This window comes from Diplotaxodon limnothrissa, linkage group LG20 (genome assembly GCF_057381915.1).
Source record: "Diplotaxodon limnothrissa isolate DT_005_m linkage group LG20, D_limnothrissa_male_GT1.1, whole genome shotgun sequence".
Lineage (NCBI taxonomy): Eukaryota > Metazoa > Chordata > Actinopteri > Cichliformes > Cichlidae > Diplotaxodon > Diplotaxodon limnothrissa.
Window position 1 is genome coordinate 1,557,540 of NC_140615.1, and position 70,763 is coordinate 1,628,302.

Consider the following 70,763-nt stretch of genomic DNA (forward strand, 5'->3'; position numbering starts at 1 on the left):
CAAAACTCAGAGTGACGTTCATTCGAAAGTAAAAATGAAAAGCGTGTGCATCTAAAATGCCACAATGCAAATGATCTCTCGCTGCACAGGGAAAGTGTTCGTGTCTTTTACCCCATCATATTTATTTTAAGCAACTTCTTTGGCTTTATTGCATGTATAACCTTGGATACATATTGCTGTTGATAATAATTATCCACATATTTTCTAAGCAAGGAGGCGAGTCCCTTTTATGGGTTTAGGTACGTGTGTTTTTGTTGTACTTTTACAACTCTATTATCCGAAGCTTTGGGCAGGGTTGAGCAGTCTACGATCTTTTGTGTTTGTGAGGTTAAAGAAAAGTGAAAAGAGAATGACTCGATTTTCCCCGAGTAAACTCATGTCTGCAAATGACAGAACCAAATCCAGCAAATGCATGTTGAAACCTTTCTGTTCTCTCCTTTGGGGATTACAGGGTCTACCTCTCAGGGTGATGTGAGATGAATGTGACACACATCATTTTGATGTGCGTCTCTGCAAATCCCAAAGTAGGATCACCATCAGAATGGGTGGCACAGTTAGGGGCTTTATGTGATAACACCTGTGTCATCCTATACATCTCAATAAGCCCCAGACAGGAGGGACGGAGACACACTGTGTCTCTCACACAACAGTGTGAGAGACAGACACACAAGTTTTATGGCATTCAATATTTCTGTAAATGGGAAAAAGGAGGGTGGAGAGAGTCAAACACTGCTGATGGCTGCCTGCACAGACCTTCCATCCACACTATGAGCATCTTGCTTACTCTTTAAAACGACACTGCAGATAACACACAGTGATAAAAACAAATCAGAATCAGTCTGCCTTTTTAAAAGCACCGTTAAACGTCACCTGCAGGTACGAGGCCCAGGTAGTATCTTATTAATGCTATCAACAAACCCAAATTCGGCCATACCAAAGTTAAATCTATCAAAAATTAAATAAAATTAATTTTAAATGCTCCATATCTCCAAATATGCCCTACCAATTGTGTCAATCTGTCACCCAAAACCTAATGAAACTGTGTAAAAGAGGCATGATGTTGCATTTGGGTGACATGTTCATTTATTATGAAAAATAAGCCAGCTGTATCCTTTAAAACAACCTCCAAAAATATGGTCATGTTGGCTGACATTTCAAAATAACTCCCACAAGGCCAAAGTGGAGCCAAGATGAGCAGAAGAATTAACTCTATTACTGTGAATACCAGCATTAAAAGCAGGACACTTTTACATAAAGAAACAACACAATTATTCCTCCTGTAAGTGAAAAGTTTACTACAGAAGTGCAATTAGATACAACCCTGTTATTTTTAAGCCCTTACTGGCTGAGGTATAACTAGTTATAGTGCTAGCAATATTTAGACATGATCACATGGGGACACAGTTGCTTTGCTTTAACCTACAGATAACCTGTGGGGTTTAAAACTTTAAAACTCCAGCTTTAGACTTATATGGGCCTTTTTATATTTGTAGTTTTTTCTACTTCTCCTACAATTGTTCCTTAGGTTTTTTTGTTATTGGTGACAAAAGTATTGACACTCACAAAAGCATAGGAGGCTGAGCTGGAGGTGGCAGAGTGGAAAATACTAATGATTTCTTGGGGAGAGGGCAGAATGGGCAGAATTATAAATGAGTATATCAGAGGGAAAGATAGAGAAGCAAGGTTGAGATGGTTTGGATGTGTGCAGAGAGGGATAGTAGATATATTGGACAAAGTATGTTGAATATGGAACTTAAGCGGAAAAGAGAAGATTCATAGATGTAGTGAAGAAGCAGAGACCCTAAAGGTAGGTGTGCCAAACAGTAAAAGAAAGTCATGAGAGGTCATTAGAGGCTTTTTTGTTATTATTTTTAATCTGTTGGTAATGATTACTCAATTAGAGATATAATTTGGGTGCAGTTTTAGATATTTGAGTAATCTGAGTAATCTGAGTAATCTGAGATTACAGATATTTTTAGTATTACACATTTGCAAACAACATATTTGTTCAGATATCTGTTTAAACAGAAACATAGAAGAATTACACACAGCAAAAACCTGAATAAATGAGTTTGTTGTAATTTGCTGGCATTTGACAGTCAATGATACATAATTCACTCAAACCTCAAAGGTTTTTTTTCCATAGTAATACTAAAAAATATACAATTTTTTATAAGAAGTAACAGACAAGGACTATATATACAAATGCAATTCTGTTGAGACAGTTTCTGTTTTTTGCAGAATTGATCAGAACATTTTAGAATATATGTGCATCGTATGTATGATAAACACAAACAGGGCCATTAAAATGAGTATTCATGTATAAAAACCAATGCTGTCACCAATTATCCCGTTCCCTCATTTTAGTCATTAAAATAGCTTGGTCGCTTGAGGGTTAATCAATGTTAGTGTGTTAGTATTTTAAACTGTTCTCCAGGGGATTATACTTTGCCCTCAGTTGCATCATCAGATTTATTTATGATGGTGCCGTGTAGACAGTTGACTGTGCATCTGCTGTCTTTTGTAGAATTACTTTGTGGTTTTGCAGCGACTGCGTGAGTTTCCTAGTGTAGCTCAGCGTGTATGTGTGCGCATTAGTGCTAATCTCTGCCCTACTAGCAAGCAGGGTCACTGGTCATTCAGACAGCGGCCACGCATCATGAACTCGGGCTCATGTCAAACAAACCAGCAAAACTGTAAACCTTTCAAAGCAGCCCAAAGATGGATGGAAAGATTGTGAATTCCCATCTCCAAGCCGCTTTCACATATTTCAACACGCTCTCTGTATTAGAGAGCAATTTGCAAATATGACCTTAAAAGCCCTGGGTCTCTACAGCTGCAGCTCCAGCCAAATAACATATGTTGTTTTTGCTATAGTTGTCGAGGCTTAGCTTTGCACAGAACAGACTGAACAATATGAAAGAGGATGAGTCATGTGTTGGTGCAGATTTACTGACTAACTGTTTACTCCCTAACCATTAGGGCGGTAGTTGTACACTTGGGAGTCAAGCTCCCTCGGGGGTTCCAAAACACATACTCACATGATTTTGCATTAGAGTGAGTGTGTGCGAGGGGGGGGGATTTACATTTGCTATTTTGTTTTGTTTTTTCTTGAATCTTAAAACTTCAATGAAGCCTTTGTGATGTGTTCAAATGAAAGAGAAAAGAGAGACCAAATCCAAACTTCAGCTTTAATGAAGTTTGGGAAATACTGCTTTCTCCTGCGTGATCATGCCTGATTATTACCAAAACTTACACAACGAATAAGTCAAATGCACTTAAAAGCACAAGCCACAACATGACTCAAGTTTAAAAGTCGGTCTTGTTCACAGGAGTCATGGAGTATATTTTCATATTAAGTTTGTGTTTAAAGAATAAAAGGATGGTTAGTGCTATGTTTACAAATAAAAAAGGGGCAGATTTTTAACAATGCTTTCTTCCCACGAACATCAGGTTGGCACTACGCTGAGCTTGGATTTAGAAACACGAGTATCTGGCTCTGTATTTTTTTAGAAATCCTTTGGAAAGGCAGTGTAATGTGATTTTTGGATTCTTGGGATTTGGGGATTTCAATGTATTTGTTTGTTTGTTTGTTTCTGATTTATTGCATTCAGTGATTCATCAGACATCTCTCAGATGCCAGTGATGGAGTTTTAGTCTTCAGGGTCCTGCTCTGTACAGCAGAGATTTACGGTACGAATGTTTCTCTCCTTGCTCACTCTGCACTTTTCTTTGATGTAATGAACCCTCATGCTTTCTTACCCCATCACCCACAAAACCCTGGACCAGGCCACTTCCACTGTCTGACAGGAGTGGGATCCTGTTTCATGTAGTGTGCCGGTGTGTGTAATCAAGTATTGCTGTGTGAGAGAGAACGACAGGCAATTTAGGTATGATTAAAAGCCACTAAATCACTCTGTCACAGTCCTCTGGGTGGGTGTGGGTGGGTGTGTGGGTGCGTATGTGTGTTTCCAGGGGTGCTGTAAATCTGCGCTTGTTCTCACTTGCTTCTTGGTCCACTTTTCCCAGCAAAGTTGCCTTTCATCACAACAGCTCGCTCGGACAAGCAGCCATAACTCACTGTAAGTGGCCACCAGACGGGGGACATGATTTTCTGTCGAAATTAATGGGACAGATTGTATAGCAGAGTTGGCATCAAACAAGTAAACATTACACACACTCAGAAGCTTGCGTTACTGTCTCCGTCATTCATGCATACTGATTTTCTGTCCACAGCAAAGACAAACTGCACCACAACTGCCCATAACAGAAAAAGCAAGGCCCAATCTGCATGGTGCTCCACCACAGTGATGGAGGTGTGTGACTTTGCAGTAGCTCAGTCAGGACAGTCACAATGTTACCCAGCTCCCTTGGGTTGGGGGGGGTCCCCTCTAAATGCTGCTGCACAGAGGTATATTGCATCAGCCTGAGTGCCATTAGCTGTTCCTGCATGACTCCCACTGTGACTCAACTCTGGCTCTTCCTGTGAGACACTGGTAGGGGTACTGCATCTAGGCTGATGCTCAGAGGACTAAAACTAATTGGCAAAAGGTTCAGCAGGCTGCAGAGAAAATAAAGTGACGGGGTAAAGATGAATGAGCTGTGAAAGCTAAAGAACACAGATTAGAAAGCACATGTCTTACCGTTTCATTTTATCAGAGCAAATGGTGACAGAGTTGCTGAATGTACTGTGAAATGAATAAGGTAATATGACCTTTTAAAAACCAGGAAAAGGTTACGTGTTAGAATCGTTTACAAATCCCAATTGTATGACGTGACTGTCTCACATTTTACCCTACACTGCCCTCTGCTGGCTAGTATACCCAAATTCTGACCTTCCAGTTGGGGGCAAAGACACAGTTTCGTAGTTTTGTCTGTGTACATCACCACAGTGGATTTTTATTCAGACAAAAACTATCTGATGAAGCGCAAACCAACATTATTTTAAATATAAGGATTGTTTTCAACATTTGGAAGAAAATCCATAGACTTAACCAAATGCTGTTTGCTCTTTTGAGATACTCTACCAGACCTTTACCGCAGCTGTCTTCAGTTGCTGTTTGTTTGTGGGATAATTAACATGTGTGCAATATTGTGTGCAACTAAGTCCTTAGCCAGAATCTGATATGTGCCGGTCACTGACTGAATCAATGTTACCTGACCATATATTTTCTTTATTCAGGAATGTGCTGTGGGGACTTGCTACAGTTAGGATCACCACTTATTGGAGAAAGAAAAAATTTTAAAGACCACCAATGTGGTGGTCTTTAAAATTTTAGGTCAAACAGTCAAGATGCAATGAAGTGCAGACCAAAGCGGCACCTTCAGTTGCATGTTTGTGGATCTTTCTATATTTATTTTTGTGAGTTCATGTGACTCACTTGGTTTCTTTATCCCAAGAAACACTTTTACAACACACTTTGGGTCAATTTACATTTGCACTGGGAAGCAGCGTTTGATCAGTTTTCCATCATTTGGCTGAAATATACCTCTGTACACCTCAGAAATCCTCCTGCCACTTCTATCAGCAGTCACATCATTAAGAAACACTAGTGACTCTCTTTGACTGGCTGCTATAAGATTTCTGCCAGTGGAACCGAACTGTGTAGGCCCTAGTCTTATTCGGTCTGCCTGTGAGTGTAACCAGTGGTTTGGACCTTGTTGTAAACCCACTGCAGCTCCATCTATGAAGGTGTCTCTCAGTTGTAGACCTTGATAACAACGACCTCTTTTTCTCAACCATAGAAAGAATTCTGTCATCATGCACTTTAGTTATTCTCTGTGGTCTTTCAGACCTTTTAGTGTTGTTCAGTGGTGTTGCTTTGTAAGACTATCGCATGGCTGATTTGGGCAGCCCTAAAGCTTTTGATATCTCTCTGATAGGTTTTGTTTTCCAGCCTAATGATAGCTTCCCTCTCTTGCTCTGACATCTCTCTGGCCCTTGTATTTAAAATGATAGTACAATGATATCAAATCCAAGTTTCAACTTTGAATGAATTTCATATATTATGTATGCTTCATTTGTCATGAAATAACAAGGGAACAGGCTTCACTCGTCACTTAATCGGAGCTTCTGTGTAAAAACAGTTAATGCAGATTTTTTGTTGAAAAAAAGCCCTTGAACTAAAGCTGAAAGTCTGCACTTATGATCATAACTTGCTTTAAAATCCATGTACAGATGCAAATTTACAAAAATTGTCCAACAATTTATGGCCCTAACCTCATGAGGACTGAACAGGTTACAATTATATAGTACATAAATCTATTTCAAACATAGATCTGATAGCTTCTGCTGATGGCTGTGCATCAGAGTCAGTGATTGTAATATAAAGTGACATTTGCTTCACCTTCAAAACCAGGCACTGAGAGCCATCGCCCCCTCTCTCCAGTGCTGCAATTTTACTTTTCTTCCTCTTGCCCAGCAGCCATTGCCAGATATTTGTACCTCTCTCCAGCATGACTCACCACGTACTGGTTACACAGTAGTTCAGCGGTAAGTGAGGAAGATACGCATAAACACACACTCACTCACTGGTTACAGGAGGCGACATTCACCGGGCCAAGTGCCAAATCATCAGGCAAGCTAGGGGATCACAGTGAACCGCACACTGGCGCTGTGAACTTTGGAAGCCTTGTTACAGCTCTGGTACAAAATGTGTTTTTGTGAGCATGAATAAATATGCAATGCTGTCAACTGATTGCACCTCATATTAACTCTGCGTGAATTGTCTGTCATGACATTTCAGGTATTTAGGTTTAAAGCATTTTAAAAGCATCTCGTATTTCTGTTGGATGAGGTTGCATTTATTTATTTTGTGTAGTTGTGGGTGGGGGAGGTCTGTGAGAGAGACAGAGAGGCACAGATGCAGTCAGTTTGCCGTACGTCTCAACTGAGGTTTTCTGTCAGCTGGTCAGACAGGCAGGTGTCCTCTTCAATGTCATCGACTGTCGCTGAGGTTTAGAGCTGACAAGAGGAGCCCTTCATTAGCAAATCACTTCCCAGACAACATCTGGAGGACACACCAGCTATCATCTGCTATAATACACCTCTTGATTCCCTGTCTTCAAAATAGCATAGACAGTATTAAGGCATATAAATAAACGCTGTCCAAGAAATTACCCAGGGAATATGTAAAGACTGAGATTATATTAAGTAGCAGTCAGCATGTTTACGCATTACGTGCTGCCTTCTTTCATCTTCACTCTCCTTTGTGTTCAAACCTCACTATCAGCCGCTATTTCTCACAGTCGGTCCTCAATATCTTATCTGTTTCTCGTGACCTTCTCTCACTTCTCCTTGTTAAACTCATCTTTCCACAATTGATCTGACACAAAAAAGAGGCATGTTACTATAGCTGCTGACTGTAAGTGCTGCAGGCAGATAGGCATTTGAAAAATCGTAGGAAGGTATGAACTTTTCCTATTTTATTTCTTTCTGTAAACACTTTCAATCACGATTAAGGGACAGTGCGCCATCTTTCAAATATAAAGTTTTGTACATCCGAATACAATAAAAATGATCTTACAGAGTCTTAAAACTGGCCAAATACAATCTCAAACAAACTAAGTTATTAATTGTTTAACATTAATTAAATTAAGCAAAAATATGGAAGCATTGTGTAAAGAAGGAAAAAAAGTAATAGCTTGTTGAACCACTTTTAGCAGCAATAACAACCATTAAGTTTCCTTGTCATAACTCTATCAGGCTGTCACATAGTTGTGGATGAATTTTGTCCCACTCTTCTTTATAATATTACTTTAGGTCATTGATTTTTGTGAGATTTCTTTAACGCACATGATTAAGATAAGGTTGAGGTCTGGAGTCTGACTGAACTATCGCAGCACCTTCATTTTTTAAACCATTCCTGTCAGTTTGACCCAGTAGTTTGAGTTATGTTTTGGTTTATTTTTGAATGATGGATTGTTCTTTATGTTTCTCTGGTGCTTTGTTGGGTTTTATGATGAATCTGCATTTCAAGTTACTTTGGTGTGTTTGATTGTTTTCTTATTCTCTTAGTGTTTGTGGTGATGATGATGATGTTCTATGTTCCAGCTTATTCTGGTTTATTTTTAGTTCTGCCCGTGTTAAGTCTGTGTTTCTTAGTCTGCGTCCTTGTGTCTTATTTCCTGTTTTATTGTGAAAGTCTATGTCTTATGTTAGTGTGTGCAGCTTTGCTCCCCTGCCTCGTTAGTCCAATTTCTCCCAGCTGTGTCTCCCTCCTGTTGCCCATTCCCTGATTACCACCCTGTGTATATTAGCCCTGTGTTTTCCTGTGCTCAGTGTCGTGTCGTACCCTCAGAATTATGGCTGTGTGTTCACTTCTCAGTGTCATTGTTCAGTTCATGTGTTTCTCACCAGCGATAAAGCTAAGGTTCTCAGTTTCAATTCAGAGTCTCGCATTTGGATCCTCCTCTCCATCCGCCTGCACACAGAGCCCTGACAATTCTGTTGTAAATTGGTTGCTATGCTTCCTTGAAAGGACTCATGGATATATTTCATATGCTCATATGTACTTCATGGATCATTGTCTTGTTGCGTGACCCACTTTTGGCCGAGCTGTTTAGCTGTTGGACAGATTACCTCAAATTTGATTTGAGAATACTTTGGTACACAGAGGAGTTTTCTCAGTGACCACAAGGTGCCAAAGTACTGTGGCTGTCAAACAAGCCCACCTCGCCACCGTCAAGCTTCACAGTTAATATGAGGAGTATTCTGAATAATTTTTGCCAACCTAACGTGTGCTGCCATGTTCTTTTTTAAAGAGCAGAGACTTTCTCCTGGAAACCATTCACACCAAGCACAACTTGTTCAATCTTTTTCTTATTGTACTGCCATGAGCTTTGACATTTGGCACGCTAAATGAGGCATGTAGAGTCTGAGATGTAGCTCTTGGTTTTTTGCAATTTCCCTGACCATTGCATGGTCTAACCTCAGGGTGAATTTATTTGGATTTCAACTCCTGGGAAGATTGGCAACTATCTTGAATGTTTTCCACTGTGAATAACTTTAGAACTGAAAGAGGGTTTACCTTCTTTTTTTCTATTACTGTAATACAGAAAACATGTTCAGATGATGATGAAAGGATGCCACACTGAGAAGCTGTCAGAACCTGAAAGAGTTTGCCATTAGATGCCAATGCAACGGCAAAGGAAAAGACAAGAAGAGCAGGCACTCTGCTTTTTTCTAAACCTGTTGCTCAGCTTTAATAAAAGCTGATTGCGGAAGGTAATTTCCATTACCTATTTCTACGAGCACAGGAAGATGAAGCATTGCCTAACGCCCACTTGTAAAGCTGAGAAACAGACACATAAAGGCTGTGACAGTGAGACAACACTGCTTTTCATTTAAAACAATACATCAAAAATAGTTTTGAAACATGCAAGAAGAGATCATTAATTACATTTTTAAGTGGGCTCTTGAAGTGTGTTTCTTTCTCTGTTTCTGTTTACTTATCCAGAATATATAGATAAATACAATCCCAACCTGGAACTGGAACTGGAAATAGTTCACCTCAAAGTAGAATGCATGTGCACCTGTGACAAATGCATCTAGTTCAGCTCAACACAGTTCTGTTTCTGTCACAGAAATGTGGTTTTTTTTAGGATTCATAGCTGAATGTTTCATGTAACACAGCTGCTTAAAAATATAGCAGATGTTTAATGTTACACGATAAATGCCCAGTGTTGAAACAGCTGTGGATTGAAAAAGGAAAAAACATAAATAGAAAAAGTAGACCATGGCGGTTTCTTTCACCATTAATTCAACAGGTTTTTGGTTTGAACTGAAGCTGAACTCTGATTCAAACCTTTTTGCTTTTCTTGTATTTATTTTCTTTTTTTGGTGGGGAGGGGGTTAAGTAACCAGACCAGATATTTTATTTATTATCAAAGTAGGCTCCTTTTAATTTGAATCATTAGCATAAATTGACTCAAAGAGCTTTTTAGCTGCTCTGTTTCAAAGTTCACAATAATATGCTAATAGATTTTATTCCCCTTCACGTCACAATTATTTTGTTTTTATCATGATAAAATTAGGTATTAAGGGCAAAGAAAACAATTTGGAGGTGTTTTTGTAGGTTATGAGCCAATAGTTTTAGTCGAGTAGCCAACTTAAGATAAGATAAGATAAGATAACCTTTATTAGTCCCACACGTGGGAAATTTGTTTAATCTTAATTTAACTTAAGATTAAATTAGGCAAAATGTGGCCAATGAAAATAAATAAATGTGGCACGGACATGTGTGACTAGATCCACCCAAATACAACTTGCGTTTGGATGTCTTATATAAACTTAAATAACACCTACTTGATAAACTTATTAGCAGAAAAATAGTTGTCAGTATAGCTACATATCTTAAATCTCAGAGTAAGTGTGAGAAGTGCATCGAGTTTTGATAGCTTTGTTGGCTGAGAGGTACTACGTGATATTTTCAGGCCTAATTTCAGTGGTGCAAAGTTTTAGTGGGCAGAAAGATATCTACATGGAAAAAGCCCAAGACAGGGAAAATGTTGTTGTTGTTGCTAATGACCTTGGTGCTCTTGGCTGTTATTACACTGATTTCAGTGGCCATGCCTTAATGTTAGATTTGATCACAAATTTTAAAACTTGAAGACGTTTTGAGACCTAGACCTGATGTAAAATAAAAAAAATAATCAATTTTTGATCCAACACAGTCCTGTGCCAGATAGTAAAATAGTTGTGAAACTTAATCTATTGATTTTACTGATGGTGTTCATGCGTTCAGTCCCAGGTATCACATCATGTATTCAGCAAACAAAAGCTGGAATATGTACCATATGGACAAAATTGTTTGCAACCAAATGGCACTATATTGCCACCTGCAGGATGACAACGAAAGTGGAACTGGCGTAGGAGGATTAAAGCCTGCTGTTTTTATAGACTGAAGCATTTTCCACTGTGCAATTTTTAACTGCACCCTCTTAGTTACTTTATTATTGCAGTGTTACAATTATGTGTATTAAAAAATACAGTATAAACACAACTTTATAAATGTGTCCCAAGTCCATATTTATCCATATCTTTTTTTACCATATCTGGAAGAATACTTATTCTTACATTTGTCAGTATCCATCTAGAAAACGGCGACCATCTCATGTCTAATGGACTTGAAATATTGAAATTGTGCAAATGTTGTTAGTGCCACGCTTAGTGGAAGTAAGCAATTTTTAGTAAATGGTCAGTGAAAATAAACTGTCTTTTAACTGCTCTTTCACTGTAAAAGAGGAATTAAAGGATAGTTTATTTGTGTGTGTGTGTGTGTGTGTGTTTGAAGATTGCTCATTACAATCTAAGAAAGCGCACAATCTAAAATAACAGCCAGTCTGGCCTTCTAAGCCACCAGACAGACAAGCTTGAAGTCAGTAAATACTACAATAAATTGTGGTTGGTCTCAATCCTGTAACATAACCAACCGGTTTTGGCTCTTACTTTTTTAAAAAGAGTAGGTTCACAAAGCCAGCACAGGAACAAAACAAGGACATGTTGGAACAAAGGTTAGAGTGTTCAATGCCGTGACCTCTCTTTGCTAATGTGACTAAACCAGTCCACTGTTCACTGCTTGAAAGACGATCTCCAGTACTTAGGACAGGTTGGTTAACCACAACCCCTCTAAATCAGGCTATAATTTATATAATGCGTCGTCATATAATGGTCCTTGCAAAACCACACGTGACGTGCAGGACTAAACTGTGAACTTGAGATCAAGTCTAAGACGTCTTACAGATCGGGTGCACTGATCAAGTAGGAAAGATGAGGTGCGATGTTGCCATGCGGCCATCAGGAGGGGCTGGAACAAAGCAAGAGGCAGCACGCTGTATTCACCACGAGGCTTACGGTGCTGAGAGTACTTAGTGGAATAATTCGCTCAAAGTTTGCTTTTAAAGGGAGACTATTTCTAAAGCAAACAGCCGAAGCCTTTTAATCATATTGAAATCATTTATTGTGACTTCTATGGCAAAACAAATCTTATTTTCACTCCGTGTGTACGCTTCAAGCATTCACACCATCCATCGGAACTGGTAAATATACAGATTTATTTTGCGATTAGACCAAATCTTTCAGAATTTAACGCACAGACACGGACTTGCCATAAATCTAACGTTGGACGTCCGAAACAAAGAGGTTTATCCCGGACACCCATGACCGCATATATCCCCGCCCTCCACCGATCAACCCACCAACCATTGGTTGAGCTGTTGCACTACGCCTTTGTGATTGGCTGACTGTCTCGTCACTGAAGGTCTGTTGTTCACGCTCGCACCAGAGCAGCAGCTCCAGTGACAGTGGAGTGCTTTGATTCATGCTGTTGTGGAGTCCCCCGTTTTTGGATTCAAAGAACAGTTAATGCGGCCAGAAAAGAGCGCATGAAGGTATGGAAGAGGTTTTTACCACTTTGCTTTGGCGGGTTGTTAAAGTAAAAACTAAACTGCAAAAGTCCACAGGTGAATCTCTGACACAGTCTGAGATTTGCTTGTACGATAAAGGATTTTGGTATTTCTGATTTTTACAGGGGTTAACTTGGGACCTTGTGCTAAGTCATTACGGGGAAAAACATTTTCACATAAATATAGTAGCCAAAATAAGAGGAATCTGAATAATCGTTCATTTTCAGGCTGTAGGGTGTGAGTGCTTCAGTAGTATTGATTGTACCCTAAATCCCAGCTATAGCTATTAATAAAAGGTAATTTGATGTTGTTATGAGGTTTATGGCACTTGGATATTGAACTGAATGTTACCAATCCAGAAAATAATGACATCCCCTTGTGTTACACAAAGGCCCGGGACGGCAGGTGGATCCTCTGCTGCTCCTGAGCAACCCCAGCGATCATTTAGAAATGCATGGAGCAGACTGAGCACTCTTTCCCACACAGTGAGCAAAGCAGGGAGGACCCTTCCCGTTTTCTTAGCTAATTTTTAACCTGAGAGAAACCACAGTAGAGAGATTAAAGAGAGAGCATAAACGCTGGGCTATGTGTGAATTCACTCAAGATGACCACAGTAACTGAGGTGTGTACTCTCCCTTTGGCACTTACCACAGACCACATTAGATGCTCTGCTTCTATATTGAATGTCTGGCTTGATATGGATGAGCATAACCTCTAATTTTAACACCATGAATGTATTTGCTTTGGCTTATTACCGGATCAAGCTTTGCTACTCACACAGCCAACCTGCAACAGTTAAAACCATGTCAGCTACAGTAATTTACTCTTGAGTGACGATTCCCATGGTTTGGGTATCCCTGGAATGTGGCAACGATTTTCCATGGAAGCTGATCGAATGACAAATACCCAGTTTTGGCATTACACTGACTGGAAACAGGTCAAACATACAGCAGTACTGACACAAAACTAAAGTACGTGTGTGGTTGAGAAAGAGTGAAACCACTTTCACATTATGACAAGTAAGTAGCCAGTAAATAACTGCTGATTCACACTCTGCTGCTTTGCTGTGAATGTCGGTGAGCCACAGAATGCACTCTGGAATTCTGGAGGGACAGAGAGTGTTGTGGGATCGCTGCTTGAAGAAAGCAAAAGCTTTGAAACTTCGTGGCAGCGAGGAGAAGAGGGTGGGTTTCTTTAAAAAAGAGGAGATGAGAAAAGTTGCTTTGACAAATTAAAGGAAATATCAAAACACCAAATGGTTTAGTAAGTATGAAAATAAAACTCATCACACAATGTGCCATTTGCAGACAGCAGATCTTGACTCAGTTGAACACCTAAAGACAGAGCTGGGCAATTAATGTTCCCAACGGGTCACATGAGAAACGGGGACTGTTGTGGAGGGCCACGACAATAAGCTGAACTCAGTTCTGCTACTCGTAAGATTAGACGATACACTTAGTAGACATAGTGGAAATGGCAGCATTTTATCATTTTTTAATCAACAATATTTCAAAAACAAGTGTGTTTTTTGGAAAGATTTCAGAGATTTTTGACTCATACAAAGTGTTGTTGTTCTTTTGCTTTTAGTTTAATTACTTCATCTGTAGTTTTTCAGTTCTGTTTTGTAGGTTTCTTTAGATCTAAAAATCTAGTCTGCTTTGGGCTTGAACAAGTGCACAGAAGTCAGGCTCAGTGGCTGTGCAGGAAACACGAAGGACAGCTGTATATGCATTTGTTAACCTTAATGAATGAGAATATTTGTTCATGTATGAGGTAGATCCAAAGTGAAACAACATCTAATGAGATCTCTCCTTATGTGTAGAAAGTATTTTTTGAAAGAAGAATAAAAATCCAGCAGTGACACTGACTTAAAGTGCTCGAATGAATCGAAAGTGCAACACACTCAATCAGTGCTCTTTCTCTGATTAAATTACCTATTTAAGTTTTAGCATTAATAAAATAAAATAATTTTTTAGTACTGACATGCAGCATCTGCGGGTGTAATATAAAATGCAAAGAATTCAGTTCTGTCTTCATTTCAGTCAGTTTTTCTTATATCTGCTTCAAAGGTGACATTTTTCTCTGGCAGATTTGGACAACAACCAGTTGAAACACCTGCCAGTTTGTCCCATTTGAGTCCCAGCCAATCAAAGCATTCACACGTGTCACAGACATCACAGCTCTTGCCCCGAGCTTCAACTGAAGCTCCAGATTTCCTGCAATGTCCTTGATCCAGCTTGTTCCTGTCAAATGCAGAGTCCATGAAACACTCTTTGATAAACCACCAGAGAATTACTTATTGTTTTTGCAGTTGTATGGGAAATCGTGGAGCTGGTCTTGATCGCTCCATCCTGGTAAAAACAAAAAAAAGTCCTTGGTTGTTTTTGCAGCTTTGCAGGTTTAGATGTGTGTTCCCCCTCTGCTTTAGTCAAGTTGCATTTATTTGCCTATTTAGTCTCATAATGGTGACTCAAACTGTGATCCTGAAATGCAGCAACCGGCTCTTGCATTGTGTTTCACCAAACAGCTGAAATGGGGCAAACCTCATGATTTATACTTATTTATGTTGGAATTTTAATTTCCCATTGACCTCATGTCAGGTCGATCAGGGACAACCAAATGGCCAGATGTGACCCATGAATGTTAAAGTCTGCCTTTACATATGGGCCCCATGAGGAAGACCATGATCATAATCTCCTTCTTCACACATACCTCATCAAACTCTTGTCACACTGAGCAGTTTCGATGTGATTTAAAGGAGCTGATTTGAAAATGACTTCATCTGCAATTCAAAAGATGAAGTCAACTTTCAGAAAGGTCTGTCTCAGTTTTAAGAATGATGTCAGCTGTGTGAGGTGTGTTATGTCTGGCCCCTGTGACTAAACAGGGCCCTGCTGTGAATCACAGGATGCAGTAGTGTAGGTGTAGCATGGCTAAGGTCTTACAAGCTTAAAAAAAGATGTTTCAGACTATCACATTTGCCTAACAGTCTTGGGATTTGGACTTAATGTGCAGATATGCTAATGACTTCCTGTTTATAACCCGGAGCACAACTCAGCAAGTCCACAGATGGGACCCGAGTCCCTTTGTATATCAGTTCTGTGTCGCTCCCTGAAAAATGAGAATGAGTAGCTACTACTGGGGGCTGATTTACATATAAATCAATTTGTAATACCCAGAAGCAATCTTGTTTCCTAATTTGATTTCATTCTTTTTTTCATCTGCTCCTTTAATGAAATAAAACAGTTTTTAGGAACAATGAGAAATCTTGCTTTCACTCACTCACTCTTTCTGTCTTTAGGAGGAGAAGATGAACGTGGAGGCTCTAAGCAGAGCGGAGCTGCTGACTCTCCTCAGTATCTTGGAGGGGGAGCTAGAGGCCCAGGATGTAGTCATACACGCCCTCAGGGTAAGTTGGCAGCTACATCTGATACAACAGATCCCCCCGTGGACTCGTGCTTACCGAAGGAGTTACATGACGGAGCATAATTAACCGTATCATTTCCATCCCAGTATCCCAATGAATAAAACAAAATGTGAGACTATCTTTAGTCCATACACCATTTGACACTAAAATTAACCTGTTTCAGCATCACGCTCCCAATAAGAATGTGAGTGAACTGGGAGGGGATATGTAAACAGGAAGCTGAGGAAAAAGAGCTAGTGAAGACGATGGCACAGCAGCCGTTCTGGGTTCATCAGAGCACCAGTATTATTGCTGGTCAGTCTGGCCTTTGACCAAATTTTCTTTTTAAACTCAAGTCACTTTTCAGTTTTGACTATTGTGTCTCGATTGAGTTCAGACAGACTGCAGTTTATACTGGTGTCTTTTGTGACCACATTAGTTTAAATCTGGGGATTCCCATTGTTGCAAAATGAAAACAGAAGCGGATTACTCTGGTGTGGTATGTTGCCTCAGGTAAATATTTCAAAGCCTTGCAAGAGCTGTTTAGCTTGGGCTAATTAGTTGTACATAACTGTGTTTGGAACACTAAACACAGACTATGAAGATGACTGCAGATTGCATTTTTAGATTGCATACTCTACATAGCATTTAGGCAAAGTTGTGCCAGTCAACACCCAAACATCTTTCAACTTGGGCAACCTGAATCACAAGAGTCCACATTAGAAAAGATTATAAACGTCATTCCAGACAAAACTCCACAACAGCCATGTTTCATCACACGTCTGATTTTAGAGAACCGTTTAGGCTTGGTTTTCTTTTGGATGTTGAGTTTTGTGCAGCTAATTCACTCAAGCTGAGAGAATAGCTTTCTTTTCCAACAACAGTGTTTAGTGTCTGGGCCTGGTCTGATTAGTTCTCTTTGTGCCGCTTTTTATACTCCTGCCACAGCAGCTGTTCTATGCTTAGACCGTGAATGTTTGCCTCATTGTCTGAAATAACAATTAGGCCTACAATGAGAACAAGTAGCAGTGATGTGATATATAGGCTTTGATATTGACATTTATCTAAAAAGCAAATGAGAAGGCAGAATTTCAGTGCCGGGACCTGAAGGAAAGCCATTCTAACCACACCAGCTCATATGCAAGTCAAAGGGCTGCTATGTAGAGCTGAAGCATACAGTGTTTGACCTGAAACTCAGTGCACATGTTCAACCATCCCCTCAGGACAAATGCATAGTCGACTTATTCCTTTTTCCAAATCTTTATTACTCTGTTTTTTCTTCTATCTCTTTTCCTCACAACACAACCACATTACGGGGGGACTTTGATGTTTAACTGTGACCCATGTCCCATCTGCACAACTGACACACACACACACACACACACACACACACACACACACACACAGGTTTGGTGGTCTCCATGGGGCCTGTCAGAGGCTGCAGTGTTTACTGTGCAGAGGATGTACAGAGTTATAGGCTTAGATCACTGACTTCCTTTGTTCCAGCTGGGGGCCGGTACAGTAGATTGCTGACAGGTCAATGTAAGGGCAGACTGTGTGTTGAAGGGAGTGTCAGGACTTGATAGCAGGCTTCAATTTAGTCTGTCTCTGTGTATCAGTTTGACACCCAGGAAGTCTATTTATACAATTTGTGTTTCACTATCTTGGGTCTTTTGTACCTTCCCACTCTGGTTAACATATCTCAAGCAGTTGCTATAACAATGCTTTTCCTCAATTAGAGCTCTCTTTTCAGTTTGTTTACTAGCACACTGCACTTACCAAAGAAGTCAATGCTTACTTGCATGTGGGGCAGATTGCTCTACCATATTTTCCAGTATTTTCCTACCTCAAACACTCTCTCCTCCCAGCAGCAAGTACCTGGGACTGCAAAACAAACCTGCATATTCAATCTGTCCTTGGCCCACGCTGTGGTACCGGCCTGCTTCAAATCCACCTCCATCGTCCCGATACCCAAAAACTCCAACCCATCTTGCCTCAATGATTACCGCCCAGTAGCACTCACCCCCATCATCACTAAGTGCTTAGAGCGACTGGTCCTAGCACACTTCAAATCCTGTCTCCCCCCCACCCTGGACCCCCACCAATTCGCATACCGCCAGAACAGGAGCACAGAGGATGCAGTCTCCATCGCACTGCACTCTGTCCTCTCACACCTGGACAACAACAACACCTACGCCAGAATGCTGTTTATAGACTTCAGTTCAGCATTCAATACAATCCACCCCTCACAACTCATCAGGAAACTGACAGACCTGGGTATCAGTTCCCTCATCTGCAAATGGTTACTGGACTTCCTGACCAACCGCCCCCAACATGTCCGGCTGGATAACCGCTGCTCATCTACCATCACAATGAACACCGGTGTACCACAAGGCTGTGTGATGAGCCCTTTCCTCTACTCCCTCTTCACCCACGACTGCAGACCTGCTGATGGTTCCAACACCATCATTAAGTTTGCAGATGACACCACGGTGATTGGCCTCATCAGTGACAACGATGAGGCCGCCTACAGGGAGGAGGTGGATCGTCTGGCTGAGTGGTGCGACAGAAACAACCTGCTGCTTAACACCGAGAAGACCAAGGAGCTCATCGTGGACTACAGGAGGAATGCTGACCCACATCCACCCATCCACATTAAGGGGACGGCTGTGGAGCGTGTGAGCAGCTTCAAGTTCCTGGGAGTCCACATCTCCGAGGATCTCACCTGGACGACCAACTGCTCCAAGCTGGTCAAGAAGGCTCACCAGCGCCTCTTCTTCTTGAGGACTCTGAGGAAGAACCACCTGTCCTCAGACATCCTGGTGAACTTCTATCGCTGCACCATCGAGAGCATCCTGACCAACTGTATAACAGTCTGGTACGGGAACTGCTCTGCCTCGGACCGGAAGGCGTTGCAGAGGGTCGTGAAAACTGCCCAGCGCATCGCCGGAGCACCACTTCCTGCCATAAAAGACATCTACAGGAAGCGGTGTCTGAAAAGGGCTGGGAAAATCATCAAAGACCCCAGTCACCCATCACATGGACTCTTCACCCTCCTGCCCTCTGGGAGGCGCCACAGGAGCCTCCGGACTAAGACCACCAGGTACCGGAACAGCTTCTTCCCCACAGCTGTCAGACTCCTGAACTCTGCCTCCTGACATCTGACCCACGTTAAACTCATGGACTGAACATACACACACCCACAATGGACAACTGTACCCTCAAACACACAATAATAACATGGACTGAACCACCACTCACAACCACTAGCACTTTATATAGCCTCTGTAGAAACTATCTACACCCTCACTTATCTTAACTGCACTACTGTATAGCTCTGTGTAAATAATCATTCTGTACATTCGATAATTTTTAATCCTACAACTGTTTACAACTTGCATAGTTCCCATTTCTGTATAGCTGTATATCCCAGATTCTGTAAAGTTATTTATTTCATATTCTGTATAGTTTTTCATATTTATATTCATATCCTGTACATAGCTTGTACTCACTACAGCCTGTACATACTTATAGTTATAGAATATTCACAACATACTTCATACCGTGTACATTATAACATACCATAATAGACCCATTTCTGTAATATACTCACATATCTATATTATTGCTAATATATATTGTAATATATCTATATCACTAAAGCACTTCTGGATGGATGCAAACTGCATTTCGTTGCCCTGTACCTGTGCATGTGCAATGACAATAAAGTTGAATTCTATTCTATTCTATCTTTGTAACCCCTCCTTCACCTGAAACCCCTGCAAACCTGGAGCTGCAACAGTTGTTTGCTTACTTAATCACACAATGAGATGGTGTCAACTGTGGGACTTGTCTCTACAGATTCTGGGTTTTAATGTTTCCAGTTCTCATCAGCGAGGACACAGATGAGCAGTTTTACTAGAGGGAACATTCCTCAGAACATGACACCAGAAACAGGTCTTGCATTCCAAGAGGTGTGGCGTATGTTTTGAGTTAACAATTGTCTGCAACTAAAGGGAACTAATGCTATTATTATCTTCTCCCTGTTAAGCGCTGAGCAACTTAAAGTTAGTGTGTTGAAAACATGTACTTTAGAGAAGAAGCTCTACACCTGCTCCTTAAATTGGCAGTGAGGAAGTATAAGGTTGGTCCTTGTAGACTGGTGCATTTCTGTTGAGACAAAGTGGGGAGCAAATGTACAAAACAGACACTGTAACGAAGTCTGTGACGCTGGATTATCTGATAATGGAACTGTTTTTGTTTGTCCAGGCAACAGAGTTTGTGTGGTAATGTTTTTCATATGATGTCATGTCCTGTAATCCTAAAATGCTTTGTCTATTTTTATAGGCTGATGTGATTTCCCGACTCCATAAACAATAAGGGTGGGCAAGACTTTATTGTTCAGATAAGAGTGTGTACTGCCCGATTTGGACAAGTTCTTAAGATTGGCATGGTAAACATTATAAAAAAGGGCCACTAACCACACAGAAGTTTCCCTTAAAAGGAAGCCTAATAGAGTATTGTAGTGTACACTCGGTCAGTAACCAACAGCTGGGAGATTGTAAGAGGACAGCTCATTGACTTAAAGTGTGTAAAAGAGAAGGTGGGTCCACTTAAATATCATTTAAACAGCATCTGGAAACACAAACCATGTCACACACAGAATTGATAGAAACAAGTAGTTGAATATGAGGCAATGTTTTCCTAAGGATGCCTTTTTATGGCTGCTTCTGTTACACCTTAACTAGATTTCAAAATAAAGGTTTATATCTAACAACACCCTTCATTTTATTTAGATTTACCACACAGCCTGGCACTAGTAATAATAATACAACTTTTTTAAAAAGCCACATAGGAGATCTGGCACAGAGTTTCCTTGTTCCACTAATGAAATGCCTTTTTGAAAGCAATGCCTGACCAAAGGGTGAGAACACCCACTTCCATGTTGCATCAGTAACTGCTGATGATAACATTTGCTGCAGTTAAACATTACTTAGAAAGTTTCATTTGGTGTCGTCCCACTTATCTTAGCACCACCTGTGATTAATATGTACCTGGGAGGTGTCTCGAGCACACCTTAGCTTACATTTCATAAAGCAAACACCTAAAATCTCATAATCCCATTTTTCTTTCTCTCGCTCCCTCTGTCTGTCTCTCTCTCTCTCTTGAGTAGAAGAAGAAATAAAAGTAATGAATAAAAAAGTGAGTACTATCATTGAATTACACTTGACTTACAAGTCAATTTGTAGTTTTAATAACTGTTATAAACTTAAAGAGACATGATGTCTCACCACATGCCTACATTGTCGAGACACCGTTTGAGGGGGCCGCTGTGCTGCAGGGCATTATTTATCTGCATCATCTGGAAAAGCTAATCAGCGTAAACCTAATACACTGTTTTTAACTCTGATTTTTAATTATTAAATCTTTCTTATTTGCTGGTTGTCTGTTTTAGCTGTGTGTGCAACCAAATTTTGTTTATATTCTTATTGCTGGCTTTGCACATAATGGCAATAAATAATAACCCATTTAGGCTGAGACATTTTTAAATTGCCTCTATTTTTTTCTGTTGCCATGTAGGTCTACAATTTCAGTCAGTTTGGAGTGATGGAAAGGTGTAAAGGAGAATTTATAAGAAACTAAAGCAACAGAAGTAATAAAAGAAGCATTGAAGCACCTTTTCATAGTATGTAGAGAGTTCGCCTGCTCCTATTATGGCTACTATTTAGTCTCCCAGTTAAAATAATACCTTAGCAAATCTCTGCTTCAGTTTGGCTGTTTCTCACATTTCTGCTAAAACCTCTGTAAGCTAACTGCTTAGCAACATTAGCTAATTAGCTTTTTACTTGTAAGAATACTAATGACACTGCTGGCTCAAGTTAATGTGTGGCTATTAGTTGTGTATGTGTTAGCTATAAAAAATATATGTGTTATATATGTTCATACATCATGTGTTTGTATGTGAGCTTGCTGTATTTTTCTGCAACCTACTTTGAGTAGGATGTGTACGGGCTCTCCTAAGAAATTACTCCATACTCTTGCTTCTGTTAAGCTGTGGTTTTTTATGGTGTCATTAGTGGTTAGCTAGCTAGTAGTTAGCTCCCGGCTGTCATACCAAACTCACTGAAGATGCACACTATTGAGCAGATATGTTATGTATAACCATTTTAATGGAAGTTTTCACTCTCATAACTGCTGCTTGAAGAAAAGAAAAAACAACCACTTGATTCCATTTAACTTGTATACAAAGTGTCAGTTAAATCAGATAATCGGTGCACATTTTGACTTTGTCTGTGCTACTTGCTGAGCTAATTGAGTACCAAATTCAAATTGAAAAGTATCCTGCATATTTTTTCCCATGACTTCCTATAAAGACATTTGTTGTCTGTAGTTGTGTAGAGCTATGTAGCAGAGAGGCTTTGCTTGTTGTGCCCTGTCATAAAGGAAAGTGCAGTCTGTCATTACGATCAGAACTGTCCCGGCAAAAAAACACGAGAGGCCAGACCTTAGGCCAGCTCTGCTACAAACACACACTGAGCCCAGCCCTTAATGGTCTGTTTAAACAGCTATTTAACTCAGGAAGCTGCAGTTTTCTCTCCAGTTTTACTCTAATGACCAACAGAAAAATAACAAAAGTTCACAACCACAGTTCAGGATATACATAATGGCTAACACAAAACTTTATAGTCATAGAAAAAGGGAAACTGAGATACGGATATACAGTCGTATTGGTTCTCAGACACTGAAGGCTGCAGGGTCAGACTTGGGAACAATGCATGGGACTGAAAGCACTGAGACAGTGTCTTTGTGCAAGTTCTGTAATCTCTTCACTGAGGGTCACATTCTTTGTATAGCCAGAGAGAAAGCCTCAAATACAGCCTTCCTACTGAAGCCCTGAGGGTGTGTGTGTGTTGTAATGGTATTTTTTGTTTTGTGAGAGCATGTGAGAAAAAGAGCCTGACAGAGAGGAGGAAGTAAAGAGATGCATTTTCTAACAAGTGATGATGAACTTACAGAGGAATGCAGTGGCATGCATGTTTGGGCATGGGAACGAGGAGAAGGCATTCAGCTGGGGTGTCTGATGAGAATAGTAGGGGGAGATGGAGACTTGTGTCCCCAAGACCCGTGGAGTAAACTCTGAAGCATGTGCTCACATCATTAGGACTGCCTGCGGACCCTGAGTGCCTCCAGAACTCAAACATACTAAACATACTAAACATACTATCTGCTATGTAGTCAATGAGACCTCCTAATTTTTTCCCCTGAACAGGTGTGCTGTCACTTTTTATTCACTTGTTTTTAGTTTACATATAATTGAACCACTTTAATAGTGTCGGGTTTGTGTGTGTGTGTGTGTGTGTGTCTGAGTTTATGGTACAAACATTCACCGCTGCATCCCTGGGGAGGCGTTAACATCTGCCCCTGGTGGGGGGACTGGATAGCCGTTCCTCACCTCTTTGTGTTTGGTTTGAGGGGGATGACCATCTGCTTGGTCTCACGCTGACGATAACATCACTCAGCGCAGATTTCCTGCAATCACACAAACACACGCTTCCGGATCTATGTCCAGTCATAATGATATCCTTTTTTGGTTCGGTGCCACAGTGTGGAAAAGAGGCTTCATCCTATCAAACCCATATACTGTCATACATAAGAAACACTGGTTTCTGCTGAGTCAAGTCTGAACTTGTACTCACATATTAATGTGCATGCATGTTCGGGACATAACAGTCCCGGAAAAAACAAAATACATCTTCAATGTTTCCATAGAAGTTAAGAGAACAAATTGCAGTCAGGTCCTGTTAATTAAATCAACTTAATTAAATGATCTCCAGCAAGCGTGCACACCTCTGTTAAAGGAGAGGGTTGGGGCAGTTTGCTGGTATTCACTTGTGTTTGAACACAGTTCCAAGGAGGAAAGACTTCGTGCTGCTGCCTGTCAATCTAGGGGGGAAATCACCCCAAAGTCAGGCTGTGGAACGCTCAGAGAAATGTAAAAGAGACACAGATCTTATACTGCTAACTGTTAGAGTTAATGATAGTACAATTAGAAAAAGATTGGACTAGTGTGACTTTCTGGAAGGGTTGCCAAAAGCCTGTTTTCTCTATAAAGAACGTGGCTACATGGCTTGGGTTTGCAAAGTTGTGTCTAAACAAACTAGACTCCTGGAACAGTGTCCTTTGTACAGACCAAAGTGGAGATGTTTGGCTATAATGTAAAGCACCACATTTTGGATAAGACAAAACACGGCATATCAGGGCAAACGCCTCCTACCAAATGTCAGTCACAGAGATATAGAGATAATAATTAGTGCTTGTTTTGCAGCCATGAGACCTGAACACCTTACAGTCTTTGATTATGAACTTAGTATTCTAGAGTCACTTGTGAGGCCGTCTGTCCGACTGCTGAAGCTTAGCTGAAACTGGGTCATGCAGTAGGACCATAATCATAATGACAGTAGAAAATCTTCAACAGAATGTCTAAAAAAGAAAATAATCCAGGTGCTCCAGTGGCCCAGTCAAAGTCCAGCCTGGTTAAAATGCTGTTGCAGGACTTTAAGACAGGCGTCCATAAACTAATGCCAAATTTTAAAGAAAAGAGAACCAAAGAGAGACTGATTTAGTCACACAGAAAACAAACTTCAAGGTATTTTGATGAAGGTGTTTCTACACTTTGTGTTGTGTACTTAGTTTTTCAGAGGACTACATAGAGTCCTGTGAAAACTTCCTTTTTCACATGACTGTAGACTGTAGTAGATTTTTTCTCTCTCTTGTTGCCTGCTGTGCTACACAAAAATGTGTGTTACCATGCGCTTCAATATTTGATATTTGTTCAAGCTGATTTTCAGCATCTCTTGGAAAGCACAACCGTATTCATATGTGTGAATAGAACAGAATGGATTTCTTGTCATTGTATATGCAACAAAATAACAGGTTAATGTTTGTGTATATCTGATAGGCTCAGCACAGAGATGCTTTTGTCCAAGAGCGCTACGGACAGTATGACCTCAGCGATCCATTCCTGGCCCTGCAGCGGGACAACGAAGCCATGGAGTGCCATAACACAGCCGCCGAACCTCACACGCATCTGCAGGGAAGGGCAGTGGGGCCAAATCCTCTGGCTGTGCTTAAACTGGTCATGGCTCACTGCAAGAGGATGCAGGAGAGGATGATGGGACAGTTAGCTGCTGCTGAAAACAGACACAGAAGGGTAAGGGGCAATGCACATTCAGATAGTCACCAGTCTTCAGATCAGCTTTTCTACACAGCCATTATCACACATGGGCTAACACAAGTGCAAGTTTGCTTTGTGTGTGGACATGCATGTGTATTTGTTTCAGCTACTGATTTGGCTTATAGTAGTGAGGCAGACCGAGAGGGGATGTGGAGCTTCTCCACCCCAAAGCTCTGGTCTGTGAGGATATGTGTGGGAGACTCACAACTTTAGTGTTTTTCCCTTTGGCTGTATGTTTGATAGATGATAGCAGACTTGGAGGAGGAGAAACGACGACACGTCCAGGAATCTGCACTCCATGCTGATTTCACCTTCATGCTGCAGACAGAAAGAGATAAACTACTGCATCAGGTGAGACTGGAATGTAAAGGATAGGCGAAACAATAAGTGTGTCTATATGTATGTTTGTCTTTGTGAGATAAAATGTTAACGTCTTATAGAAATTGTTCCTCTCTTGCTGACAGATGAGCACATCTGGTCAACCTGCTTCCCTTTCCCTCACCTCTCCCTGTCTGCACAGTGTCCTTTTTCGCTCTTGTGGTGGTGATTTAAAACCCAGCAGCAGGGAAGCATCAGTGAAACTCCACTGTGTAACTCAGTAGGGTGGAGAGGGCTTGTCCGGTTAAAAGTATAGACACACACACAGGCACAGAAATGTTCCATGGGAAACAGATGAGGAAGAGACTATTGTTTAGCTGACTAGTTGCCATGGGGCTTTATGGTCTCAGGAAGCCTGAGATAATGGATGTTCACGTCTAATGCAAGGTCAGCCGGCGAGCACGCACACTGAGAGCACACAATCGGCTACTACATAAACTTCACACGAGGACCTTATGTAAGAAAGGCTTCCTGAGCGTCTCTCAGTCTTCCTTAGGCCTTCCTGCCTCATACCAAATACACACACCATTATATTTTCTCACCTCTCACTTCCTTCTAATACTCATCAAAGTTCTTTAGAAGCCCAGAAATCTTCAAAAGATTTCACAGTAAATGCTCATTTCCAAAGAACATAGCTTTTTAAATGAGACAATATCATTATTATCTCAGTGTCACTTGAGTTAATGTCATAAAAGTCATTGACATATAAAACAGCTCTAAAATAGACAGCAGTGTTTGAAACAGAAAAACACGATTGCTGCCAGCTTGGTTATAGTGAATAGACTTTTCAGAAAATGTGTATTTTTAAAGAAAACAGTATCTGCTCCACTGTTGGATCTACTGTGACACAGCAGTGCTCTTGTGCCTCCTTGTGGCCACATGTGGCAGAGCAACTATGACTTTGTTTGTGTCTCTCTCATTCCCTTTCTAGCTGGAAGTGGAGCATGCAACGGTGCAGAGATTAGAGAAGGACAAAGCCCAAGTAGTGAGCAAGGTGGAGGAGTCTCTGTGCCAGCAGCAGCAGCTCTCCTCAACTCTGACTCTGGAGCTCCAGAAAGCCAGCAGCCAGGCTCAGGAGGAAGCCCAGAAAGTCTCACAACTTCAAGTATTGCTGCAAGAGGAGACCAGTGCCCTGGAGAAGCTCCGGGCTGTTCTTGAAAATGAGAAGAGCAAGGCAGCCAAGCTTCAGGCCAAATCTGAGAAACAGATGGCTGAGTTTGACAGAGAACGTGAGCACTTGAAAGTCAGACTGGGTAAAGAGGAGGAACGGAGTAAGGAGCTTGAGAGACAGGTGGAGGACCTGAAAAGGAGGTTGGCTGAACTTGAAGGATCTAAAGAAGAGGCAAAGGCAGCTGTGGTGGAGGAGAAAGAGTCAATACCCAAAAAGATGGCAGATTCCACTTCTGTTCAGACTGAGCTGGATGGAAAGATAACCGTCACGCCTAAATCCACCTCACTGTCAAAAGTCAACGGCCATCATGGTCAAAAAGAGACAGAACTGACACAGGAGGGGAGAGGGGCAGATAATGGTGGGGTAGTAGAAAATGGGGGAGGATCACTTTTGCATTCCCCTCACCCTCATCCTGCCTCTCCCTCAAGCACAGCCTCCTCTTCCCTCTCCTCTTCCCCCATTTCCTCTCCTGTTCTGGCAAAGCGTTTGGGCAGTCCTGGTTTCCATCAGTCCTCCTACCAGGCTGGAGTCAATCAGCGGTTCCAGGCTGCCAGGCACAAGTTCCAGAGTCAGGCGGAGCTGGATCAGCAGCAGCATGGCGGCCCACTTTCCCCGAGGGACCTCTCCCCCACCACCTCCTCCATTCCTCCCTCACCAGAGCACACCACAGCTAAGCAGCTGGCCCGCAACACTGTCACTCAGGTGCTGTCCCGCTTTACCAATCAGCAGGCTGGAGTCAAGCTGGCTCCAATCAGCAGCTCTCCATTTGGTACAGACTACCGCAATCTAGCAGCATCTCCCCCGGGAGGAAGGTCGCCTTCAGGGCCTCTATCTCCAGGCATCCGCTCCCCCATCATTCCACGTTCAGAGAGGGCATACCCTCCCCCAACTCCTCCCAAGAAGCCGGGCATGAGTCCAACTCCAGGCTCTCCCAGTCACTCTGCTCGAACCAGCCTCTTTCCAGAGCTGACGGGGAACTGTGGGCACAGTAGCAGTGGCCAGGAGGGGGCTAAGGAGTCTGACCTGGTTTTATCTTCAAGTGGTTAATAGAAAGATCACACTAACCAACAACTGCTAAACAATTCAGGGATATGTCGGCGGTTTTGTAGTATCCATCTTAAGTAGCAAAACTACTTAATAGCACTCCAAATCAGAAGTCTAGACAACTGAAGCTGTGCTGGTTCAGTCAGATCCAGATTTTGCTGCACCCCTACCTCCATGAAACAGTTGGAAAGTAGAACTATTTGAAATGAACTACAGTACATGGATTATTTTAGATGCACTTCTGTTTTTTGTCACTTGGCTGTCTTTCTTTCTTTCTTTCTTTCTTCACGTAGAACTATTGTGAGTTTGTGTAATAATTGAAAATGTGCTATTTTAGACGCTATATTAAAAGTATTCAAAAACAATTTACAATTTAAAGAAAGCACCTGTTGATTTTTTTTAAAGAAATTATTATAGTTTTTGTCATTGTTTAACAAACCTTTTCTTTCGTCATGAGCAGAAGCTGCTCATTGTTTTACAATTAAAAAAAACACCAGTCACACAATGTTAAAAAAATAGACTGTGTAGGGCTCAAATGTGTAAATGTAAGCAAACGTGTAGCTTTCACTGTGTTTTTGAAATGTTTTCCCGATGACTTCTTATGCAGATTCTAGAGATTCTCAGTTAAAAACTTTATTATACTGTAAAAGAAAAAGTTCTGTATGAACAAACATCACCTGCATGTACTGTTTTTATGCTACACTTAACCATGAAAACACTTGAGTATTATGAAAAGGGAGACCGCACTTTGCACTACTTTACTGTATGTCTATGATTTTTAGTGACATCTGCTTCACAGGGAGGACTGTGTCATTATGTGATAAATTGTAGTTATACTGTCAGTAAGCGTGGACACTAAAGCTTCCAATCATGCCACTGTAATCTTTCTATTGTATTATTTCCTGTGACTTACTGTATGATCCTTGGCTTTAAAACCATTGATTCCTTCCAAGCAAATATTTTAGCCATTCTATTTGAATCTGTAGGCATACACTGCTGTCAGTGACCCTCACCTGTGTAAAGGATGACATGAAACCCTGCAACATTTTGTGCTTTTCCAATAAACTGTCCATGTCTTGAACGCCTAGAGTGTCTTTTAAAACAATGTCCGTTGTTTAAATCTTGATTGGAGTGCCATCTAACTTTTTGTATCAGGAGCAGAGAACGAAATAAAACTCTGTCACGTTCAATCTCTTTATTTGAACAGAATGGGGCAGTACAGTATTGACGTTCACTGATCGGCACACAGTTTTGTATTGTAAGGTTTAGATACAGCACATAATATAGCTAACAAGTAACTGATCTGGAGTCTGCCTACTCAGAAGTGATGCAAAACAGTATATGATGTGGCCTTACAGAAGTCATTTACAGTAAGATCGTGCCTCATGTGGCAGCTGCTCTGTCCACTTGGCGCCGGCCACTACACAAACAGTTTGTTGCAGTTAACAGAGCGATTTTCGAAGACTCCCAACAAAAACTTGTGTATTAAAATAGATATTTGCATACGTGGATGGGAAGATGGAGATCTTTACCATAGGAAAGAGATTTTGGCAAATAAATCTTGGTTAATGTGAGTATATAAGTTTTCCTCTATACAAAGGAAAAGCTGTACAGCAATGAGGGTGTTGCCAAAGTAAGAACAGAATGTATTGCAGATGCAGCGTCATAGAAGTTGCTCTAATTTCAGTCGTCATAGCTTGCATGGGTGGAGAGACCATACATCAGTGGATCACAACAGAAAACAACATTCCCTTGGCTGTAACACATACTGACAACCACATAGGTGCAGGAACAGAGCTATGCTAAGGATTGTGCCATTTTTAAATGTTTGCAACAGGAATAAATATGCTTCAGTTTTGTTTGCAGTGTGTAACTAAGCCCCATGTCCCTTCAAAAAGACTGCCAGCTTGGTATTGGACAGTCACGGCAGATAATGGCTACTCAATATTTTGATTTTACTCATGTACTCGAGTTCTAATTCATCGCACCACAATGACACAAAATCTCTTAAAAACAAACCCTGATAGGTGATGGTGTGCTTGATTTCTCTCATGAGCTGCTTTGTGCATCTGGGTTCCTTCTGTGTGTGCTGAGAACTGTAATAGTTCTACATCAGTTTTACTAAGAATATATACACACACAACTTCTCATACTAGCTTCTAAGAAGGTCTGTGATCCTTAGATGGCTGAGGAAATTTACTTAATGCTGCAGTCCTGAGCACAGCCCTGTCCAAACATACAACCATTTTCTCTAAACCATGATTATTTCCATAATTGAACATTCCTGCAAACAGACAGACATCTGTGCCTAACAGTCCAGACACCTTTAGTTATATTTTTTTTGTGTTTTCTTTTTTTCCTTGCCCCATATCGATATAGTTTTGCTTTGGTTAGTCCTTGCGCAGGTACAGGTGGGTTGTGGGCCAGCAGGAGCATGCATCTCCCTGGTCAGTCCCCGGCCTTGCTTTAAGCATTCTGCATCTCCTTGCCAATCTTGTAACTTAGAATCTTATTCCAATCAATCTTTGTGCGTGTGACAGGCAGCTGACGACGCAGAGCCTTAAAGGTCGTATCAGACATGGTCTGGTAGTTCTCACTGATAGCAGTCTGAGGGAGCAAAAGCAGAAGGGAAACAAACATCAGTTGTGTTTACATTATTGTATTTTGCACAACTCTGTTGCTTGTGAAGCTCGCACACAAGAATTTCACTCACATGTGCTGTACCAATGTACCTGCACATGTGATGTGACAATAAAAGTGATATGATTTGATTTGATGTTTTTCCTTTTTTTAAAATTCAAAATGTTACAGGTAACACTTATTTTTAAGGCAGTACATAAACCATGTAGTCAGCAAAAGCTAGCTCACCTGGTAGTCATTTTCTGCATTCTCAATAATGTCAACAAATTCCTTAGCTGTCTGGATCTCATTCTGTCAAAAAAAAAAGTGAGAGACATCTTTTGTCTTCACACAAAGCTGTCACAGTCAGACGACTACAGCGCACATTGTTGACACACACAGACTAATATTTGTACTTACAGTCACTGGTATGGAGTCTTCTACCTCCTTGTGGCTAACCAGTTGCACATTCCCATCTTCATAATAGTGCACCTGCAATTTAAAAAAAAGTTCATTATCAAACCAATATTTTGCAACAATATTTCTCCTTATTTATGACAATGTGTACACTGACCTGGATTTTCAATACTCCTACCACCTGAGCAGTGGACTGACCAATGGTAAGCTTCCACTCTGACCTGCAGCGACCATTCCTTTGTCAGGGAAAATAAAAGAAGACTTGTGTTACAAACAGGATCATCAGGAAGCGAAAAGCACTGAATAAGTACCTAATATTCCCCCTTTACCCAGAAGACTATATTTCTAAGCATTTCTGTGACAGAGCCACATTATGAAAAATAAAATATTCTATTATATTTAGATATATTCATGCATTTTTTATCTGCTGTTTTCAGGATGTACACTATACCAAAAGTTTTTGGGTTGAAACTGATGTCCTTCAATGCAGGCTATGATCGTTTGCTGACCATCAACTGTTTTCCCATATACCTGCAACACATAGATGTTATGGGTAAACAGCAGGCAATGTTGTCTATAATGACCATATTGTTTTAAATGCACCTTACCGTACAGACTCCAGTAGGGTAGTGCTCTTTGACATAGGCACTAAGGGCAGTATCACAGGCATCTCTCCAACTTCTCAGGGCTGTCTCTCCTTCGTATGGCTGCACGTCGCTCACTTCTTTTCTTAGGTGGTCGAAACGGAACGATAAACAGTTGCGAGGATCGAGGAAATGTCCCTGACCCAAGTCACCATGCTCTGTGATCAGGACCTTAAATGAAGGAATAAGAAAGAGTGAATAACGCTGTTGCACGTATTTGCTCACCTAAAATGAAAACGACTGCACTTGAACCAAGATTTTCTTAGTTGCCTGGTTTTATATTTAGGGCTCATCAGAAAATTGTTTTAGGGCTGGAAATAAATGCACATCACACAGAAGTACTCAGATCTTTCTCATGATCAACTGATGAATCAAAACGTGATCAACTAACGCTTCAGGGGAGCCCAAAAAATGATCGATTGAAATGAATGATTTCAAAAGTCCCAACATACCGGCTCATCATATCCCTCTAACTTGGCAGGTGTAAATTGATCCATGTTGTACTGGGCAAAGGAGCTGGAGGAAGAAAATCGGCAGAAAAACAAAGTATATATTAATAATATGGCATCAAATGTATTTCAAAAAAGTGCCTTAAAGATATAAGGAATGACAAACATCTCTGAAATGAAAAATTTCCCATATGGAAACTTTTGTAACCCATTTCCTGAATATGCGTAACTAAGCAGCACTTACTGTGAAGCCCCCTCCCTAAGAAGATTGTCATTGCTGAGGAGAAGCCGCACATCTACAAAGAGTAAAATAAACCAACGTTTGGATAGATCTCTCAAGAGACAGAAAGTTATTCTTATTGTTCGAAGCAAAGTATAATACATAAGTCAGTAATATTATCAAAGACATCTTTCTACATCTGCTTCTTACCATTGAAGACTTCATTGAACTCTCCAGGGGGGGCATGTGTCACAAAGTTGGCGGCTATGCGGACCTGCAGACAAAAATTTAATGCCACCAATTAATTCAGCCATCAAAGTAATGAGGGCTTTTTCTGACTCAGACTGGGCCTTTGCAAGGTCCGTATACATGGTAATTCACATTACAGCATGTGATGTGGAATAGGCAATAAGCTTGTTGTATTTTTTAAGCAAAACAAAACATGATTTTCTCTCATTTATTGCCATTTTATAGACAAAAATATCTTATGTTTGAGTAAATGAAAACCTATTTTACACAGTTTAAAAAATATATAATAACATTTTATTTCATGGGAAAGGTAGGAGGGGATTTCTGCTGAGGTCTACTGGTTCACTGCAATCCCACATTTTCCTGTCATTACCCACTGGATCTTTAATCTCTCACCTCCCTGGTACAAAGTCTGTAATATCGGAACGACTGCCAAACCCAGACTTGTCAATGTCTGATTAGCCTGGCGTCTGTAACCCCCATGTTGTACTCATTCTGGCATTTATTAGACACGTTTGAAGGCAAATATTCTGTACAGTGACTTGGTTTCAATCTGTGGGGTAATTCCTAACATTCTTGTAGCTTTTGCCATTTTGGCTCAAGTAAGTAACCACATTTTAACAAATTTAACATTCCAATTAACAACCGGTTTTGTTACTGATTTTGAATTAGGTTGCTAGCTTTTCTTGTGAAAAAGTCAGTGTAACTTTAAAGCTCCCATGTCTTTTGCAACAGTCGAGACTTTAACCTAGCAGAGAGCAAGTTTTACTAAATAAAGGATAGACTGTCATTTGAAGTGGACACTGAATTTAAACACTGCTTGTCAGTTCCTCGTAAGCAAAATGTCATCTCGCCCTTTGTTTTCCTACCTGAATGGCAACAGATTGATGTTATCAGAAGAATGTTGTCGCCACTTTGTCTTCCTGTTCAGATGCCTTACCCTACAGCAGTTACCCTTTCCCAAAGAACGACAATGCTGAAATGCATGCCTCTAACTGGCGTTGCGAATAGTGACACCGTCAGGCTTCATCTTAACTCTAGGCACCTGAATCCTGATCTTAAGTCATGTGATGCAAACATAAGTATTTGAGCTGCAACTGAATCTGTTTGACCCAGAAATCGAAGGCAAAGTAATGGTAGCTGCTAATGTTAGCGAACGCTATAGGAGGAACACACAGCCCTCTCTGTGATTATCACTGGCATGGACATTGTCACACTAGTTGGAAACTAGTCGTGATACTTTTATTTTAATTAAATTTTTATTCTAAACATTTTTTCAGCACCAAAATGGTTAAACCCTCAATGAATGGATGTTTGCTTCTGTAGCTGCTAGCCAACTAACTAGCGTTGGCTAGTTAGCTCACGGTAGCTTAAAACAGAAGTTTATAATTTCTACATCAGAACAAAAACTACCATTCTCTTTCCAAATTTCACATAAATATATAACAGGTGAGCCCATTTATAAATGAGAAAAATGTTGCTGAGCAAAGAATTAAAGAGTCTCCAAACCTTCTCTTCATCTGACAGCGGCTCCTCAAAATCAGCCATCTTGGCTCTTTGTGACCCCACCTACCACAGCTGACTGACAAGACCAGAGCAGTAGCTGTCATGCACACAGGGATTAAATAAAAATACTACTCATAAAGTTATGTAATCACCTATTTTCCCCATATACGTTTCTCTCTTATCATATACAATTAGATAGTTAAGATATTTAATTTAACACTATGTAAAGTAGTGTAAAAGTAGTTTTAACAGTGCAAGTGGGCATCTAAAAAGTTCCTTACTTGCTGTGTGCTGCTTCCTGTTAAGTATCACAATAGCAATTGTTTTACAAAATAAAAGTATATGCTTAACACCTCTGTTTAGTGAACAGCGTTCTAAGTTGTCGGCAACACATTTTAGAGTGCTTTTATTCGTTTAAAATTAATATGTATTCATTAACTTAATAACGATGCTTTGATTCATTCAGAAACTGTTTATCAAGTATTTTATTTGATAAGGGGCAGCAGGAAGCGGTAACGGGTACTTTATGGCTCGCTTTGTAGTGGCGCTTTCATTCTTTGTGCCGCTAACTGGTTGATATTTACAGACTAGCGACACACACCGTTGCTATTATGGAGTCGCAGGTATGATTTAAGTGGAACTGACGGCTGACGTTGATCATGTGTGGATTTTGTGTTCAAAAATCTGTTACTAAATAGGTGCAAATGTGTTGCGGGCGGTAATTACGCTGTCACGATTTTTTTGTAATAACTGACTAACGTTAGCCAGCTTCCGAGTCAAGCTAGCAGTCGGACAGTGATTCAGTTGTTTTCTTCTGCAGGAAGTTCCTGGTCATGTGGATACTGTTAAATCGGACAAATGCTACTCGAAGCAAACAAACTGTTTTAATTGGTTTCTTTGTCGAAGGCATGGGTGTTGCTTTATTTTGACATATGTTTAACATCTGGTTTCCTTTTTTTTAGCGGTAAATAGTGAGTGATAGCCTACAAACTTTACCCTGATGGTTAGCCTCGTAGCAACAAGATGAACAGGGCATTGTTAGCTGTTGGACAGCTTCTGTCACTGAGACGTAATGTGAGTTTTTCTACTGTGTGCTGTCAGGTGGTAACCAGTGCGAAGGAAATTGCCAAGCTCTATAAAGAGCTCAGCCTCTATCCATCTTTGACCAGAGCAGATGTGGGACCCGTAATCACTTCTCAGTATGGAGGCAAATACAGCAACATTTACACAGGTACACCTAATGTGCTGCACGTAACACGGTCAGATTTGCATGTAATGATGCACGTTAATTATATTTTTATGTGGTTATTTTCTTCTGCAGAATGGAACCAGCGGGATCTGGAGAGGAATGAGACTGTTAAGTTTTGCAGGCAGTACATTGTATTTCACGATGACAAGTCAGTGGTCTACTCTGGAGCCTCGGGAAACTGCACTGAGATCAAAGGAGAGTATGTATCACTTTCATATTTGATCTATTGTTTGGCTACAAATACTGTCATACTTTCTGAGCAGATACAACAATATATTCTCATTTGTGTCTCCTGTCAGGGTGCTAAGTAAGGATTCTCCTTCTGGTGAAATGAAGGCAGTTGTCAGAGAATGCACGGTTCAAGGGAAAGATAAACAGTTTCTGGAGGTGTGTGTCTGGCTCAGTGTCAGCACTGAGTTTCACACCTGCTCTTTATTTGTCTTTGTTCCACTTTAGCATTTTATTTCTCCTACTGTGTTAGTCTCTTATTTTCCATGGCAACACCATGGGAAACTGTGTGTTAGCTTACATTAGAAAAAATCGGACTTTAACTTGAATGTTCTTCTACTTACCTGCTTGTGGCCTTTCAGATCTGGAGTAAAAACATTAAGGTGAAGAGCATAGATCTGACAGCCTTAAAGAAGCATGGCAAAGTTTATGAAGATGGTAAGTCATCTTGTTGTAAAATCTTTGGTGCTTGTTGTTTTTCCTAAATATCTTAAATTTAAACTTTTGTGTGTGGGTTATTTTTCATCCTTAGACCAGTTTGGCTGCTTGGTTTGGTCTCACTCTGAGACCCACCTCTTATATGTGGCAGAAAGAAAAAGACCAACAGCAGAATCTTTCTTCCAGGTCTGTTTGTATTAAAACAAATTAAAAAGCATGAAATATATGTTGGATTCTGGAAAAATAAAAAAAATGAACTAATGACTTTGACATATTTGCACTCACACCAAAGAGATGAAAGTACTCTCAAAAGTCGTTGAATGTCATTGAAAGAAAGCTTACTTTTCAGTCATAAACAATATTGTAAACTTATTAAAAGATATGTCTTTTTCCTTGCTATTCAAAAGCAAAATCCCATAACAATACTGATTGTTATGCAGTTGCAGTGGAGTGTGTTTACTGTCTCCTCTCTAGAGAGTTAATTCACTGTATAATTGAATGTGAAACAACAGAAATGACTAGTAGTTAATAAGTATTAACCATTCTATGTTCCATATTCTCCTTATAGACTGAGTCTCCAGAGTTGTCTTCTATTGGAGATGAGGACGAGACCTTGAGAACTGAGAAAAAGGAGGCTGTAAAAGTGAATGGAGCTAATATTCCCGAAACTGAAAATATTTTCACAGTTCAAAGGTTTAATTCTGGTCTTAAGTTCTTTTTCTCGTTAGTTTAAATTTTCCCATCTTCTTCCTGCAGGGGGAGCAGTTTGTCTTCCATGAGGACTGGGGAGAGACTTTGGTTAGTAAGAGCTGGCCTGTGCTTTGTGTTTTGGACATCGAGGGAAGCAATGTTTCTGTGTTGGAAGGAGTGCCTGAAGATATCTCACCAGGGCAGGTTAGTGCAATAGTTTTTTTTCTTTTTTCCATTTGGTGTATGCTTTTCTTTAATGTTTACACTCTTCAAGTATCCTCATAATATTTTGTTCTTTCTCTCTTTTACTCTTGGTATCACACTTTTTCTGTATTTGCAGGCATTTTGGGCTCCAGGTGACACAGGTGTGGTTTTTGTAGGCTGGTGGCATGAGCCTTTCAGACTTGGCCTCAAGTACTGCCCCAACAGGAGGTGATGACAGTTTACAACGATCAAGTCAGACTGCACAGCTGATCAGTCATAAATACCCTCATAAGCTAATACTATAAGTCGTTTATGTTTCATTTTTCTCTGTCAGGTCATCTTTGTTCTACGTGGATCTTACTGGTGGGAAATGTGGTGAGTGGATTTGTGTTATTTCTATCATTCAGACCTATTTTATGAACACAAGTTAAGTTGAAGTTATCATATCCAGTTAAGTAGAAATGCAGTTCCACTTATGTTTAATCTATTGTGTTATGGACCCAGCTGTAAAAGGTTGTTCATGTAAATATGTATGTGTTTGTTGTGCCCATCAGAGCAGCTTTCATCAGGCACCAGCGCAGTGTGCTCTCCCAGGCTTAGCCCGGACCAGTGTCGAATTGTCTACCTAGAGTGTTCTGTCTATGGACCACACATGCAGTGCAACAGGCTGTGTATGGTAAAACTGAATCTGGCCTTTTTTCAACCAAATGTGCTAACTTTCCCTTCTTATGAAATTAGCTTTCCTTAAATTTCTGTTCATTGGCTTAGCTCTTGCTTTTCTCTTTTAATACTAGTATGACTGGTATACTAAGAAGACCTCGGTGGTGGTGGATGTCGTGAAGCGACCTGGAGAGGGTAGGGAATACATAGTGGTCACCATTTTTTTTCTGTATATAAAACTGCATATATTTATATTAAAAAATGATTAATGTTTGGCTGTGCAGATGGCTTTACCGGTATCTACAGTTGTCAGTTGTCCCCTCAGTGCTGGTCAGCTGATAGTCAGCGTGTTATTATTTCTTGCCCTCAGCGCAGCCTCAAGGTAAAGTTACTGTCTGGGAAATTTCTTGATATTGTGAGGGGAAAAAATACACATTAAGGGTTAATATCACCTTTTTCATATATATTTCAATTATTTAACAGTTTGCAAATAATGAGAATTTTTCGTTTGTATGCAAAAAAAATGTTATTGTCATATGTTTTTGCTCTTTTTAGGATCTCTTGATGGTGGATATAAGCACAGGGAGCATCACCTCTCTGACTGCAAGTGAGTCACGAGATATACTTAGGGTTTTTAAGTATTTGGTTAGTTAGTTAATAATAACCTATATTGTTCTAGAACCACTTCAGTGTGTGTTTTAAGCTGTTTCTAATGGTGATCATTGTTTGCCTTTAGAGTCTGAGGTTGGTAACTGGTGTCTGCTGAACATAGAGAGAGATCTGATGGTGGTGAACTGCTCTTCTCCCAACAGCCCTCCAAATCTGGTAGGATCAGCATTTTATAACACACACACACACACACACACACACACACACATATATGTATATATATATATATATATATGCAATTTTTGTGACACAGCTGGGGCTGCGTCACTTACATCAGTGTCATTTCTTTTGTACAGATGGTGGGTTTCCTCCCAAGCAGGGAGTCCGAGGAGGATGTTGTCTGGGTTACTCTGGAAGACTCTCCGACGTTGCCAGAAATCGATTGGAAGATTTTGACCTTCACCCCTCCTCCAGACCAAGACAACAGTCAATATCGTAAGATGGTTAATAGCATCTAATCTGAAGTCATTGGAGATCGTTTTAAATGTAGTATTTGTCCCTTTTCTTTTTTTTTATCTAATGAGCCAAACTCTTAAAGTTCAGTCGTTTTTTTTGGTAATCAGTATGCCAGCAGTGCAATTAGTTTCAATGTTGCTATGCTGGATAAAACTAGCTTGGGAATGCTTACTTTAAGTTGGTAAATATTTCTTGAATATTTATAATATTTGGGTTTACACCTCTAAAAACTGTTTTGTCTTTTTTATGTCAGAAAGGCTCACAAACTTCTCTTAAATCTTGCTATTCTAGCGGGCCTTGATTTTGATGCTCTGCTGATCAAACCAAAGGAGGTTAAGGATGGAGTGAAGCTGCCTCTTATCGTCATTCCTCATGGTTTGTTTCTTTAATTTTGATTTTTAAACCATTATTTGTTTTCAGTAGAGACAAAAATGGGAGTATTTATCAGTTGTTGTGCAATGTTTACTTAGAGAAATATACCAGAAAAGCAGAATCAATATTGTAAATGCTCTGTATTAATAACATACATGAAATACAGCTACATTTGAAAGTAATAACCCTGTGATACTAATCCATTTTGGATTTACTTTTAGGATTGAATCTGTTTTGGGATTTGTTTCCTTTCAGTCGAGAGCTATTGCTGATAAGATTGTGGTTGCTATGACGATAGTGCGCTATTCTGATACCCAAGAATAGTCTTTTATGACACAGCTTATAGTCCATGCAGTAGTAATACTGTAAATACTGTAACTCTACATGCATATTACTTTCATGCCTCACTTGAACTATGGTTTCAAACACTCAGGCAATAGTTTTTAACACAAACTCAATATTTATCTCACTAGGTGGCCCTCACTCAGTGATAGTGGCTGAGTGGGGTCTTTCCGTTGCTGTGCTGTGCAAAATGGGCTTTGCTGTATTACTGGGTAAGTTCTTATAAGAATGTGAAGTAACTAGACCTGCTAAGAGAACAGTCGTCCCTAAATTACTTTAATTTAGACTATGAAAACATGAATGATTCTCTTTCTCTTTAATATTTGGACTGGGGCTTGGAACAGCAAATTCAGGGTTTTTCCTGGCTCAAAATGGGCACTTGTGGGGTGACTACACATGTAGCCATAATTGGTCACCATGTATATAAGGCAAAACATATGCATTAATGTACTTAACACAAGTCTAAGCAGTTGCCTCTTATTTTAGAGAATTTGATAAACCAAAAGTGATTTCATATGTTTATATTAAACTTAGTTCTGGTGATATATTTATAGATGGAAGGCCTCTTTGGTTGGCAATATAGTTTTTTCTATATTAGAAAAGTCTGTAATCTGGATTTTGTGTCCAGTCATTTCTGTAGTACTTCCACTTGCTACAAACAAAAATATCCAGCACTAATGGTTTTATTATTGCAAGATTAAAAAAATAACCATGTCACTTTACCATGTTACATTATTTACATATCACAGTTATTGTCAGTACATGGATATCCCAATACCCCTAGTGTGCTTTATACTTTCAGTGAACTATCGTGGCTCCATTGGATACGGCCAGGACAATATCCTCTCACTGCTGGGCAATGTTGGCAGCCAGGATGTCAAAGATGTTCAAGTAAGTGTCCATAACTCTCACAATATTTTTCATGTCATGGTTTTGAATATCTGTACATGCATCCAGTTGTTTGCTGCATGGTGATAGCTTTGTTTACATGACTGAGTTAATTGGTTTCGATATTTAGTGTTTGCGATACATTCTGTTTAAAGCTCATAACACCAGTTCAGTTTTCCCTCCTTTTGCCTTCTTCTCTCCTCCTACTTTTATTTTTGCTTGGTCCATGTGTCTTTGAAATGTTTTACATTTGTTCTCTGCTTTTGTCGCCACCAGTTTGCAGTTGAAAGTGTGCTGAAAAGTAACAACCTCGACGTGCAGAAAGTGGCAGTTTGTGGAGGCTCTCACGGGGGTTTCCTGGCCTGTCATCTGATCGGACAGTACCCAGAATTCTACAAGGCTTGTGTGGCTCGCAACCCTGTTATCAACTTGGCCTCCATGATTGGCAGCACAGACATACCAGACTGGTAGGTCTTGTCATGCATATTCTCACACTTTTGCCCACATTTGTTTATGCATATTTTTAGGGAACTCATACGCAACCGCATAACTGTGGCATTTTAGCAGCGACACTCCTTCTATTCAGTTACCACAGCTGGAAGTAAGAATGGGCAATAAAGCCAAAGACATTGAAAAATTACTGGGGACTGATCCTGTAATTGTAAATCCAATTAAATAAAAGTGCACTTATAGCAAATCTAATATCCTTTAACATATTGCAAACATGGAGCAAGAAAAAAAAGGGGGATCAGTATGTTTTCAAAGATCTCTCATATTAGTGTCACATGAAAATGCCAACAGCTTACATTACACTACTCTAACACAACAGAGGAAGTACTTTTGAACTTCCAGATCGGACATTTTTCACATCATGCCAAGATTAAAAATGAACATTAACAAAATATCGTTACAATTTATAGCTTGTAATGATATCAGCTCGGAGGGAAGTGTTCAAAATGTACACAAATACAAGAGGAACAGAAAATGGCGCAGTCAAGCAGTCAATTTGTGTTCCTTTTTTTCTGCAGGTGCATGGTTGAGGCTGGCTATAACTACAGTACAGACTGTCTGCCTGACCCTGCTGTTTGGGAGCAGATGCTGAATAAGTCCCCTATTAGGCATGTTGCACAGGTATAACCTTGAAAATCTCTTGGGTTTGTGGATATGTCTTTGTAAGTGTTGTTGGACAATGAAGCATGAAAGGTGTTTTCTGATCTAGGTAAAGACGCCGGTACTGCTGACCATAGGAGAAGATGACAAGCGTGTACCTAACAAGCAAGGAGTCGAATATTACAAAGCACTCAAAGCAAAGCAGGTTCCAGTTCGGTAAGCGGCGTCCTGAGTAACGTGTTTTATTGCTTATGCCTGATATAGACGGGATAACTGGAGTCTTATTTTTGTCTGTTGTTCATTCAGTAATGCTCTGGTTTGTGTTGCTTAGGTTACTGTGGTACCCAGGGAACAACCACTCTCTTTCCAAGGTGGATGCTGAATCAGATGGCTTTATGAATATCGCTCTGTGGATAATTCAACACCTGAGTCTGTGATGATACATTTCAGATAAAAACACCGTATAGTGATTACGTTGCTGTTGCTGCCATGAAAGGATAGAATGACACTTTGTGTAAGGGATGTTACGTTCCTGTTTCAAGGACAGTGTGAAGTTCAAACTTAAGCCAAAGCATTAAAAGTGCTCTCCCACCAGAAGGCACTTTGTCTAAACTCTGCTTTACTTGTAATCTTTCTGTGGGTGTGGTGGTTTCCACTGGATGTCCAGTAAGTTTTAACAAAACACTTTTGATTGACAAACATTTTATTGATTGTTATTACTTTATGTAATCTTTACAATCCGTAAAGTCAAGGGCTTTACATCGTGTTGCTTTTGTTAAAGTCAAATCACTTTAGGCAACTTATTTCATATTCAGTCTTTTTAAATCGTGCCGTTTTGATTTCATTCACCTAATAAAGTAATTGTGAACTCACTGTGGTGTTTGAATTTTTACATGTTACTGATTGAGAGCATTCCTGAAACTAGTACTGAAATCGAATGTCATTTCTTTTTTTTAACAGAAGTTCTAGCTACTTGAGGAAGTCTTTCAATTTTTTTTCCCACCAATAGGAAACCCCCTATGAAGTGATAAAATGTGGCTATTGAATTGAGAAGTGATTCTCATGGGACAAATATTCTTTTGTGAAGTTTTTTTTTGGGGGGGGGGGGGGTTTATCTCCCTTGTGAGTTTAAGAGGTCACATGGTTTGCATCAGACTGCTTTATACCTGACCACCTGCTTTCACTTCTGCATAATGAAAACTGCTTCTTGTGTGAGCACAGTCATCCTCTTATAACCTGTGCTCTTACGAGCACGATGCATACTTCACGCGCTGTGGTAAGTGACTTTTCATTATATTCTGTTTGAAAGTCATATTTCATTTTAGGAAGTCTGAACTCGCAGTGTAAACATTTACGTACATGTAAACCACCTGATAAGGCTCTATTAGATTTACGGTACTGTGTGTAAGTCTTGAGCCACCTCTTATTTTTTAAAAGCGCGCTTGTACGAGTCAATCTTTTTTCTCTCACTCTGAACTCTCTTAGACAAGCTTTCTTGTCATTTCAGTGATTTTCAGCCCAGTTCTTGTGTGATCTGGCATACCTCAGCCTTTTCTCCCTGCTTTCCTAACTAAAGAATGGCTACTTGACACCCCCATATTTCTAAAGGGTATGACTTTCAGACACTGTACCACTTCTTCTTTTGTCCAGTTCCTTTAAATGTTTTAAGGACACACAGGGATAGGTCAGTTTTTTTACTTAATGGCTCTCAGAGAATCACCTCGTTGATGCAAAAATACTATTTTATACGCGTTTTCTTTGCCATGAAATTGGTTCTTTGTTAAGTTGTCAGTTATGAATCTGTTATTTCATTGTCCTTGGAAGCAAAATGTAAAGAAATGAGGGGTTGTCCAAGACTTTTGCACTGTACTGTAGGATGCAGGTGGTGTTAATATTTTATTATGTATATTATATGGTATCCTCAAACTTGTTGTAAGCAACTGAATTTAATTTTGTTGACTTTTTTTCAGGCTCTGGTAAAAAATATCCTCATCCTAAGCCAGCTTTTTCCACTGGTGAAGACCATAAATACAAAATTTTTACCATGTGACACCAATCTGAATGAAACTAAAGTTGACTGCAGTGACAGACCACTCAAGCACGTCCCCTTCATTAAGGCTACATCTGTAGCTTACATAGATTTAAGCCGGACTAAGATAAACCGAGTATGGCCGCATGCTTTCACAGGTGTCCCAAATCTGCATACTCTAAAGTTATCGGGCAACTGTCAGCCGGGCAGTCCGAGAGCTCTGGAAGACAGGTCTTGCAGAGTGAAAATCTCCAGGTATGCTTTCAAGCCCCTACTAACACTGAAACATCTGGATTTGTCAGGAAACAGTCTTGCCTACATACCATGGTTACCAGCGAGCCTGGAAGTTCTTCATCTAGAGAACAACCAGATCTTCAACATTATCTACCCTCTAAACACTCCACATCTCGAAAAGCTCTTCCTCAGCAAGAACTGCTTTTATGCAAACCCGTGCAACCAGTCCTTTTACATCAGTGAAAAGGTTTTCCAAGAGCTCCCCAAACTGAAAAACCTCACATTAGGGTATAATAATTTGACAGCTATCCCTAAAGGACTGCCACTCTCACTGGAGAGTCTGGATTTAAGAGAGAATACAATCACAGAAGTCTTAGAAAAAGCATTTTTCAAAATGACTGCCCTGGAGGACTTAAATTTGGAGTGGAATTGCCAACGTTGTGACCATGCTGCAAGGCCCTGCTTTCCATGCCCACATAATCAGTCTCTAAAGCTACATTCAAACTCCTTTTATTCTGAAAACAGCTCCATTACCATCCTAAGTTTGAGGGGAAACTCTCTGAAAACATTTCCAAAGGACCTTTTCAGACCATTGAAGAAACTGAAAATATTGGACCTCTCTGACAACCTCCTGGCACATGCTATGCAAAATGGGACCTTCTTTAAAGAGCTAACAGGGGTCAAGTGGCTGAGCCTTATCTATAACTATGAACCACTGAAGACTTTTCCAGAACTTAATCTTTCCCCATATTTTAACAACATGTCTGATCTGCAATATCTTCTTCTGAGTGGCAACTTTTTCCTAAAATTTTCTGGTGAAAGCGTTGAAGTCCTCTCCAAGTTAAAAAGTCTAAGAGTTATAGAGCTGAGAATGAATTTCATTAACACTTTTAATATGACATTTGTCAAACAGTTACCCTCTCTAACTTCTGTTGACCTCTCCCAGAACATGCTTAATTTCCTTGAGTGCAGCTCAATTTCACGACCTGGGACTGTGGATGTAAACCTGTATGCAGGCTCTCTTCATAATCAACCTCTCACTCTAATGGATAGAGACGTCACATCTAGAAACAGTGTATGGGAAACAGACCCATTAAATGCTTTGGAAATGTTAGAAGACAGTGTGACAAATATCCCAACACTATTGGGCTTCCAGCACCGAGCAGATGTTCTGGACAAAAGATTTCCAGTAATTACATCACTGTGGGACTTGAGAAATTTTCATTGCAAAAATAAGCTGACATTTGACCTGTCTCAGAATGATATCGTGTACCTTAACAAACATGTGGTTTCAGGCATGGAGAATGCCGTTTGTTTAGACCTTTCCTTCAATTACATGAACCAGGCACTGAGGGGTGGGGTGTTTGAAGGTATGACACATTTAGAGTTTCTTAATTTGTCTTACAATAGGCTTGATCTTTATTATAACGATGCTTTCAGGGAACTTAATTCATCTCTGAAGATATTAGATATCAGTAACAATGACTTTCATTTCAATATGAGGGGCATGGGCCATCGTTTTGAGTTCCTTGAAAATTTGAATCAATTGGAAGCTCTAAGTCTGGCAAACAATGCTATTGGGATGCGAATCAACCAAAGGCTGATCTGCAATTCTTTGAAGTACTTTGACTTCTCTGGAAATCACCTGAACATCATGTGGGACTCTGACAACAACAAGTACACTAATTTCTTCCAGAACCTGACAAATCTAACCTACCTGGACATCTCCAACAACCATTTAAAATCGCTCTCATCTGAAGTGCTGAGTAACCTCCCAAGTAGCCTTAGGGCTCTCATCGTCAGCAGCAATTCTCTAAACTATTTCCCATGGCTAAACATCTCTGCACTTACCAGTTTACATTACCTGAACCTGAATCACAACTTCCTTTACAAACTGCCAAATTATGCAGTAATATTTGGAGTCAATTTTACCTTCCTGGACCTCAGTCACAATCGGCTCAGTTATATTCCTGAAGATTTCTTTAATAACGCAAAGTCCCTAAAACATTTGTATCTCAGTCACAATCAGATCAAAGAGTTGAACCGGGAGCATCTTCCTGTCCTCTTTAAAAATGGCACTCGCCTTGAGAATCTCACCCTGCATGCCAACCCCTTCAAATGTGACTGCAATACCTCCTGGCTTGCTGACTTCTTGAGTACTACACCGGTACACATTCCTTATCTGACCACAGATGTACGGTGTGAATTCCCAGAGTCTCAGCAGGGTGAGAGCATACTGTCCATGGACCAGCGTTCTTGCCAGGACATATATGGTAGTGTAGCCTTTGTTGCCTGTTCATTTATGACTCTGGTGTTTACTGTTCTTCCTTTACTGAAGCACCTCTACGGCTGGGATATGTGGTATTGCCTGCAAGTGCTCTGGGCTGGACACAAAGGCTACTCCCAGATAGCTGGGACCGATTCGCATTATCAATATGATGCCTTTGTGGTGTTTGACACCAGTAACCAGGCTGTGAGGGACTGGGTTTACAACGAGTTAACTGTCAATCTGGAGAACTCTGGTCACAGGAGGTTTTGTCTATGCTTAGAAGAAAGGGACTGGATTCCTGGGCTGTCATGTATAGAGAATCTTCATAATGCAGTATACAGGAGTGTGAAAACCATTTTTGTGCTGTCCAGAGGTGTTAACGGAAATGTGAATGGTGTGATCCGCCAGGCCTTCTTCATGGTTCAACAGAGGCTTCTGGATGAGAAGGTAAAGTCGTAAAATCAGCCTGTATATTTTCACAAATTTTGTGGCTGTAACTTAACCCACAATCCTAAAATTATCCCTAATTCTGTCTCGAAAAGGTGGACGTAGCTGTGCTGGTTCTGATGGATAAGATTTTTCCCAAACTGAAGTACCTTCAGCTGAGAAAACGATTGTGCAGAAAGTCTGTGTTGTCATGGCCGCATCACCCATGTGCTCAACCCCTTTTCTGGAATCAAATGAGAATGGCGTTGTCATCAGATAACCTCAAATTTTATGACAACAACATGAGTGAAAGTTTTATATAACCTACTTTTACATGCCAGCAGAGACAATCATGATTTCAAAGATCTTCCTCCTTCATATTGCTAAATATTAACAAACTTGACCTTCCATTAACATGCTGTCACATACATTTGGTTGGTGTTATAATTTTATTAACTCTTCCATATATATGTTATACATATTGTTCTTATTCCTCTGTTGGTTTCTCTGGGACGTCATTTGTTGTTATTGTTATTATGATCATTTGGATGTATTAGCTTAAATTTTCTTGATTTGTTTTATTTTCCTTTGCCGAATCCAGTGGTTTACAACACCTGTATTTGTATTTGCAGAAAATAATATCAGCTTTCCTTTCCGTTATATTTTGTCAGACGGAAGAACTTTTGATTGCGTTTATTTAGCATCTTAACCTGTAATTTACCCATTTTATTATATGTACTTTGCTCCACACGCTTAAAGTCATTCATTACTTTTTATGCAATCACGATGCGGGGGCGACACAATCCCATGGCATATCTGCTATAGGCTTGCGTGAATGCACACACTTTGGTGTACTGCTTATCAAATATAATATTTGTCTTCAGAGCACATTCACGTTTGGGTTGCAACATTAACTAAAGCAACGATATAAGAGAGCTTGACTTGATTTCCCTTGAGTGGCTTGATTTCATAAATACCAGCAACACTGAGCACTCCGCCGTCTACAGAATTTTACTTCTCTTCCGTTAAGTTAAGGGAGGAAATGAAACCAGCACTTGTTGCAGGTTACAGATCACTAAGGACTTCATTATCACCTACTTAAATGATCTATTTTTTCTGTTTGTTTAATGAGAAAACAAAATCATGTCATGTTTTCATCGTCTCTGTACTCTAGCTTGGCGGGATCTCTTTTCTGAGACCGAACCAGGACCAAATACAGTTATAGTTACTCACTGTAATTTCTGGTTTATGGTCTGTTGAATGCAAAATAGGATCGTGCCGAACAGCTGCACTTCCCCGATACACTTCAGAGAGCTCCTAACTGCACTGTCACAAGTCACCACATTTGTATTCCAGAATAGCCCGGTTTTACCCAATCACATGGTGTGATCTTAAATTATGTCTCTACATCTACTTCAAGCAAACTCACTTTTGTCTGTGTGGGCTCTTTTGTTTAAAAAACCCAACAATATTAAGTTCCAGCTGCTGTGTAGTAAAGGGAATTTCAGAGCTTTGGCTTTGCGTAATACCTTCCAAGTACCATTCCCAATTCATGATTCATAGGTATATGAAAAACAGGAAACCACCCAATCATGGCTCTTCGCGCTGCCCCACCACGGCTCTTCGTCGCGCACGCGCCAGCTGGGAGAGCGCGCCCACGCGGACCCGATGGCAGTACAGGTCATGAGCTGAGCTGCTGAGATCATGGAGCCTGCGCCGAGGTCGGACAGGGTACTGATGGGACTTTACAGTGATGGAGAGGTACCTGTACGGTAAGCTCGGGCAAACATTTGGGTGCGCACCTGGACTTTGTGGAATTATTAAAAAATAAATAATTCCAACATGAAAACATTATTTCAACAAATTAAACTGTGTGCTTTTAGTTTTAGCGGCAGATTAATTATTATGTAAGGTACGAGTCCGAACTCATGTAGCCGTGTGCATACGAGCAAGAAACTAATCCGTCATGCGGCGGTCATAGTAGAATTATGCTCCGTCTCTGTCGAGGCTGCCCAATCACATACACAGCGACAGTTTTACTCGTGCCACGCATGGAATACGGTTAGGTCTGCTCGGTAGTTTTTCCATTGAGGTGGCAGGATGTTGAGCTCCAGGAAAAGCCTTCCAAAGGACTGTAAATTATCATCCGGAACAACCGATCTATGCCGTTGCAGTTTGGGCGGTGATTCGACTTTTCTCTTCGCAGCAACAGCTGGCTGCAAACTGAGAAGTAAGTGCAGCGGCTTGTGGACCGAAATGAAGTGAGGCGTTGTCTACTTTATTTCAGAATTCCGCTCTTCCTTCATCTGTCCTTTCTCATTCTGCCGCTATGGTTTGACGTGGGAGCGTGCAGCGGCGTAAACTTGGCGCGTCTCCATGAATATGGACCAGTGACTTGTGATACCTCCATCTTAATGCGAATAATGCAAAAGGGCAAAGCTTATAATAGTAGCTTACCAAGCTACCTTGAGTAGAATTTAGAATTGTTTAGAGCCTGTTTGTAATTTTATTATAATATCTAATTAATAGAATAACAATATTTACTAATTATTGGCCACATTCCTCCACTGATATACCAGAAGTACACACAAATGGGTACCACTGAAGGTTCATGACGCTAACTTCATTGTCTCCACAGTGGATAAGGGATTGACAGCTATGTTATGACTGACAAGAACACTTAGCCAATCGCTCAGTTGAATCCTGTGTAGTGAGTCCCAGCACCCAATCCTCATGGATTAGAGGAGGGATTATGATGTGGATTTGCCCCTGCAGATTTGCAGACAGGCCCCCATTGTGGACTAGGATGATGCTGGGGTGCACTTACTTTGATATGGATATAGTCTTAACATGTACTACGGTGTCTATTTCTCTCCAGTTTTAGCTGGAGCCTAAGGTACAGGTATGTTGACAGCCTAGCAAAGCATAATGACAAATTTGCAATTGCACCTGAGGGACAGTTGGTAAAAATTGTTGCAATTTCCTATGTTCACTGCAGATTACACAATTTTGTTTTCCCTGCAGGTTAGAATCCCAGCACTTTGCAATAACTAGAGTTAGTGCTGTCCATGGTGCTGAAATGGTCATACTGGTCCATCTTCCTTTTTTTTTAATATCCTTTCACCATCTACTGCGGTGACTGAGACTGTGGGAGGTTTTCTAAATATAATGAGCGAGAGTGTAGAAGTAGCCTGTAGTATACTGCACCACTAATGTGCAGTCTGCTTAGAGACATTTCTTTCCTGTCCTCACATTGTCACTCTCCCCTAATAAGGAAGAGCGAGGATTAGGGAGTACTTTAGCAATTGTAAGTCAAGTTGTAAAGCACTTTGGTCCGAACTCTTTTCCTGAAGAAGCACACTAATCCTGTACCTTTGTGTAAAAGGTTCTCTGGGGAATTAAATGTTTAATTTCTTTAAAATGTTCATTAAATAATTACCACAAACCATGAATTACATCAGCCTGGCTGTGACCAGAAGTACAGTTGACAGTATTGTTTGTTATATAGGTGTTGCTTCTAATGCTTGGTGTTGATTAGGTAGTTCTTGATTTAAATCATTGGTGTAATTTTATTTAGGTTGTACAGCTGCTTGTGTTGATGCAACCTTTAACTGCCAAATCAAATTGGTTTTAAATGATTTGTCTCACTTTCACCTTTTTAGAATCCATGATGTCCTGCACTGTAGCTGAAATTACAAGACCACTGACCTGTGTGTCTGGGAGACCTGCTGCCAACAGTGACTGCTGCTTTCCTCAAATAGGACTAAATAAAAGTCAGCCTCAAGCCCTAAACAATCAGTCATGGACAGGTGAAAACTGAGAGGCCAGTACGTGGCCTTTACTTACTCTGTTATCCACAAAGGACATGAGCATATTCTCAGCTTTAACAGTTTCTTTTCAGATGTTGTATTTTGCCATGTAAAAAAAAAAGAAGATGCCTTTAAATATTAGAGCCAAGCCCACACAGAGCAAGCTTTCTGCTGCTGCAAAAGGTAGTGGGCACACCGATGGCAACTCATCTCATTCACGTTTCTCAAGGTCCCCTAAACACGGGAAAGGCAAACAGGCTGTAAGCTCAGCACCAGGGGCCCGTTCAGGGTTAGAACCAGGCTCTGTGTCAGGAGGTGTGCCTGCAACACCATCTAAACTGACTGGGGGACAAGGGTCAGTGTCAAGGCCAGGTTCAAAAATCAAAGCTGAGCCAGAAGCAGGCAAAGGGTCAACGCGTGGTTCAGCGACAGCACCAGGGGGTAAAACCTTGTCTATGGAGAATATTCAGTCTTTGAGTGCTGCATATGCCACATCAGGTACTATGTATCCCAGTGAGCGGGAGTCCTTGGAACCCTCTGGTGGGTACCCCAAAGGCACCATGACACTAGGTAGAAGTACCAGCCGCTCCTCCTACACTGGCCGGACGACAGCTACCGGAAGCAGCCCAAACATCACATCTTCTGGGATGCATCACTTGTCAGATCCTTGTGGAGACCAGAGTTTTCTTTCTGGAGGGACTTCTAGTTTACGGCGGCAGTCTGGAAGACTCACACAGATAATGAATTCGACTGGACGTGGAGAGGTTTCCACATTTGATCTCCATTCTCAGCTGAGGGATCTGCAGAGAGAGAACAACAACCTGCGAAGAGAACTGGAAGGAGGTAGGGATGGAAGGACAGGCCCCAGCATGAACAGCGTCAACTTTTGGAGCCCAGATGTAAAGAGAGAAAAGGGCGTGAGGCGAGAGGAGGGAGCGAGGAGCTCCATTGTGAAAGACCAGCACAGGACAAACCAAGAAGATTTGCAGGTGAGCTTGTTTCAAAAATAGCTGCATAAATAAAACAGACATTTTCTCCACTAAACACAACACTGCGATACTATTACTTCACATTTAAGGTTCTCAGTGTAACACCCATAAAACTGTTGCTGTTATTGATGGTGAACGTCTGTCAGTCTTGCTTGTGGCTAGTGTTAGCACTTGCCAAATCAGCAATGAGACATACATGACGCAGGTCTACACTGACGTGTTGGCTAATTGCCCCTGCCTTCCATCGCCCACAGCTCGTACTGCAGAAAGCAATTTTTACTTAAATCTTTGGTTTGTACTGTTACATGATTCAGTATTGGCTAAATTCAACACTGTTTAACATATTATATAAGCTTGGGTCATATTAGCTGCTGAAGTCATTTGGCAAGATAGGAAACTAGCATTTTATAATTTGTTAGCTGTAATGCAGGGGTGTCAAACTCAAATCCTAAGTGGGCTGGATCGCTAAATGTCAGGCCAGGTCAGATTTGACCCTTTGTCAGGTCATTTAGCTGTAACGTTAGCAGGGTGACAAGCACAGGTTAGCCAGCTAGCTTTAACTTAACTGCATGAATCTGTAATGCTAAGTTTGTAGCATGACCTTATTTAAGCCACAAAACCAGACAGGGGTCCCATGAATTAAATGCCATGCCTCAGTCACATCCTCTTTTGGCCAAGGTTACTCGAGCTTTCTTATTAGGTAATCATTTAACACTGGCTGACCTGCTAACATGGATTAATTACTAGCTATGTTACAGTGGTCCAAAATCTCGCTGACAGAGGTGACTCAGAAAGTCTGGTAAGGTTGTATGTTTGAAATGAAGTTACAAACTGTTCAGACATTGGCATTAAAAAGCATTAAAAAGTCAGTCAACAGAAGCCTGCAAATATCTGTTACAGTAAATGCTGCATTTTTGATTTTACTGAGGTCTTAGTTCTTTAAAATGACACTCTTTAAAAAAGCCTGAATGGAGTGTCTGCTCGCACACTCCATTCAGGCTCTTTGTGCTGACCCACCCATTTCCTCTGCATATCATGCCCCTCACTTCACTTCATACCTTTTGTTTCTGACTTCAAGGTTGCACTGAAAGGCGTCTGTGCGGTTCATTTATAATGATGTTTGCGAGGCTCCCTGTGTTACCATGGGAACGTGCACTAGTGGCATCCACTCCAAGTTTCTAAAAACCCTCACATCTACTCCTGAAGAGACAGTGATTAGTCCTGTCCTGTGTCACCTGTCCCTGGAGTGTGGTCCATTCAGTTCGAGGCATTATCCATTTGTCTGCCTCACTGAACAGCTACTGGATCGTATCTATTATCCCTTCATCTGAATTCTTTGTGTTTTTCATCCTGACAGTATCTCCATTTGCTTTTTAAGCTTTTTTTCCCTTCACGTGTCTGTTTTTCTGATGGAAACACCTTAAAAGTCGTTGTATACAACATGAAACTCATCTAGAGTCTCTCACGCTAAGAAATCGCTGTAGCAACTCCACTCCCAGATTTTTGTATTGTTCTTTGAACCAAGCATGCAAAAACCTTGATCATATCTTCCAAGTCTCCCATCTGACTCCTCCTTCTTGTAACCAAGGAGCCACCTCTGCATTCATATTTATAGCTTTTTTCATCGCACATTGTCACAGAGTGTGAGGACACTGTGACACATACACGCACACCTACACACGCATACACACATTCTTCTCATTTCGAAAGCAGCAAACTTTATAAAATAAAGCAGACTGTGTTATTTGCACAAGTCACGCTGCAGCACCCTGCCCTCAAGTGAAGCTCGTAGAAGTTAATATAAAGAAAATGCTCATTAGCTGTTTGCTGGAGCAAACCTTTGGGCTTGATCACGCCCTGATTTTTAATTTGTACAGTATTTTTCTCGTGAGCGCAATAATAACTTTAAAAAACCTGTCGCCTTGTTCTGTCTTACTCTTACTTGCGCTGTCCCCGAGCAGCTACTGATGCACACACCTAGTTAAGCTTTACCTCATCACAGTTTTCAGTCCTGACTAGTTGTGAAATTCCTCTTTTTTGTCTCTCCCTCTTGACCTTTATTATAACTCATAAGGCTCACAGCCCACATAAAATATAACATGTAAAATCTGAAAAAGACTTCTTTTAAAAAACCCTGCTTTTAGAGAAAAAAGCAGCTGTATCACAGGGAAGATGTTATTCTTAAGCTTGCTAATCTCCCGTATCGCCTCCGTCTCCCTTCCCTTCTTTCAGCCTGTCACTTTCCACCTCTTTTTTTCTTCATTTCCCCTGGATATTTTCTTTCTTTCCTTTTTGCTCTTTGAGAGACTGTGGAAAGAGTTCAGTCTGGCATGAGAACTTTGTTATTAGCATAAGGAATGTCACCTCTTCTCTCAGCAGCAGTGACCAGTTTTGTCCCCTAACCATCTGCCTGTTTTGCTTATGTTTGCGTCGGCTGCGTGTTTGTGTGCGTGCGCAGTTGCACGTGTGTATTTGTATCTTGGTTGTGTACGTGTTTGTGTGTAGGGCTCTCCTCCCACTCCGACTTAATATTCAATGCTTGTTGTTGCATTGATTATCTGTGTTCACCCTCGGCTGCCTCCTACGTCTCCACTCCGTGTCCTTGGCTCCATGCACCTTCTGGACTGGAAAAAAGAGCTTAGAATAATTGAGTAAAATAAGTAACACCTTCACACTGATTAGAAGATTGTAATTTAACTTTCTGATAAATCATTGTCTGAATTTTGTAAGTTGCTGTTTGTGTGTGTGTGTTTATTTAGACTATACTTTTTTTGAGCACAGTTACAATTTCATGTGTCTTTTTAAGCACTGATTGAATTTCCAATCAAAAACCAGGAAGCTATAAAAGCAAACGAACATAATATATTCTGTGTTCTTTTGCCTTGTGTGCTGCAAAAGCAGGAATGTCAAAAGAAATTGGTTGCCCCCAGCAACACACGGACATTTAGCGGTTAGTTGTTAAAATGGTAAATATATTGGCGTATTGGTTAGTCATTGCAGCGGAGAACCTCCGCAGCCTTACGGTTATGAGTCAAGTTCAGCAAATTTTGTTTAAACCCACAGAATTTATTTTAAGTTCCAGGTTAAGCCCTGCCAAGGTTTTAGATGCATTTCCATTCTTTATCGTGAAGAATTAAAAAATATATTTATGAGCCTATAAAGGTTCCCCCAGTTGTTCTATTGATTTTAGCTGAACGTTAAAGGTTTTCAAGGTCTCAACCTAAAAGTCAAATCTTGGACAATTATATGAAACGAATACAGGATTTTTGTTAATAGTAATGATAAGAAGAGAAAGAAGATGAAATCACTTCACAAAGACACAACTTTTTGTTTTCTTGCTGTCTCTGTGTTGCAGTCTGTTATGATATACTCACAACTTCACAAACCTTTGAACTTGGGAGGAGTAAACTTACTGTTAATTTGAAATATGGATGCTGACTCTCTTTAGGTCATTTTACAATATTCATAAATTTGTTTACATCAGTTGATTTTTTATTTCTATATGGAATTCCTTCGTACTTGAAACTCTTTCTCAATCCTGTTGCTCTACTTGCAAGTAGCACAAAAGGAGCTTTTGTGTTCTCCATGTGCTTTGAGGAGAAAACCCGACCCCTTGTGGTCATAGTGTGTAACTAGTCTCCAAGAGTTTTGTGAATTAAGATGTCTAAATGAATCTAGCGAATGGTTATTTGTTCCTATCATGTCTCACTTTTGGCTTCTCATGTGTCTTTGTGTCTTACATCATCTCTCTCTGCTGCAGCCTGGGAATAACAGAAGAAACAAGGTCTGTCTTCATATACCGTCCCATACTTTACATATGTGTGTTTTCACATGTTGTGCAGATTTGCTCATGTTTATTTAATTATTGAATAAATGGGAACTTTGTCTTTTATAGCAGCTTCCTTTAACAGTTCAGGAGCTTCAGGAGGAGCTGAGGGCTCATAGAGAGATGAACAGTCGCTCCCAGCAGCACCGTCAGCAGGGGAACTCCTATCGAGAGCTCCATATGGACCAGGACCTCAGAGGGGGACTCAGCCCTGGCCACAGTCCCAGACAAAGCCCCAGCAACCTGCAGAGTCCTGGACCAAAGAGCAGCCCTAGAGCCAGCCCATCCAACACCTACAATCCAAGGCAACAGGAAGCTGACATCATCATTCACAGCCCTGGATACGGCTGTAACACTGCAGTAGCCGCACAAAGAATCAGCCCAGCTGACACCCTTCAGCGTGGGCTGAGGAGCAGCCCAAATCAGCCTCTCTACAGTCCTAGCCAAGGTCCCGGGATTGTACCCAGCTCTGGTTCTCTTCACCCTTGTAGTCCCTGTCAGGTGCCTGGGTGTGACGGCTTTTCCTCACCTCCTCCCCTGGTTCCATCAGAGGAGAACTTCTTCCAACTGCAGTCAGAGCACGAGCGGCAGGCCAAGGAGCTATCCCTGCTGAGGAAGACCATGGAAGAGATGGAGATGAGAATTGATTCTCAGAAGCAGACGCTGGGCGCCCGGGACGAGAGCATCCAGAGACTGTTAGAGATGCTTCAAGGCCAAAGCCAAGGTCAAGGTCAGGGACACTGGGGACGGGGACAGCGGACAGGCATAATAACCATGGCAGCACAGGAGGCTGAAGCCCAGCTGGAGAACGTGCATTTGAGAGAGGTACACTTTTTCCTGCTGATATTTATACACATCTGAACCATTCATCTGCACTGTCAGAGCAATTTTAAGAGAAGGCTGAGCATTATGCACTTTACACTTTAGTGTAGAATTCTCGCAGGTTGAATCACGGTACTCGGTTGAATTTCCTGAATTACCTTTTGATTTAACAGTCACTGAGTCAAATATCCCTCATTACCAAATGAAAATCCTTGGCAAGTTAAGCCACTGTATGATCATATGCATATCATAAAACATTAACACAGCATGTCATTTTCAACACCAAAACATTGTCTGTTCTGTCTGTTCTATAGGGTTTTAAAAACATTTTCACTTTAAAGCTGATGCTAAACTATTTGTGTTGCTAATGTTAATTGATGAGATTACACACTTGACTTAGGTGTGCATGCACGCCTAATCTGTATACATTTGTGTCAGTTTCTATGTATTAAGCAAAATGTGGGAGCAGGAATCAGCTCAGCAGGTCTTATCAATGGGCCAGATTAACATACGGCGAGCTCTAAGCCTGCGTTGAGCCATGCAGTTTTATAATCTGTGTGTACGTGTGTCCTCCTGAGTATACTCATATGGTAGCTGAACAAACAACAGTTTCTGTGCTGTTTGCAGCATTTGATATTCATCTTTAATTCTGCAGCCCATGACTTGTTATGCCTTCAAATAAATACTTAACTAGATAAATCAAAATTGAGTTTAGCCAATGGAAAAACAAACACTTCTTCAGGTGCTCATACGTCTCTATTGCCCGTTGTTTCTTTTCACAATTAGAGTTTTATTATGTAGCAGCCCTGCAGCCAGTGCTGGTGTAGCACAGGTGTATCGGTATTCTCTGCCATTAGGGGCAATACTAGGCTGCTCTGTGCTCCTCACTACTGCCTTATCTATTTTTAACTCCTAAATCTTCTTAGCCTTTAATTTCTCTACCTCTGTGTGTGTGTGTGTTTTATGTCGGTGCATGCTACCGATATTGCTTGTATCATTCTGTTCTTGTTTTTCTGTCTTTGTTTGTCTGCCTCTCTGCGTCTGCTGTGCAAACTCAAAAACAAAATTGTGTGTGTGTGTGCGCGCGCGTGTTCGTGTGTCTGTGAATGAGCATGCGTACACATCTGGAGCCAATCGGCTTAGTGTTTTCAAGTGAGAACACTCCCTCTCTGGGTGGCTGATGGGATATCCGCCCATTTAGTCACTGTGGTGATTTTGTTTAAGGGGAATGTGGGTGTTTCAGTCCATGCTAATGCAACCACTGCTGTGTATGTTTGGGTGTGTGTGTGTGTGTGTAATGTGTGGGACCTAACCATGCTGTGTGTGTAAGAGGTGAGTACCTGCTCACACACACTGCGTGCTGTGCTATTTTTAAGTACTGGACAGCTTAACATATGCTAGGAGGAGGAGGGGACATGTGTCAGGGAGAGAGGCAGAGAGGGAGTTCAGATTTTAGAAAGTAGAAAAACATGCTGTGTTTGTCTGAATATTAATGTATGATTAATGAGTGAAAACAGCCTGACCTCCCTGATTGAATAGAGAAGTGATTGTTCTCTCAGTTTCCCCCCCAAGTTTCCCAGTTTCTGGTCTCAAATATATATATATATATATATATATATATATATATATATATATATATATATATATATATATATATATATGTATATGTGTATATGTATATGTATATGTGTATATATATATATATATATATATATATATATATATATATATATATATATATATACATATATACATATATATATATATATATATATATGTATATATATATATATATATATATATATATATATATATATATATATATTGCTGTCATTCGGAACCGCTACATCGATCACTACGGCCGTCTTCTTCTGTTTGTCTACCACCACTATGTCCGGTTGGTTAGCCACCACCATTTTGTCCGTCTGTATCTGGAAGTCCCACAGGATCTTAGCTCGGTCATTCTCCACCACCCTTGGGGGCATCTCCCATTTTGACCTCGGGACTTCCAGGTTATACTCGGCACAGATGTTCCTGTACACTATGCCGGCCACTTGGTTATGGCGTTCCATGTATGCCTTGCCTGCTAGCATCTTGCACCCTTCTGTTATGTGCTGGATTGTCTCTGGGGCATCTTTACACAGCCTGCACCTGGGGTCTTGCCTGGTGTGATAGACCCCAGCCTCTATGGATCTTGTACTCAGAGCTTGTTCTTGTGCTGCCATGATTAGTGCCTCTGTGCTGTCTTTCAGTCCAGCTTTGTCCAGCCACTGGTAGGATTTCTGGATATCAGCCACCTCCTCTATCTGCCGGTGGTACATACCGTGCAGGGGCCTGTCCTTCCATGATGGTTCCTCGTCTCCCTCCTCTTTCTTGGGTTTCTGCTGCCTGAGGTATTCACTGAGCACTCGGTCAGTTGGGGCCATCTTCCTAATGTATTCTTGGATGTTCGTTGTCTCATCCTGGACTGTGGTGCTGACACTCACCAGTCCCCGGCCCCCTTCCTTCCGCTTAGCGTACAGCCTCAGGGTGCTGGACTTGGGGTGAAACCCTCCATGCATGGTAAGGAGCTTTCTTGTCTTTATGTCAGTGGCTTCTATCTCCTCCTTTGGCCAGCCTATTACCCCAGCAGGGTACCTGATCACGGGCAGGGCGTACGTGTTGATGGCCCGGATCTTGTTCTTACCATTCAGCTGACTCCTCAGGACTTGCCTGACCCTCTGCAGGTACTTGGTGGTTGCAGCCTTTCTAGCAGCCTCTTCATGGTTCCCATTCGCCTGCGGGATCCCCAAGTACTTGTAACTGTCCTCTATGTCTGCAATGTTTCCTTCTGGTAGTTCAATCCCCTCAGTTCTGACTACCTTCCCTCTCTTTGTTACCATCCGACTACACTTCTCCAGTCCGAACGACATTCCAATGTCATTGCTGTATAGCCTGGTAGTGTGGATCAGTGAATCGATGTCTCGTTCACTCTTGGCATACAGCTTGATGTCATCCATGTACAGGAGGTGGCTGACAACTGCTCCGTTCCGTAGTCGGTATCCGTAGCCAGTCTTGTTAATGATCTCACTGAGGGGGTTCAGGCCTATGCAGAACAGCAGTGGGGACAGAGCATCTCCTTGGTAGATCCCGCACTTGATGGTAACTTGTGCTATGGGCTTGGAGTTGGCCTCTAGTGTTGTACGCCACATCCCCATTGAGTTCCTGATGAAGGCTCTTAGGGTCCCATTGATCTTGTACAATTCTAGGCATTCCAGTATCCAGCTGTGGGGCATTGAGTCATAGGCCTTCTTGTAATCAATCCAGGCAGTGCACAGGTTGGTCAGTCTGGTCTTGCAGTCTCGGCTGATTGTTCTGTCTACCAGTAGCTGGTGTTTTGCGCCTCTGGTATTCTTGCCAATTCCTTTCTGTGTCCCGCTCATGTATTGACCCATGTGCCTGTTCATCTTAGCCGATATGATGCCTGACAGGAGCTTCCATGTAGTACTGAGGCAGGTTATTGGTCGGTAGTTGGAGGGGACCGGTCCCTTCTTGGGGTCCTTGGGGATCAGGACCGTCCGACCTTCGGTTAGCCATTCCGGGTGTCTCTCGTTAACTAGCAGCTGGTTCATTTGTGCTGCCAGACGCTCGTGGAGTGCAGTCAGCTTCTTTAGCCAGTAGGCGTGAACCATGTCGGGCCCTGGTGCTGTCCAACTCTTCATACTGGAGACCCTTTCTTGGATATCTGCCACTGTGATGGTTACTGGACCCTGTTCAGGGAGGTCGCTGTGGTCTGCCCTCAGATCCACTAGCCACTGAGCATTGCCGTTATGGGTTGCGTCCTTCTCCCATATGCCCTTCCAGTATTGCTCCGTCTCCAGCCTTGGTGGTGCTGTTCTCTTATTGTTCCCTTGCCACTGAGAGTACACCTTTGCTGGTTCTGTGGAGAACAGCTGGTTTATTCTCCTGCCTTCTATCTCTCTGGTGTACCTCCTCAAGCGGCTGGCCAAGGCTGTGAGTCTTTGCTTGGCAGTTTCCAAGGCCTCAGGTATGGACAGCTTGCTGTATTTCTTATGCACCTTCTTTGTCGCACCTTTCTGCAACTCCGTTAGTTGGCTAACCTCCCTCCGTGCTACTTTGATCTTGCCCTCTAGCCTCCTTCTCCATGGAGGGTACTGCCCCTTGTCGCTGTTCAACTTGTAGCCAAGCATCTCACTGATCACTGCTGCCGTATTGTAGATCAGCTTGTTAGTGTCGGTAATCGTGGTTGTAGGTATTGTCCGTAGTGCTGCATTAACATCATCTAGCAGACCTTCTGAGGGTACTTCACGTAATCTTGGTAACCGGCTACGGGGGATCCAGGTTTCAAGCTTGGCCATGATCCTATTTTTCAGGTCAATTCCTCTCGCACTCAACGGTCCTTCTCCTATCGCACTTGGGGCTACGTACCCAATCTCGGGTGGGGGTGATGAAATCGCCCCCCTGACCTGGCGTCCTGACTCCTCCTTGCCGTAGCATTTGTGTTGTACCTCGTCAATCTCTAGCTGTGAGAGCAGTCCCTTCTTTCGAATGTTGGAACACTGAGCTACTAGTTGTTTCGCCGTCACTGTGGATGTTGGGTATCGAAGAATCCATAGGTCCGTCATCCTATTCATGTAGCCCCTGCCGCCGGGGTTACTTGCATAGTAGCATTCCAACAACGCCCTGTTTTCGTCTCTTGCCCACCGATGCCTTCTTGTTCCAGTAGCCCACTTTTCGTCAGGGTGCCCTGGTTCCTCAACACCTGACGCGGACCTTGTTGATCCGGGCGACGTCCGAGCCGGCATGCCTTCATATTTATCTGTCTCGCTCATGTCTGCGGTAGGCTCGCTTAGCATAGGGGGTCTAGCCTTAGGACCCTTACTGGATACAGACGCCCAAGGCAGGAATCGAACTTGCGATCCTGGGTTCCAAAGGCGTGTATATATATACATATATATATATGTATATATATATATATGTATATATATATGTATGTACCACCGGCAGATAGAGGAGGTGGCTGATATCCAGAAATCCTACCAGTGGCTGGACAAAGCTGGACTGAAAGACAGCACAGAGGCACTAATCATGGCAGCACAAGAACAAGCTCTGAGCACAAGATCCATAGAGGCTGGGGTCTATCACACCAGGCAAGACCCCAGGTGCAGGCTGTGTAAAGATGCCCCAGAGACAATCCAGCACATAACAGCAGGGTGCAAGATGCTAGCAGGCAAGGCATACATGGAACGCCATAACCAAGTGGCCGGCATAGTGTACAGGAACATCTGTGCCGAGTATAACCTGGAAGTCCCGAGGTCAAAATGGGAGATGCCCCCAAGGGTGGTGGAGAATGACCGAGCTAAGATCCTGTGGGACTTCCAGATACAGACGGACAAAATGGTGGTGGCTAACCAACCGGACATAGTGGTGGTAGACAAACAGAAGAAGACGGCCGTAGTGATCGATGTAGCGGTTCCGAATGACAGCAATATCAGGAAGAAGGAACACGAGAAGCTGGAGAAATACCAAGGGCTCAGAGAAGAGCTGGAGAGGATGTGGAGGGTGAAGGTAACGGTGGTCCCCGTGGTAATCGGAGCACTAGGTGCGGTGACTCCCAAGCTAGGCGAGTGGCTCCAGCAGATCCCGGGAATAACATCGGAGATCTCTGTCCAGAAGAGCGCAGTCCTGGGAACAGCTAAGATACTGCGCAGGACCCTCAAGCTCCCAGGCCTCTGGTAGAGGACCCGAGCTTGAAGGATAAACCGCCCGCAGGGGCGTGCTGGGTGTTTTTTTGTATATGTATATATGTATATGTGTGTGTGTGTGTGTATATGTGTATATGATGTCTTTGAAATGTTTCTTCCCTTTTTTGCCTTCAAGAAAATAATTTGGTGGTGGTAAAAAAGTGGAAACCTTTTCCTGTTGTTTAGTGTCACTATTATTGACTCATTAAGATCTCCATCTAAACATGTTAGGAACTTAAACATTAATTAATTGATTGGTACAGTATCATCAAGCCTAGTTTGCGGACACAGGGGATACAGTCAAACTTATAGATAAATCTCTCTCTCCTCGTATTATTTGGTCAAGTGTGCAAACGTCTTTATCAAATATAAAATAATTTAAAATGCAGCAAAACATACATAATGCTAAAAAAAGAATTCAGTAAATAGGCCCCCTTCTGTATATTCTTACTGGTCAGAGTAAAGGCCTTTAAAATCACTGTATATTGCACATTTTGATAGTGAATTGGTGTGAATGGCTGCATTAAGGATACCTGAGTTTGAAATAATATTTTTAACAACGAATGTTACACGTCCGGTGGGTAAAATTGCTAAGACAGACTTGTGCCTCCTTTTTTTCACTATCATGGCGCTGCCTTTTGAACTGCCAGGATGTGGTTTCTCTTAGTTCCAAAACAAATGTAAAATTTTGTTTTGGCAGACTGGAGGACAGTTTTCAGTCTCCAGTTACTTCCCGAGCCTGTGTAGATCTCTATTACATACTGCCAGTCAGCAACATTTTGTGGTTTGCCTCTTAAAAAACCATTAATCAGATAATCAGATTATCGTAGTCTTTTAATGATGTAACACCAAGTTCCTTTGCAGTTTTAGGTTCTGGATGTTCTTTGTAGATCCAAACATGTTACCGACCTGTTGCCATTTAACTAAATGTGGAATTTTCCACCGCATATTTGTTGTGTGTAACATGTCATAACTTTGCCTGCTCCAGCTTTGGTCTTTTTTGTAACCATGTTGCTGCCATCATGTTTCTCTTCTTTCAGCTGCTCCCTTTAAGCTCCTCACAGTTTCAACATTTTTCTAATATGTTTTTCAGTGTAGCTCGTTCATCACCACTGCCTTAAACATTTGTTAAGTAGTTTAATGCATTTGTCACTTTGTGGGTGGTGATGAATTAAAATGCTCAGAGGTTGTTTTATCCAAGCAGTAGCCTACTTCCTGTGAAGGCATCTTGTAATTTTTGCTTTACGTTGCAAAGGCGAGTCGGTGACGGTAGCTCAGCTGTTGCCTCTATCTGGGACCACTGCTGTCAGCTTTTTGATTAGCTCCACAGGAAACTAGCCCGACTTCCTTTCATTACCGCACCCATTACTCCTCATCTAAATCTAAATCTCAGCTTGTTTACTTTAAACTGAGATCATAAACGCCCCTTTTTTCAGTTTGCCTCTCATTTTCATTTACTTATTTTTTGCTGGAATGAAGTGGCCTTCTTAACTCTGTGCTTTATCGAAGGAAAGCTGAAGACATCCATTAAAGTGTGTTTGTATGATGAAAATCAGAGGACTGACGGATGTTTCTCCGCATACCATCCAGGACAGACGACGGCCATATGTTAAATCACTTGAACCAGCTGTTTGTGCTTATGTGTGGATTTGCAGTGTGTACGGATGGAGAGCGCACTCCATCACTCCTTCACCTGCTGATGTATGTTGTCACATGTATGTTGTGTGCACAGGGGTGTTCTCTCACTTGTGTTTCCTGTTCAACTTTGTCACTGATCCGAATACCTTAATTGCACAAATCCAGCATAGAAACACTGGCACATGTTTCTCAGCCCATTCATAGCACTCATAGACTGATCTGGACTAAAAATGATTTGGATCCACACATTTTAGTCACTTTTAAAAAGTGTTAGTGGGCCACCTGAACTTTTGCAGTACCAGCAAGGTCCACAGAGTGGCAGTGTTCTATCAGAGTTTGACCACTGCAGCGATTACAATCACAAACTGAGCCAAAGTTGTGTGTGATGGGACCACATACACACACTCAGAGACACACACACGCTGAGAGGCATAAATCTGGGCCTAATTGACTCTCCCCAGCCGTCAGGTCCCTGCAGACCCAATAATAACAGCCTCACCACTGGTCTGTTCCTGCCCAGACCTGACCTGCTGCCAAATGTGTCCAAACACACACACATTCACACTTTCACAATGAGTTTTTTACTTGGAGATGGCATGTATTCTTTATACGTAACCTACTACAGATGCCGTATGGTCAGCCGGGGCTCTAAAGTTCGGCCCCCTATTGTATCTCGCTCGGTGTGATCGTTTAAGGCTGCGCACTGCTCTGTTGCTGAGAAAAAGGAGTCCCTGTTGTTCTGCTTTTATATACCATGACTGGCTTCAGAGCTTCTGCTGCTTTTTTGGCATGCCTTTATCTCTTTAGCTTTCCAATGCCAGCATGTTGGAATGAAGTGGAAATTCGTGTCAGCAAATCTTTTTTCTTTAATCTTTTTCCCGCTTTTCCTTTCTGCTTACTTTCTCATGCCACCAAGCTCAGCAGCAAAATATTGATGTCTATCCTGCCTCTCTGTCTGGATATGTTTGTCTATGCACTATTTCTTTTGTTCATCCCAGTGTGTTTTGTTTTTTGAGAAGCCAAACTTTCAGCCTTTGCTATAGAAACCCATCTCAGCTACCATCCGAAGACTACTGCAAATAACATCAGCAAAAAACTCACATGCATACACGTATACCAATTTTCCCTTTTCCTCACCAAAACATGGGCACCACCTACTTGCCATGCTCTGCTAATTTCCCAGAATGTCTGAGTGGAAAAGTTTATCAGGACAAGATTACACCCCTCAAAGCTTCTCCTCACCTTGCAACCTCCAACTATTTCCCAACAAAAGTCTTTGATCGCCGCAGTTTTTCCATTTATCTTTTCAAACTTTTAATCCACCGAGCCGATAGGCAGACACATTTGTGGCAAGCAACTGTTTCCTTTTGTTTTTGACTTTTTTCTCACTGATGTTGAGGGGATAGGAATGCGATTAGTGAACATACATATATGTGTGTGTGTCTCTATCAGTGCATGTTTCGGTGTGTGCACGCTGTACGTGACACCATTGCCTTGAGGCTAGAATTGAACCTTTTGACCGTATCCTTCACTCAGGATGCCGGCACTTATTGCTATAGTGTTACGTTTGATCCTATTCATTCCATATGCTCAGTCCCTCGGACACATGTGGAGCAGAGAGGACGGTCTTTGATGACGTTCTCTCTTGCAGGGCTTCGTTTCCCCACTGAGAGACACAACAGTTTGCAGAACTGTTGCTGATAACAAGTTCATAGACACACTTTCTCAGAGGAACCAAAGAAAGTGTACAGGCAGTCAAAAAGACAGACATGCGCATTGTGACAAATCAGTCACTTTAATAAGGACTTGAACTGTGGTGGCAGTGGGAATGCTAGTCTGTGGGAGGCATGCTCTGACAGCAGTAATCCCTCCTTATCCACAACTGACACGGACAAGTGGATAAGGTCCTTGTCTGCTGTCATTTCCACTCACTGGCAGAACTGACAACCTGTTGCTTATTTATGATTGTTATGCTTCATGGCATGATGAGCTGTTTCAGTGCATTCAGTCTTCTCAGTTTTAGGCTTTGGTGTGTACATTTATGCATGAACAGTGATGCAAAGTTATAACAAAATAAAACACTTTATAATGTTTTAAGCATTTTCTGTCCTGTTAGTGTAATATTAGAGGTAACTTTTGAATGGTGAATTCACTGAGCATGTGCTTTTTGTGGTTAGATTATTATTAAAATACATGTGTGGATTCACTCTATAGATCACCTTTGTCATTCATTAGTTTACTGTAGCGGTTTCCAGTCCCGCACAAACATCTTATACATTGAGTTCTCTATAAAGACGACAGTGGTGCTCTGCGGTTCCTTAAAATCAAATGTTTGTGGGGGATTGAAAGCACAGTATCACAGAGGTGCCCCTTTAAGCAAGGGCCACTCCCTCATTACCAAAACTGATCCTCTCCGTGCTCTGGTCAAGCCGCTTGGTGGCGAGAAGATCAGACTGGTTGTGCTGGGCGGTCGTGTTGTAAACATGTTTGACTCTGTGGGTGCAAAACTGCATTTCTTAAAAACAACACTGCTCACAGCAATGTCCTTGTGAAGTAGTGTTTCAATGAATTTAGGCAGGCACGTCTTTGTATGGCATCTTTGTTAGACACATGTACCTGCACAGAAATGAGATGTTAAACTCGTGGATGCTCGGGTAGTGGCGAGGCAATTTAAGATAAGATAAGATAAGATAAGATAAGATAAGATAAGATAGAACTTTATTAATCCCTCGGGTGGGTTCCTCTGGGAAATTCGACTTCCAAAAAAAGCACAGCAACGACCGAAGTTACAGTTACAGAACTGTTATATATATATACACACACACACACACACACACACACACACACACACACACACACACACACACACACACACACACACACACACACACACACACACATATATATAAATACAGAGACAAATATAAATAAAATATACAAAGGGGATAAATAGAATAAATAGGAATAAAAAATAAATTTAAAGCTAAGCTTCAGTGATGGTAGAGAAGTGTGGGGCCATTTTCTAACAGTAACTTTAATGTGTAGGAATGTGTGTGTCTGTTAGCTTGTGTGCTTTTTGTGTAGGCATAGCTGTAGGTCAGAGCTACCATTAATTATTGATATAAAAAGCTTAGCGCATGTGCTGGCAGAAAGTGTTGCTAAGCAAGAGCTTTAGCATGCCAGAGACATCTGCGAGAGAGAACCAGAGAACAAGTGAGAGATAAGAAATCGAAAGATTGAGGCTGAAAGCAGGATAGAGGCAGATTCAAATGACCTAACGCTAAGTGTGTCAGGTACCTGCTAGCAAACCGAGACAGAAAAAGAAGACAGAAGAAGAGAGGGCAGAGAAAATAGACACCTGCTGCTGGAGATGGAAAAAGGGAGAGCTTCAGATCGGGCACCAGCTGACCATAGATGAACTTTGTTTTGTTTTGCAAAATTCGAGACAGAGAAGTGGATAATGTAATGTTACATAACAAAAGATGATATAAGGACAATGTAGGAGAGATAAAACTGGTGACACTGATCGGTGTGCCTTTTGAAGTAGCTCTGACGCTCTTAGAAAGTGTTAAAGATGATGAGCCGTCAGGCTTATTTTTACCGGGTCCCTCCCCAGGAGCTTCATCGCCGAAACCAGCTCCAGGCCGATCCGGCCAAAACCAGGGCTCTGCAGACTGTCATTGATATGAAGGTAGGACTAAGAGTTACTCTCACAGCAAGAGCTGTTTTAAGTAATAATGTGCTGGAGTGTGTGTACTGGTGCAATAGGTTTATCTGAAATTCATATATGTCTGAGTTTTTGGCCGTTTATCATAAATATGAAACAGTTTTTTTTTAATCCAGCTAATGTCACCATTTTATTTCAGCAGTGTTATTTGCTCTTGCATTTGTATGTTCAAAACATCATTTTAAGTACACCTAGAATGCGCGTAACAGCAGCGGATCTCTCTATATAGCAAAGATGAACATGAAGAAACAGTCTGGAGAACTTTATGTTATAGTTACCTTGCATCTGCATGGCAGCCATGCCCAAGTAAAGTCCATTATTGGCACATGCGGAGTTGAGCACTTATTCAATTTGTTTCAAATGTCACATATGGAAGCTTTCACTCTCATCGCAGCCCTTTGAAGTTGTCAGTGCTGTGAAAAAATGCAGTTGCCTCCACATGTGTCCATGTGCACACCCACGCACACACATTTATTGTTCATTCAGCAAACACTTGCTTTAAAAGTGGATCCTTTACAGCAAAACCACAGTTATTTTTCACACATACTCTGTGATTTGTCTGCCTATTAACAGACTGCACATGTGCTAGCTCACGGTGCCTCGCGGTGTTTTTAAGGCGAGAAAGGGTCTAAATTAAATCTGACTGAATTCATTAGAAACGGGCAGACAAACACAGTTGCCAGGAGGCTTTGACGTATTGTAGGGGAGAGTAAGAACAAAAGAAAGTCATCTCTAGCGTTGTTAGTAATGCGTGATTGCTTTGTTAAACTACCCTGTGTTGCTGTTGCTGTAATCAGCGGTGACATGTAGTGTCCACAAATTAGTTTCAGTGTGTGTGTTGCTTCGTCTAAGTGTTGGATGTGTCCACTTTGTAATTACAGGCGACCACCCCCCCTTTTTGTTTTGATCCCGATGTTATCTGGCAGGTACAGTACTGAGTCGACACCTTTTGGTCTTGCTGTGAGCTCAACACTCATACAGTATTTCTGTTTCTAGCTTTCAATACCATGAATTCAGTTGAAATGCAACTTGGATGTCCCATAAAACTTTATGTCAGTGGTTTTAAGATCCAGCTTTTATGTAGTTCTAATGAATGTTTTATATGCTAAAATATGCATTTTGCTTCCTCCCCCTCTGTTGTGCAGGAGAAACAGATCAAAATCAGACATTTTTATAGACGTGTTTGTCTCTATGGTTTTATGTGTGTGAACTGGATGCGGCAGGAGGACTCCCATCACTGTCTGAGTGCCTTACCTTGACTTTTTCTGGGTACATGTTGAAAGTTTGCATCCTTGCATAGACTCTTTCTGTGCGTGTGTGTTTTGTATATGCATATGCTTTATGCATTTCTCCTTGGTCTTTTGTGTGCACTTTTATGCAGCACCATGTGCTAGGCAAGGCTGATGTCATAGGATGTAATAGAGGTCAGATGCTTACATGTTGCCTATGGTTTCTGCTGATGGCAACATGCAATCTGCTTCCACTTATTAAATTACCTTTCTCTTCTTTTCCAAGGTTTTGCATTTAATGTATGTTTGAAACTATGCAACTAAACAACCTCAGGACCTGTCCATGACAGACCCTTTTATTCCCTCATAGGCTCTGCAGATGAATAATATCTTGGCTGTACACCAATGTCTGCCAAAATATTTCCCCTTCTTTTCCAGACATTTTACTCAGACATAGGACTGTACATTACATTTATATATGGGAGGATTTGTGTAAATGCACTGACTTGGTTTATATGAAATCTCTGTGTGATTTAGATTAATATGTTGACTCAAACATACTAGAAATATGTTTACACAGACAGATGCTGGTAGAGAGATATGTCAACCAAGTGATATTCTATCAATCACATTTTTAATGTATCTGTAGAGCGCTAACTGTCTACTAATGCACGCGCTAGGTAATCTATCTTTTAGCCCCACAGCTTAATATTCTTGGCCAGGTCTTTGCTGACTGTTTGCCTGCCTACTGTTGCTGGTGCAGGACACCAAGATCTCTTCCCTGGAGAGGAACATCAGAGACTTAGAGGATGAAGTCCAGATGCTAAAGACCAGCGGCCTGCTGCACTCTGATGAGAGGCAGGATGAGCTCAAGCAGGTGGAGGTCTACAAGAGCCATTCTAAATTCATGAAGACTAAGGTAGAATATCTTTGCATGCCACCTGAGATGACTCCACGCCGCGTGATCCGGGACGTGCATGTTTGTCTCAAGTATAAATAGCCAGAAGGCCAGAAACTGTTGCATGTTGCATGTTGCCATTGCTTGTTTATGGGGAAACAAGATGAATGTGGAAAAATCTTAACTGGCAAACTGCATGAATCTGTATTTTGTATTGTGTGTTTTAGCTGCATTCGCACTAAGCCTCTCATGTTGCATGGGTGCCAAGAACTCCTACATGTGTATGTATTTCTTATTTGATATTTAAAGCCAGGTTGTGAGTAGTGAAAAGCAGTACTTGCTTATTTGCCCTGGACTTCAGTGTGATCACTAAGCATTATACAACCCTCCTGTCAGGAACGATCAGTTAACAGTGCGCTGTGTCGGTTTCCTGACTAAGAATCTTTTATCCCAGGCCGTATACTGGTTTATTCATCAACGCACAAATGTGTCTAAAGCCGCACAGATGACATATGAACGTGCACACACGCATGCTGTATGTATCCAAACCCTGTTAAAAATGTAGTTTCAGGTTTCACTGAGTATCAAGACAAGTGCTCATGACGGTTGAGGCCCATGAGTTGCGCTCCATTTGGTTCATTAATGGTGCTCATTGTAGGGCTCATTTGTCATTGCATCGGGGAAGTTCCTGATGCAATCATAAAAGAGATGTTTTTATGAATGGGGCCCTGACAGATGAATGTGAGCTTACAACGGCAGAGGAACAGAGGAAAGAGCTCTCTCTTCACCCATACCGACCCGGGGTGATATACATCACAGCGATGGCCCCCGGCTCGTTCTCCCGTGGCTCGTCTTTCTTCGTACAGTCACAGAGAAACACAGCAAGTCGCCACGCACATGGATATGCACCGATTCATTCTACATGCTGGTAGTGTTTAGGGTCCGGGTCTATCAGCGGTGTTGGTGACTGGTGTTGAGGTGGGACTGCGATAAGAGAAACCAGAGAGGGCGGCATCGCTGTCCTCTCTGGTTTCTCCTCTGGACTTTGATCTGCTCAAACACTGCAAAAATGGCTTTGGAGAATGCGAACACGTGTTAGAGGGTACGCGAGAGCTGGAGCAGGTAAATTTGCTTACCCTTTCGCAAGCCAAGGCTGTGTGGTTGAGGAGTGCAGTGTGTGAAGTAGAGTGGCTGGGCACACAGCTTGTGCTGCATTTTAGTGGCTTGCTGTTTTCTTGTCTTTGTAGGAGCAGGCCTTGTCACCATGTGTGTCTTCCATCAGACCAGCTCCCACCTTCCTCCCCACCCAACAGCCTTGGATCACAGAACAAGCAGAAGTACCCCTCTCATTAGTCTCGCTCCTCTCTCATTATTTCTTCATAGCTTAATAGTCTTTGAAATATCTGCTCCTTATTTTAATTATAATGCCTTTTTATCATTAGTGCACTGACTTCTCATTTCCTGACTTGTTTTTCTTAGTGTTCAGTCACCGCAGTGATCTCTCTTATTGCATAGCCTCATATTTCGATCTCCTTTCCCCTGCGTTTCATCTCAGTGCTGGATTTCTCATATGCTGTCTCTGTGACTGAAGGTCTATCAGCCAGACGCTGAGCCAGTCAGAATCCCCCTTTTATGAAGTGAACCTTGCTCATGCAATTTGAGAAATCTCTCTTCAGCTTTGTGCATTTTTGGCAGCAGTAGACAGATGACAGTATTCTCTACATAGCAAGCCTGAGCACAGAAACCACTCTGTGTTAGAGCATTTTATTTCCTTTGTGGTTTTCTGTTATGTTCTATATGGGTTTCCTTAAAACAAATCTGTTTCCGTCTCTCTGTGAATGTTTGTCTCTTGGCTGGGGTGTGTGCACACAGTAGGTCTGGGACTCCTCCAAGTGAGGATTGATAATATAGGGCTGATGATGATTCCAGGACATCATCGCTCCACAAAATATGTCACAACTGACGTGTTTATATTGCAATAAATGGATAACAAAACATTCTGCTTTTCCTAATTGAGTCACAGCATCAGAGACGTTTCAGATTTCCTTTTTTTATTAATCAGTGACACAGTTTA

The 70,763-nt window shown here is 41.4% G+C and overlaps 5 protein-coding genes across 7 annotated transcripts in view; 4 read left to right on the forward strand and 1 right to left on the reverse strand.

The window, feature by feature from the left end:
• The first annotated feature begins 12,278 nt into the window (after window positions 1-12,278).
• cttnbp2nlb (CTTNBP2 N-terminal like b) lies at window positions 12,279-27,833 on the forward strand. The gene is made up of 5 exons (XM_085344352.1): window positions 12,279-12,390; window positions 15,707-15,814; window positions 24,771-25,022; window positions 25,290-25,397; window positions 26,356-27,833. Exons 1-5 carry the CDS (start codon window positions 12,385-12,387, stop codon window positions 27,640-27,642), a joined length of 1,761 nt encoding a protein of 586 aa, XP_085200478.1. The 5' UTR covers window positions 12,279-12,384; the 3' UTR covers window positions 27,643-27,833.
• A 996-nt stretch (window positions 27,834-28,829) lies between these two features.
• capza1b (capping actin protein of muscle Z-line subunit alpha 1b) lies at window positions 28,830-33,801 on the reverse strand. The gene is made up of 10 exons (XM_085344002.1): window positions 33,747-33,801; window positions 32,199-32,262; window positions 32,013-32,064; window positions 31,772-31,835; window positions 31,284-31,490; window positions 31,127-31,206; window positions 30,833-30,911; window positions 30,679-30,750; window positions 30,508-30,570; window positions 28,830-30,246 (listed from the first exon to the last, which is right to left on the reverse strand). The coding sequence occupies exons 1-10, from the start codon at window positions 33,783-33,785 to the stop codon at window positions 30,106-30,108; spliced, it is 861 nt and encodes a 286-aa protein (XP_085200128.1). The 5' UTR covers window positions 33,786-33,801; the 3' UTR covers window positions 28,830-30,105.
• A 504-nt stretch (window positions 33,802-34,305) lies between these two features.
• LOC146610181 (acylamino-acid-releasing enzyme-like) lies at window positions 34,306-41,805 on the forward strand. Of its 2 annotated transcripts, XM_085344010.1 has the most exons (23): window positions 34,306-34,366; window positions 34,845-34,974; window positions 35,065-35,191; window positions 35,292-35,379; window positions 35,583-35,658; window positions 35,753-35,844; window positions 36,227-36,301; window positions 36,415-36,552; window positions 36,689-36,780; window positions 36,887-36,927; window positions 37,107-37,228; window positions 37,347-37,407; window positions 37,497-37,594; window positions 37,768-37,819; window positions 37,949-38,037; window positions 38,178-38,316; window positions 38,629-38,712; window positions 39,183-39,263; window positions 39,854-39,942; window positions 40,216-40,406; window positions 40,968-41,070; window positions 41,159-41,265; window positions 41,381-41,805. In XM_085344010.1, exons 1-23 carry the CDS (start codon window positions 34,355-34,357, stop codon window positions 41,484-41,486), a joined length of 2,193 nt encoding a protein of 730 aa, XP_085200136.1. In that variant the 5' UTR covers window positions 34,306-34,354; the 3' UTR covers window positions 41,487-41,805. The 2 variants fall into 2 exon arrangements, with proteins under 2 accessions (XP_085200136.1, XP_085200135.1); XM_085344009.1 differs by lacking the exon at window positions 34,306-34,366 and having other exon boundaries at window positions 34,767-34,974.
• Window positions 41,806-42,304: 499 nt separating this feature from the next.
• tlr9 (toll-like receptor 9) lies at window positions 42,305-46,330 on the forward strand. The gene is made up of 3 exons (XM_085345650.1): window positions 42,305-42,325; window positions 43,020-46,028; window positions 46,124-46,330. Exons 1-3 carry the CDS (start codon window positions 42,305-42,307, stop codon window positions 46,328-46,330), a joined length of 3,237 nt encoding a protein of 1,078 aa, XP_085201776.1.
• A 3,611-nt stretch (window positions 46,331-49,941) lies between these two features.
• Window positions 49,942-70,763, forward strand: part of LOC146610183 (ERC protein 2) — a 138,701-nt gene continuing 117,879 nt past the window's right edge. The window contains exons 1-5 of one of the 2 annotated variants that reach the window (XM_085343988.1): window positions 49,942-50,805; window positions 54,566-54,589; window positions 54,701-55,456; window positions 67,444-67,488; window positions 68,555-68,710. In XM_085343988.1, coding sequence (XP_085200114.1) covers window positions 49,942-50,805; window positions 54,566-54,589; window positions 54,701-55,456; window positions 67,444-67,488; window positions 68,555-68,710 — 1,845 coding nt within the window. The remainder of the gene's footprint in view (window positions 50,806-54,565; window positions 54,590-54,700; window positions 55,457-67,443; window positions 67,489-68,554; window positions 68,711-70,763) is intronic. The other variant, XM_085343987.1, reaches the window with a different exon arrangement.

Excerpts from the sequence above, each read along its gene's own strand:
- capza1b (XM_085344002.1), bottom strand. The coding sequence starts at position 33,785 with ATGGCTGATTTTGAGGAGCCGCTGTCAGATGAAGAGAAG. Across the intron at positions 31,491-31,771 it reads TAGAGGGATATGATGAGCCG|GTCCTGATCACAGAGCATGG; the intron begins GTATGTTGGGAC and ends CCTTCATTTAAG. Across the intron at positions 30,247-30,507 it reads ATGCAGAAAATGACTACCAG|ACTGCTATCAGTGAGAACTA; the intron begins GTGAGCTAGCTT and ends TTGCTCCCTCAG.
- LOC146610181 (XM_085344009.1), top strand. The coding sequence starts at position 34,767 with ATGAACAGGGCATTGTTAGCTGTTGGACAGCTTCTGTCACTGAGACGT. Across the intron at positions 35,845-36,226 it reads CAGCAGAATCTTTCTTCCAG|ACTGAGTCTCCAGAGTTGTC; the intron begins GTCTGTTTGTAT and ends TTCTCCTTATAG. Across the intron at positions 38,317-38,628 it reads CCAAGACAACAGTCAATATC|CGGGCCTTGATTTTGATGCT; the intron begins GTAAGATGGTTA and ends TTGCTATTCTAG.
- tlr9 (XM_085345650.1), top strand. The coding sequence starts at position 42,305 with ATGCATACTTCACGCGCTGTG. Across the intron at positions 42,326-43,019 it reads TGCATACTTCACGCGCTGTG|GCTCTGGTAAAAAATATCCT; the intron begins GTAAGTGACTTT and ends ACTTTTTTTCAG. Across the intron at positions 46,029-46,123 it reads AGAGGCTTCTGGATGAGAAG|GTGGACGTAGCTGTGCTGGT; the intron begins GTAAAGTCGTAA and ends TGTCTCGAAAAG.
- cttnbp2nlb (XM_085344352.1), top strand. Across the intron at positions 15,815-24,770 it reads TAGTCATACACGCCCTCAGG|GCTCAGCACAGAGATGCTTT; the intron begins GTAAGTTGGCAG and ends TATATCTGATAG. Across the intron at positions 25,398-26,355 it reads GAGATAAACTACTGCATCAG|CTGGAAGTGGAGCATGCAAC; the intron begins GTGAGACTGGAA and ends TTCCCTTTCTAG.